General features: G+C 38.7%; 1 protein-coding gene across 1 annotated transcript; it reads left to right on the top strand.

The window, feature by feature from the left end:
- Positions 1-13,634: 13,634 nt before the first annotated feature.
- MOSPD1 (motile sperm domain containing 1) lies at positions 13,635-35,517 on the top strand. Its single transcript, XM_082609761.1, has 6 exons — positions 13,635-13,739; positions 25,088-25,342; positions 25,454-25,529; positions 27,009-27,226; positions 31,669-31,830; positions 33,910-35,517. The coding sequence occupies exons 2-6, from the start codon at positions 25,189-25,191 to the stop codon at positions 33,939-33,941; spliced, it is 642 nt and encodes a 213-aa protein (XP_082465887.1). The 5' UTR covers positions 13,635-13,739; positions 25,088-25,188; the 3' UTR covers positions 33,942-35,517.
- Positions 35,518-72,089: the final 36,572 nt, after the last annotated feature.

Genomic DNA, 72,089 nt, shown 5'->3' with positions numbered 1-72,089 from the left:
TCAACTGGACAAGTTAATTTTTTTGAGATGACCATCACACTTTTTTCTGCAGAAGTGCTTTATGCATACTTTCTATTTTGTCACACAGGATATTAAAAAGACCTATACTCAAGGGTTGAGATTGAATACAATTAATACCTCTTACTGATTCCTCAGGTAAAATCGGATTTTACTTTGCTCTCTTCAAGCGTGTGGTGATGAGAAGTACAATGACTGTTACTACAGTCTGATACCACTGGCTTGATTCATGCCAGTGCACCAGGAGTTTTACCTACCACTGCTTTTACACCATCGGTGAAAATGTCCACACAGTAAAAAAAAAAAAAAAAAAGACTGCTGCTGCTGAGGAGGATGATGCAAACAGTTTTGACCTTGCGGGACCTTGGAAAGGGACTTCCAGGGACCACAATTTGAAAAACATACTTTTAGGTTCATCAGGATTTACCCTAAACTGGTGAATAGGGTCACATTCCCTGAGAGGTGGATAGTGGAAGAAAGTGGGGTCCTGGTAGCATGAGAGAGGAGCAGAATCAATGTTGATACCAAATGTCTCTTCAATGAACAAAAACAACAACAAAAAACAGCTGTAGTAAAATCATTAAGTGAGAAATGGCATAATGGGAGGTGTAATCAGAAAGTAGAATTTTGAGTTAGGTTAAATTTCTGCTGATTACAAGGGTAATCTGAAGTGTAACTGTTGGAATGGGTGGCTGAGTGGAGGAGAGGGTCATTTGAAACAAGGAAGTCAAGGAATAAAATGGCCAGGGTAATGGGTAGGTTGGCCACGTGGACCCTGAAATCCCCCAGGATGATGTCAGCAGGGCTTGGGATAGAAAGGAAGAGCCAGTTGCTAAAGTATCCAGTGAATACAGAAGAGCGGCCATAAGTTCAGTTGATAACAGGGACCAAGATGGGGAAGTGGTAGCACACCCAAACAGTATGGACCTCAAAGGAGGGAATAATGACTTGAAAGTGGCATTCCCCAATGTGGAGGACACCAACCTTACCTCGCAGACTACGGAATGTGGGGTGTTGAGAGATGAAGTAGGCACCATTCAAGAGGGCTGCAAAGGAAATGGTGCCCTGAGAGGAAAATCAGATTTCCATTAAGGTAAGGAGGTGGGAAAAAAATGCTCAGAAAAGGCGTTGAGGATATAAAGGAGTGTGATAGTTATGTAGCAGCCATTCCAGAAAAGTCATGATGGAATGTTTGGTTGCTGAGAGAAGAGGGGAACTTTGGGTAATAGGAGAGGAAACAGTATTATGGTGAAAAGTATACTTGGGAGATGGGAGATAGTGCAATATATGACTAGAGGGGCTTAGAGTTGAGAAAACACCTCTGAATGTAAGCCCATAAGCTACCCTAGATTTAGTCCTGCCGGCCTCTGGGAGGACCAGGCTTAGATTTTCAGAATTCAACTAAGGTTTGGGAAAAAAAAAAAAAAAGGCCACGAGGTTATCAAGTCCTGAGGATACTAGGGATGGGATGGAGTGGGGTGGATAGGACCTGATGGTTTTATATTTTGTTAGACTAAAGGACATGTCAGGTAGTCTTTTTCAGAACAAAAGAATGTCTGCCTCAAAGAAGTCTGCAAATCCATACCTCTTAAGATATGGAAAATGCTTGCAGATTTGAAATAAACTTTTTCAGTTTCTAACCATCCTATTCAAGTTATTTAAAATTGTAGGGGCTTCTGCCAGAGCATCTATTCAGTTACAAAGAATCATTATCAAGTGCTATAAACAGAACACAAGTTTCGTTTAAAAAAAAAAAGACTATATGATTACTATTACCAATGGGACCAAAAAGAGCCAGGATTGTTCTTGGTTTAAATATTTAAAGATACTGCTCCAAACAAAATAAAGGGGTTTGTTACCTACCTAAATAACCTCTACAGTTTTAATCTGGTCTCTTGGTTTGTTGTGATGTATTGAGGCAATATGACTACAGCTAGTCACTTCCATTGGGGTCAATTTTACCTAAAACGCTGCAGCACTGGTAGATGACTAAAGGTAAGGAAGTGGTTTGAGTTGCTGATGGGAAAATTGCCATAGCAGTTTTTTCTTGCCTGGTTTCAGAGGCTTGCTAATGTTGCCACCAAAGAGTACCACTGGACCCCAAACTCCTTGGTTCTTTGCAATCATGGGCTCTCCATCACTGCTGAGAATATATAGTTACGCACGCTCCAGTATCCCAGCTTAAAAGTACCACTGGCCAATCAAAGTGTATTTTGATGACACAGTCATTTGTAACAGTTTTTGTTGGTTAAACATGGTTTTATTTGGGGGCTTTGCTTCAAATACTAGGAATTTGTTTGGGTGTGTATAACCAGATTAAACTAGAATTGGCTTCTTAAACATGGAGCTTGGGTGTTTTAAATGTTGTATTTCACTTATTTAGTAAAGTTACTGATTCTAAATATATATCTAGACTCTGATTTTACTCCAAATGTTAACATTAAAAATGCATTTTGTATAGTTATGTTGAGAACCTCAACGTTTATATAATCACTCCATTTTACAGATAAGAAAACTGAAACTAAAAGAGACAAACTTGCCCAGGGTCACATACAGCTGGTAAGTGTCAAAGATGAGGTGTTTTTGTTTCCACTTGTAGTAATATCATTTTAATTCAGAAATTTAAATATACACATTCATAGCCAACTATTTAAAAAAGCATATGCCCTGTAAAAAAAAAACAAAACTGGCATTTCCAAAAAAGGAGTTAGCCAAAAGCAGTAGCAAAATTACATGATTACAGTAGGCTGAGTTTGCACATAATATCCCTTAAACATCAGAAAGTAAAATAATTACACACCGACCCCTGTCATCAAATTATTTCAAAAAATCTAATATTGGTATTCGAGTGAACAAAAGTATAAACATCTCTTTATGACCAACTGCTCAGACAGCATAAACACTGCTTTCACTTCCTCAGCATCCTTTCCCTTGGCACTATTCTTTAGCTCTTACAGCAATTACTTTGTTGGGTCAGTTTAAGAAAAGTCTAAAAAGTAAGGCTTTATATGACTGGCCACTGGTTATTGATGTAAGCTCTTATTCTTTATAACAATAGAATATTTGTGTATATTGTTAAACTGGATGGCATTTGATATATGGCATGCCAGTCTTCAACATGTACTGAAGTTTATTAAGAAAGGTGTGAAATCAGATTATCTTAATATTTAAAGTATTAACAATGACATTCTTTTAGAAACAAAGAAAAACAAATAAAATGATATTATCATAAAGTGGTTTTGCTCTAGCTCCTTTCACTGTTTCATACTTTTGCTCCCTATATTAAGATGTAAATATTTAAGAACTTACCAGACACTGAACTTCCCAGTATGTTCGGGAAGATAAGATTTGAATGTGTTTGGTACAAAATGATATAGGTACATAAATGCTAAAAGAGCTCAGAAAGTAATTGCAAAGATGTGTTTTATACTACACTTGTCCTGCAGGTGTTTACATAACTCATTTCTCTATCTCACCCATTCTATACTATTCATTACAAACACTGACTCCTATGTGCTCCCTGGGCTCATCTGAAGCACAGAACACAGTAAATTATTTGAGTGATTATTTTCTCTATTCTCCTGAGGATGATACAAAATCAGTACCATTCTAGAGGCCATAGGGAATTAGGGCTTAATTCTCTCCTGGAAACCTAATTGAGAAAAGCTTGTGACAAACACTAGCACACGTCCTTTTCTCCCCTAACCCTTCCTCCCCAAAATACTCCAGGCTCAGGGTGCCTATTTACCTAATGGTAGACTTTGTCCTGTATTCCTATCCACAGAGGAAAGTTGTTTGAATAAACTCAACTTCATATTTTTTTTAAGATGTTGGGGGTAGGAGTTTATTAATTAATTTGTTTATTTTTGCTGTGTTGCATCTTCGTTTCTGTGTGAGGGCTTTCTCTAGTTGTGGCAAGCGGGGGCCACTCTTCATCGCGGTGCATGGGCCTCTCACTATGGCGGCCTCGCCTGTTGTGGAGCACAGGCTCCAGACTTGCAGGCTCAGTAGTTGTGGCTCACGGGCCCAGCCGCTCCGCGGCATGTGGGATCCTCCCAGACCAGGGCTCGAACCCGTGTCCCCTGCATTAGCAGGCAGATTCTCAACCACTGCGCCACCAGGGAAGCCCCTCAACTTCATATATTTAAATCTTAGCCTTCCTCTTAAGCTATATTTTTCTCTACAGTCCCTACCTTTGCCAAGTTTGGTATGTAAAAAGTCAGTTTTTCATGACTTTTTATTTATTTTCTATCCACAAACTACAAAAATCTTCATTTGTTTTTGGAGATGTAGAATACACAGTTTTTTGGCACAATATTTTGTATAATATAAAGTAAATATAAATTTTGAGTTATCCTATTCCTGTGAACTGATGACAGTTGAATATTTTGCTCAAAAAGCTGGTGTGGATTTTGAAAACTTTGCTTGACTCTCCTAAGAGGATAAATAGATGCTAAAAGATGGTAAGGTTTATATGCTAACTGGCAAATTCTTAAGGTTTACTTTACTGAGCCATAGCAAATAAGATCGTCTCATTCCACAGTATAGGGGTCAGTCTTTGCAGGCTATGCATCTCTGTAGCAACTAGTCAACTCTGACACTGTTGTACAAAAGCAGCCATAAACAATGAGTATGGCTGTGTTCCAATAAAACTTTATTTATGGACACTGAATTTCATATTAATTTTCATGTGTCTTGAAATATTCTTTTTTTTAACCATTTAAAATTGTAAACACAATTCTTAGCTCGCAAGGCCATGAAAAGCAGGCAGTGGGCTGGATTTGGCCAACAGGCCAGAGCTGGCTGTCCCTTATATAGGCTTTTATATGTTACGCAAAATGTTTAAAAACTACAGGTTCCAAGTCTAGAGACTTAGGAGACTTATGTTTTTTTAGATGTCTCATTTTAAAACTTATACCGAATAAGTTCTCTACTTTCTAGATAAATATACTCACATAAGATAAAAAATAATTCAGAATACAAATTCCTACTTTAAAAAACAAACAAAAAACAACCCCAGAAAGCTGTAAAATGAATGTTTCACCTTAAAACATAATTAGGAAACACTTAAATTTTTATTCTATGCAATATAAAACAAAATGCATGGATTTGGTACATAATTTTTTAGTTTTTAATTTAGGAAAAAAAGATAATGGGGAAAAGGTTTATAAATCTCTCTATCCCTTTTATAAAAGTTGCAGCTGACACCAGAAATCCCTTGCATGTACAACCATCAACTCTGACTACAATATGAATTATACCTAGGATTTGTAATTTACCAATATGAATTCTGGATACTCTTTTTAAAATGCACAATTATATCATAGAACACTATGGCTTCTACAAACTTTGAGACACTTTTGAATAGGAAACTCCTGGCTTCATAATATAAGGAAACAAGAATATTCTTTCCATAGTCATAGAGTATAAAAAACTTCACAGTCTGATTTACCTTTACCAAAGGTAAAATGATTCACTGCTACATTTCATGGATTATTTTGATGCTCAGTAGTTCCTAAACACAAAATAAATTCCGCGTGAACTCTTATCAGTTTGGGTTTTCCAAAGCAAGACACCAATACAAAATGTATTGAATTGGCTGGCAGAAGTCCATGGGCTACAGAAAAGGAATTAAATATAAACGTTTACCAACTTTATCCATTCTAATTTTACAACAGCTTCGGGTACTGAGACCTAATTGGTTTCTTGTGTCTATCCATTACAAACGTAACTCAGTCTTCTATTTTAATACTTCTCAGGGTCATTTTTTGCTGGGTATTTCATTGAGCATCGTATAAGATCATCTCTTCCAACTTCAACAACTTGTTCTTCTCAAGATTTCATTTCGTTACAATAACGAACTTTTTCATCTTTAGCACGTTGGGTGTATACTTCCTTTTGAGAACTAGAGAGATTTTTCCAGTTTTCACTTACAGTTTTCCGCTTTACTTGTGATGTGCCATCCTTAGCTTCCTGAAAGCATTTAGCTATAAAAATGTTATAAGTTGAGCGAGGTCTTTTCAGTTTTCCGAGCATTGTTAACTCTCTCTTTTTTATTAACGCTTTCTTTTCTAAACGTTTCTGCATGATTTCTTTTTCCAAAGATACCATTTGACTTGGAGTTAGTTGTTCTTGAATTCTGTTTATCTCTTCTTTGTATGCCTGCCATTCTGCCCTGTAAGCATCTTTGTATATCTTTTTCTCTGAATCAGGATGTTCCCTCCGCAGCTCGGCGATTTTTTAAATTAGTTCTGAAGTTTTCGCATCTGGGTTCTGAGCTTTAAATATGGGTAGCTGTTCTTTAGAAAATCGAATGTATGAAGTCATAGGCTTCTTTGGATAACCACTCATGTTGGATGAAAAGCGACTTGGTACATTCGCAAAACTGAAGGGAGAGTGCAGTCGACAGCCACAGCCCGCGCAGAGGTCCGCTCCTGGCTTTCCCAGAGCACTCAGCATGCCCCACTGGCGCAATAGAACAACCCCAGCAATGACGACTTGAACCCGCGAGCAACCCTCCCGAATTTGCTGTCATGCCCGCCACTCAAAGATGAGGTTTTAACCCGGATCGGAATGCTTTTTATCCACGCTCTTAAGCCACTGCGCTGCAGTACGGTACACCTGTCTTCTGCAGTGGACGTTTGGAAAATACTTAAAACTGGATTATAGGGTTGGTCACTTTGAAGTACAAAATCACATGGGCTGATGTGAAGTATAATTATATACAAGCTACATCTTAAGTATGTGTTACTGCAGGATCTCCCTGCCATGGCTTATCCATCCCAGTCATTGAAATCATCCACGCTTCTATGATGACATGTTCTCAGATGTGCTGTGGCGTGCGTGCTTACCTTAACATTGTTTTCAGTGTTAGTTCAGTCTGCCTTCCAAGTTTGCCCATGAAGTGAGTAGATAAGTAGGTGAGTGTGACAAGTTATACATCTTGGATGCTTAATGAAATTTTAGTGCTGCCCTTTGGCATGTTCCCTCAACAGGGTGGCCCAAAAGTTTTAGTGCAGTTTTAAGCTTTAAATATAAATACATTTTCATTGAGCACCCACCAGATTACTAGATAGAAAATCCCAGATCACTCTACCATTTATGAGACAAGTCGAGGAGCTAAGCATTAAGGGTTGGATCACGGGGAGTACAGGCTTTGGGATGGAACAGAGTGAAAGGGTGTAGACAAGAAAGAAGTCAGCCCCCCAGGACACGATGTAGGAGCTCCCCAACAACCTTGATCATTTTCAGTCATGTTACCACATTTAGGAAATGCTGAGTATCTGGATTTCTTGTAGGAAATGGCAACGCCTCTCTGGGTTGGACACAGGACAGCCAAAATGGCAGGCACAAGTGTCCGAGAGCATGGAGGCATGGAAGTATGAGGATGTAAAAGCACGGAAATCCTCTGGAGAGTGCAGAGACATGGGCTGGAATTGGGGATGCCCCAAGCCAGTATCTGGGCTACACCATCATTAGTATGCACTCCCCTTGAATTTGTATAACAAAGTTGACCAGTCTCAGTGGCTCATGGCTTTTCTTTCTTTATCAGGTCTCAGATTCTTCATAGTAGTAACTAACATGTACTGAGTGCCTTCCTTCTATGGTCTAGGCTCTTTACAAACATGCATTATTTCCTCTATCCAGGCTATTATCTGAAAGAAGGCTTCATAGCTGAAGGATCTGACCTCAGAGAAGTTAAGCAACTTACCCCAATTTCCGTAGCTCACGACTCCATGCTTCTTCTAGTAAAGCACTCAATATCACATGTCTCATTCCACAGCTGCCTTCTATTTTCAAAAGGAATTCCTGACTTTTACCTATTTCCCCTTAATACTATGCCTAAGACCATCTCCTTACCTTGGTCAATTTTTTCTGGCATAGTGAATAGAGAGTCTTGTGCAACTGTTGTAACCCAACAGATGCAAACAGTACAGGTACCCTGGTTGCCACAACAGAAGGTACAAACCATCCTTAGCTCTGCCCACAGGCTCACTAAGTCATAGGCTTCTCTCGGTGTCACTGAGACCATCTCAAGCTCCTGGAGCATGGAAAATGCTCCTACTATTTAAAGAATAAAACAAAATCATTCATACATAGTATTGACATCTAGTAGGTAATTCAATACATGGTCTTGACTAATCAGTAATTTAGGGACTTTTATTTTTATAATGTGGGTTGTGGGGTGGAGGGGAGGAGAAATACAGAACAGTTTTTCTGTGGTTGATTCTATAAGTTTGGGTGGGGAACCAGGGCAGGAGAAAAATCTATTTCCTGGACCTTGAACAAAGATTTCTGGCCAGGCCTGCCGCAGACTCATTGTAGTCCAGCCACCTTATTATACAAATGGGTGAGTTTTGAGGCCCAGGCTGAAGAAAGGATTGGCCTGAGTTCATACAGCTAGTTAGTGGGACAACGAAAGTCAGTCCCTACTTTTGCAAAAAGTACTCTAGGCAGTTAAAATTCTCTTTCTGCCCTGCTACCGAATGCCTGCAATTGTGATTCTTATTGCTTATTTTTTTCCAAAATGAGCTATGGCAAGAACAGGAGAGGAGCTCTGGGCAAAGGTTTCCAAAATGGAATAGCAATGCAATATAGCTGAACATGGCTGAACAATCTAGGGTGAACGGTATGGCCTTTAATGCCTTTGTGTGCCTGGATTTGCCACGTGTCTGGATGGTCAGCGGATGAGAATGCAGCCGAAACCTTGTTGGTATTCAATCCTGTTTTAGCCACAGCTTCCAGTCCCAGCGCTTGCCTCAAGGTATTGGGAGAACTAGGCCATATTCCCCACTCTTTTCAAAAGGCCCTTCTCAAACTCAGCTCAGGTCAAAAGGAGCACATGTACATCAAGGCTATGAGCAATAGGCTCTCCCTGAATCCTAGTCCCAAGACTACCAGTGCCAGTGCCTAGCAGCCTGCATCTCTCCTGAAGTAGCTAACATAGGCGCTACCAAAAGGGAGACCATTTGGTCTTCAACAAACATTTGCTGACCCATGACTCTGTGCATGTCTCGAGGCTAGGACATGAGGATACAGAGTTGAACTGTGGCTCCCCTCGGTGAGGCCCCAGTCAAGCAGGTGGAGCAGACATTAAACAATTTCATAGGTCAGCACAACAGAAGCACCGACAATACATCAGGCACAGTGCCACACCCCAGGGGGTGCGAAGGCGTTTAAGACCCAGTCTGGCTCTCACCACCTGAGAGACAAACAGGAAAACAGTGACAATACCGTGTTTAACTGCTGGGAAAGAGGTCTGCTTGGGAAGCTGGGGGAACTCTGAAGAGAGGGGTCTAAAGGAAGTTTTGGTCACAGAGCACTGAGAAAGTCCTGGAAAATCACCAACTGGATGGAGACAGTAACGGCTCCTGTTTTTGGCTTCCACTGGGAAATCAGATTAGCTGCCAGCCACAGAGCCTCAAGCCAGTTTCTGAGCTCTTGGAGCAAGGACAAGGAAACCCAGGGGAAGGTTTTGCTTTACTAGTTGTGGGCACAATTGTGACGCAAACTGAAGTTTTTCTGCCCTTCTGGAGCCTCCTCTCAGGATCTGTTCCAGTTTTGATTTCTCCTTATCTGAGAGGCCTTTCCCAGAAAGAATCCAAAATGAATTCATTCTGATCTGTGAGTAACTGGTAAAAGCAGTCTCCCAGGTCTCTCTGAGGATTAGAATCACCTGGTGTCATTCCTAATTATACTGTTGATCTTGTTTTTCTCCTGCTGTGATATTGTGATTTATAATAAAAACTATAGGGCTTCCCTGGTGGCGCAGTGGTTGAGAGTCCGCCTGCCGATGTAGGGGACGTGGGTTCGTGCCCCGGTCCAGGAAAATCCCACGTGCCACGGAGCGGCTGGGCCCGTGAGCCATGGCCGCTGAGCCTGCGCATCTGGAGCCTGTGCTCCGCGGCGGGAGAGGCCACAGCAGTGAGAGGCCCGTGTACCGCAAAAGAAAGAAAGAAATATATGTTTGGTTTTCCTCCCCATTTCTGGCACAGAGCTCCTAAAACTCTTGAAATATCCGAAGTGATGAGAGAAATTAAGCTGTCTGGATATTCATAACAAACCCCTTTCAACCACATCTGAGTTTATGTTAATGCAGTGACTTCTGGAAAACCCCTAAGGATGGGGACCTCCAGAGGGGAGAGGGGCTGGAGGTTAAATCAGTCACCAGTGGCCAATAATTTAGTCAATCATGCCTATGTAATGAAGCCTCTATAAAGACCCCAAAGGACAGGGTTTGGAGGGCCCTCAGGTTGGTGAACCAGAATGCTTCCGTGTGCCACCATGCTGGGCCCCAAACTCCACAAGGACAGAAGCTCTTTTGTTCAAAACCTCGCCCTATGTATCTCCTCATCTGGCCATTGGTTCATATTCTTTAATATCCTTTGTAATAAATCAGTAATCTAGTGAGTAAACTGGTTTCCTGAGTTCTGTGAGCTGCTCTAGCAAATTGATTGAACCCAAAGGAGGGGGTCATGGGGACCTCTGATTTATAGCCAGTTGGTCAGAAGTACAGGTGATAACCTGGACTTGTGATTGATATCTGAAGTGGAGGGCAGTCTTGTGGGACTGAGCCCTTAATCTGTGGGATATGACACTATCTCCAGGTAGATAGTGTCAGAGTGGAGTTGAATTGTGGGTAGACAGTGCCAGAGTGGAGTTGAATTATAGGACACCCAGCCGGTGTCAGACAGTTGGTCAGTGTTGTGGAAAAGCCCACACTTTAGAATTGTTGGAGCAGAATCTTACCTGGAAATTTTTATTCAATAAGCCTGGGTAGGTTCTGGAAATCTGTTTTTTTTTTCAGGTACAAATAATATATGAAAGCAGGGACTATTTATTCTCTGAAAATGGGCAACTCTCCTTAAAATTCTCTGCTCATTTTCTACACCTTCATGAAGTTGCAGGCTTTGTAAAATGAACAGGCTAATGCAGCTGGGCTCACAAATCAGACATACATGTGCTGAAGCCCCAGCGAAGTCTGAACTAGAAGAAAAGATACTTCCTGAAGCGCATAGCAAAGGGGATCAGAAAATTGTCCAAGCTCTGCATATCAGAATAGTTCTGAATTCATGGCTTTCTTTTGTGGACATCATGGAAATCTGTTTTTAACAAGGGCTCTGTGAACAAAGAAGAACAAAGAGCGTTGCTCACCACCCAGTTCTACAAGGGTTAAGTTGTAACCCACTGCATTTGCTGACGGACAGTGCACGCTGAGAGGAATTCAGGATGAAAAACAGGATGAGGCACTCTGTGCTTTGGACAAGCAGGCCCCATGGATAGTTAGATGCATATCTCAGGAAGAATTTCAATGACCCCAGATTCTTGCATCTTCTAATACATAGGAAAGCACAGTTAAAATCATTAACTTGAGGTATCTGTTCTTTGTGAATAGCAATAATCTTTTACCAAGAATGTATGCTTGACTGCACATATTTCCTAGCCGAAAGTCGTGGATAAACTGGCTTCTCCCCTACCTCTTTGGAGCAGTTTCCTCAGAGCTAACTGAATGGCTGCCTCCTGGGCTATAGTCCTCAGCAAGACCCTAAATAACACTTAAACTCACAACTCTTATATTGTGTGTCTTTCTTTAAGTCAACAGTTACAGGTAATTCTTCAGGCAAATTTGGGAAACCATGATTTAAAGCATTATCGCCAGGGATTCACAATAAAGGCTTTGATTTCTAATGTGGAATCTCAAACACACATACCTAAGTGGTAGAGTGTAAAGGTTTTGAAAACGTAATAATAAAACAGACCTTACACTGGAAAAGCAGCCTACAGTTACATTTTCACATATACTATAAATATTACTATATCAGAACCTCCTAACAGCCCAGTAAACTGGGTAGCACAAGGATTCTTGTCCCCATTTTACGGATGAGGAAACTGCGCCAGAGTGTATCTTGTAATGTAATTGGAGAGCAAACAAATATGCATTAAATGGTGCAAGAACAACACAAAGCAAGATGCCTACTTTTGTAAAGGTATACCTTATTACACGGTTTACAAGGTCTGAAGGCATGTGGATGGAGCCCAAGGGCAGCCTGAAGCAAATAGGAGTCTGAAGCTTCCCAAAAGCAGGAGATACATCTGCATTTGGAAACTCAATTATTTTCTATGGCACCGTGAAATCTTTCTACACTGGATTATCATGTGAACTATACCAGTAATATCTTCCACAACCACATATTGTACCACAAACCAGTCTGACTTGCAAGGGAAGTACAAACTTTGGTCCTTTTGCAATGCTCTGCTGACTAACCAGTTTGTGTTTCATGTGGCTGGGTCAAGATGGAGATGTCCCAGTGAAGGGAAGGTGGTGATTATATGAGGTTTTGCCTAGGATTCTTTCTGGGCCTACTTAGGGCTTCAGATGCAGTGAAGTTGAAGGATTTCATTCAATTCATCCAATTGTATGTCTCTTCTGGATCAGGCATTCTGCTGTCAGCTATGGGTGGGTTTTGAGAAATTCTTAGCCTAGGCAGGAGAGAAAGGAAGACATATATACATGACTAGTGATTACCTAAGTCAGGAAGAATTGCAAAGCAGAAAAAGTAACATGTGATGGTGGTGCAGGAGTTAATGATTCTCATGGACGATCCTGGAGGGTTTACCGGAGGAAGTGACATTTCTACTGGACCTTGAAAGACAGAAGGGCATTATAAACTGTGGGAATCTGTGAGCAAAGGCATCTGAAGCCTGAGCCCATGGGAGATCTACTGGCAGTCCATTGCTCGGGTGGGACAACTGGGGGAAATTCTTTGGGCCTTATACTTGTGGAGAGGGGATGTGGAGTGGCTGTACCTTACTCTCCTTAATGGACATGATTAAAATTTAATTTTGAAAATTCTCTTTAATGATACTCAAGGGGCCTATGAGCATTACTGACAGTGTGGCCTCCTCTCAAGGGGGAGTATTTTGGGCAGCCAGCGCTGGTTGAGTTGCCCCAGGTCCCACTGTCTTCCATGGATGGCCAGTTGATGGACTCAGGTGTTGGGTTATCAGAAAAGGATTGCAGAGGACCTCATATAAAATGTTAAGGGGTTGTAGATACTGCTGAAACAGTGAAAGATTTTAAGCAGAAGAGTAGCTTGTCACGTATACATCGTAAATCTATCTGGTTGCTGTCTGGGAGATGGTTTAGACCAAGACAAGAGTGGAAGGAGAGAGTCCAATCAGGAGGCTACTGCAACGGTCCAAGCAAAAAATCATGGGGCCTAAACAGAGCCTGTAGCACTGAGGATGGCGTGGACAAAGAGGGGGTTAATAAGACATCTCAGAGGCAGAATCAACTAGCCTCTGTCCTCATTCTGTGTGTGTGTGTGTGTGTGTGTGTGTGTGTGTGTGTAGGGGAATAGGACGAGGGAGGAGTCAAGGGTCACTGCCTAACAAGTGCAATGAGAGATGGTCCTCTGTAAGAGTCCCCTTTCTCCTCAAGGAGCGGCAGGAAGGGAGAGGAGGGGCAGGTCAGAGACAGCAGGGAGAAATCCAGAGGCCAGGTGGCAGTAAGGAAGCCCCGCCCCCGGATCCGGCCCCGCCTCCGACTCCACCTCTTCTCCCTCTTCCCACCCACCCCGCAACCGCAGCTCATCCTCCAGGGCGGAGAGAGGTGGCATTTGAGTCCTCCGGTATCCCAGCAGGCAGTGCAGCCTAGAGATGCTGACAAAGGACTGGAGGGAGCAGTCGCAGCTGCTTTCCGAGGAACCGGTGTTGCCGAGGTGAGAGTCCCCCACCGTCCCGTCACCCACTTCCTCCGACTTCGGGAAGACGTGGAAGTTACGTTGCCAAGAGACCCCGCGGAAAGAATGAGCTGTACCTAAACCCCGAGCTTGGCTCTGTGACTGACAGCCGGGCTCCGTGGCGCCGGGACGCGGGTGGGAGGTGGGGGGAAGGCAGCTGGAGTCCTTTCTGCCCCATCTCTGACTGTCAATTGCCCCGCCGCCCGCGGATCTCCGCCCGCGGATCTCCGCCCCCGGATGGGGCTGGCGCGTGTGTGTTTCGCTTTTGCCCGGGCGGAGGCAGCTGGCTCTGGATCCTCCCGGTGCCTGCCCGGCAGAGTTCGGTTGCCCCGGGGATGCGACTCCAGGGACAACTCTTTAGCAGATGTTTCGAGGAGGGCTGGGGGAGGGAGGTCGACTCCCTGTTCGGGATGACACTGTCCTCGTCCTTCCTCCAGTCCAGCCGGTCCCCGCGGCGAGCAATTGGAAGGAAATCGGCGGGGCTGGAGCGAGGCGTCCCGGGATGGCTGGAGGGCAATGAAAGCGGGGTGGAGAGGCTGGGAGTGAGAGCAAACGCCTTCTTGAAATGATTGGCGGGGGATGTAAGGGGTACGTGGCCTGTGTCTTCCCTCTTCCTGGACCTCCGCACGGATCCTGATGGTTGCACCAGCTGCTGGGCTGTAAACAGGCTCACATGACCTGTTTCACATGGAGCCGGCCGGTGTGGGGACGAGGGCTGGAAAGGCTGGGCCCCAGCCTGGTGGAGCTGAAGTCCTAGGATGGACCCTTTGATACTCCCTCCTCAGCCTTCCAGCCCTTCGTCAGTGCTCTGTGGTGTCCCCTCTGGGTAAAGTAACTGACATCTATCCTCTCCGGACTGAAGTAGCATTTCTGCCCCAGTAGAATCGAAAAGACCTCACTTTGGGGAGCGAGAGGGAAAATGTTAAGTGAAAAAGGTCCCGGATTTTTTTTTTTTTTTTTTACCTTTGAGGGAACTAAGAGAAGGACGGAAACCTGAAAAATTGGGTCTTTTGGATCTTGCCTAAAAAGCAGTCCTGTACTTTCGGAATGTATTGTGTTCTTAATGTGAATTCCAGACAAAAAGGGGAAAATCTACTTCAGGCAGGGCGCACATGGGATTTAATATATTCTTGATGGTGAAAATCTTGTCCACTTGTCTCCTCTAAGTGCTGGGAAATCTCTGCCGAGAAAATATCATATACAGAATATTGAATAGGGAGTGGACACCAACTTTTAGATTACACGTATATTTGGTTATAAAGCAGTGGGAAGTTTGGAAAACAGGAAACGGAGCCAAATGTGCCTTTCAAGTTGTTCACGTCTACATATCCAAACAGGATTCGAGATTAAACTAGATTCTGAAGCATTTCTAGAACTCTCAAAATAAGAGGTTTACTCAAATACTAGGATACTTGAAAATTTGGAATTCCCTTTATTTATAGAATATAATTAAATGTAATGGGCAATATTCAGTACAGAGTTACCATGTTATAGGCAAAGATAGAAAATAGAACAAATAGCTTATAACATAATGCATGTTTCTCCCCTTAAATTGTTCATGCACATTTTCTTCCTAAATTTTTTATTTTCAATTTTTTTTCTCATGGACCTTTTACATATAACTCCAATTTCTGAAAAGCAGAAAACAAGAAACTGCAAGAAAAGCTTCCCATTCCTCTAATAGCTCAATGAAGTAATTTGTTATTCTTTTTCTGATTGTAAAAAGTTTAAGACGGAAAATAATTTAAAATCTTGTCTGAAACTTAGATTATTAGTGTTCTGAATCTTGTTTTGCCACCTTGTAGCATTCTGGAGAATCTTGCCCTACAATAAATAGATTAAGTGATTTACTCTTTGAGGCCCTCCATTTCCTCATGTGTAATATGAAAGTTTTGTTTTAATCTCCAGAGCCCCTAATAGCTCTCAAATTCCATAAAACGGTGCAGTTTTTGATTGGGCACTATTTTTGGATAAAATAAGCTGGTCAAATAAGGCAAGATGTTGGTATTAACTAAAAGGAACATGCAGTAAGTAACAAGAAGTACCCAGAATCCTAATAGAAATAGGAACTGCATTCTGCAAAATTCTCATTAGGTAAATTAACCGTATAGGTTGACCTGTACCTGTCTCTCCTACTCTCAATCAGGGAATTGAAGATTGCCTCCGCTAAACATTAGAAATAACAGTTCCATCTGACTTTCTTGATCTTCAGGGCATAGTACAAAGTCTGATTCTTTCACTCATTCCAGCTTGTTCCTGAATTAAGTGGGCTATGTGATCAGTGATGAAATTAGAATAAAAAGACAGCTCTAGGGCTTCCCTGGTGGCGCAGTGGTTGCGAGTACGCCTGCCGATTCAGGGGACGCGGGTTCGTGCCCCAGTCCGGGAGGACCCCACGTGCCGCGGAGTGGCTGGGCCCGTGAGCCATGGCCGCTGAGCCTGCGCGTCCGGAGCCTGTGCTCTGCGGCAGGAGAGGCCACGGCAGTGAGAGACCCGCGTACCGCAAAAAAAAAAAAGACAGCTCTAGCAGGGTCTCACCTTGGCAGTACCTTGATTAGATCACCAGAATCAGTATCTGGTTTTCAGCTTTTCAGGGTTCAAAATTACATTTTGCCAGCACATCTAGAAACTATCAGTCTCAGGGATTGATCCATACTAACCAAACTCACAAGAGATTTCTATGTTAATATGAATACCAGTTTATTAATAAAGGGAGACGTAGAACTGCCAAGCAGACCAGAGATTCATGTACAAGCCAGGGAACCCTTTGGTCTTGACACTGTAGGAACACATAGAAATTGCTCTTGACCTCCCCTTTTTTCTAGGGTCTGTGTGGACCACTTCTTAAAACACTTAGTAGCTGATGTAGTTGAGAAAATTATAGCTTGCTTTTATATAAAAACCATTTTGGTTATACATTTGTATCGATATACCCTAGTCACCTGATTGAACTTGAGCCACCTGAAAAACATCTCTGAAATCTGTTTCCTCTCCATTCCTCCTGCCTTAGTGTAGGCCCTCATCTCTCCATGCCACATTCATTCAATATTTATTTATTTTTTACTGTAACTACTTTGGAGTCAGGCCCTGTGCTTGACTGGTCAATGGCAACCGGTTTCCTACTTCAGATCATATCCAGTCAATTCCCTGCTTAAAATCCTTCCGAGGTTTCCCTTGGCCTGCAGCAGTGCTTCTCAAAGCATAGTGTGTATCAGAATCATTTGGAGAGCTTATTAAAACACAGATGGCTGGGCCCCAGCCCCAGAATTTCTGATTCAGTAGGCCTGGGGGCAACCCAAGAATCTGCATTTCTAGCAAGTTTCCAGGTGAAGCTGCTGCTGCTAGTCTGGTACGACATTTTGAGAAACACTGGCATCCAGAATCAAGTCTAAACCTCTCAAACTTGGCTTACAAGATTTTCACCATCTGCTTCCAGCTTACCTTTCCAGGCTTCTCTCTTGCCGCTCCCCGATACGTGCTATTTTTTAACCATAAGCAATGCCAAAGCTCATTTTAAGAGTCCCTTTCATGCTTCCACACATACTCTTCCTTGGAATTTACCCCCCTCTCCCTCCACTCCTACTGCAAACCCCTATTTAAGGCAGACTGTTACTTTCTTTATGCTCCCAGAGCGTTTTGTATCTATCAGCATTTTAACACTTGTCACATCTTATCCTAATTACTATGTATATCCGTTTTTCCTGCTAGACTCATTTTGGAGGGCTGAGACCATGATTTCATCTTTTTCTCCATATTCTTTAGCACAGTGCCTGGTATATAATAAGTGCTCAGTAAATGTTTGTTGAAATAGTTTGTGATTCTATAACTTCTGAGAGTGCTCTATGTAGCAACATATGTATTTCATGTAATGAATTAATATAGATTTTGAAAATTGCACATACATCATGAAATAACTGAAGACATTGGGATAGTATAAAACAAGGGTTGGAAAGAACTAGTTTGAAAGAAATGTTTTAAAAAAGACATTATTGGGGCTTCCCTGGTGGCGCAGTGGTTGGGAGTCCGCCTGCCGATGCAGGGGACACGGGTTTGTGCCCCGGTCCGGGAAGATCCCACATGCCGTGGAGCGGCTAGGCCCGTGAGCCATGACCGCTGAGCCTGTGCCTCCGGAGCCTGTGCTCTGCAACGGGAGAGTCCACAACAGTGGGAGGCCTGTGTACCGCAAAAAAAAAAAAAAAAAAAAAAAGACATTATTGGAGGGCATCCTTATTTCTTTTATTTCTTTATTTATTTATTGGTCGCGCTGCGTGGCATGCGGGATCTTAGTTCCCCAACCAGGTATTAAACCCATATCCCCTGCCATAGAAGCTCGGCGTCCTAACCACTGGACTGCCAGCGAATTCCCCATCCTTATTTCTTTTAAACCTTAAAAGGTACACTACTTAGGTTTTACATTTTAAATATGTAATAGCCTAGCACTACATATCATTTATAGCAGTCAATCTCATTAGTAAGATATCAACTTATACAAAAACCCCTTGAAATTGTATAAAAACAAAATTGCCTAATATTGAGCAGTGAACCATTTTAAAATATAGCGTGAACATTAGAACATCGCTTGTGAAAGAGCCGATTTTAGGAACAGACCAGCCATTAAAAAGCCTAATAGACGATACTGGAAACTCAGAGATGAGGAGAGCTGACTTTATGAAATGGGAAGGAAAGAGAGGTTTTAATACCAGTGAGAGTAAAGCAAAAGAACATATTGCTCTTCACTATTTACTATTCAGTTGGCCATTGGCAAGGACTGCACCAAGTATGGAGGAAAGAGATAACCCCTGTGCCCAGATAAAAGGGAGCTGGGCCTGAAGGTGGAGCTGGGAACCCTAATCAGTAAACACAAGAACCAGGCACAGGTAGTAAGTAGCTGGTGCACTGTAGCCAAGCAGATGGGTCACTAGTTTCTGGGAGAGGCTGTACTTCAAATCATCCTTAACTGTTTCAAACTTTGAACGACTTTGGTACAAGAATCCCCAAGGATCACTTATTTCATTTTTCTTGCAGGCTCCTCTCCCCCAGATAAGGGTGGGGCGGGGCCGGGGTGGAGGGAAAATGACTATATGGTTTGCAAGGGGTTTCTATGCTCTTTAAGTCTCCAGGTTTTGAATCTTTGGGGATAAAAGATCTCAAAACTCCCCTGTTTATCTCAGAGCCTTATCTTTCCCTTCCTCTGGTCCATCCAAAGTGAGGAAGCCAGAGAAAATGATCACACTTGGGGTATTGATCTCTCTGGACTGATAGTGGAAAGTGTGGGTGAGGATTTCAGTGTGTTGAGGCTTTTTTTTTTTTTTTTGGTGGGAGAGTAGTTTGCAGACTGGTCACAAGGTGGTGTGCACACATAAGGTTTTCGCTCAGATTTCATTCATGTTTGCATTTCTGTGCTTTGGGATCAGAGGAAAAGGATGAGGCAGTCTCCTGTACCACCAGCTCGCAGCGGTTCTGTCTCCTTGTAAAGTCGGGGGTATGTCAGAACCTCAGATTTCTAAACCCTGCTGGCCCAGTTGGGCACAAGGAGGCAGGGAAGATGAGGAGAGGGAAGTGGGAGGGAGGGAGGAGGGGAGAGGCAGCTGGGAGTGTCGATGCTCTCGTTCTCTTCCTGCAGCCCATGGCAAGCAGCCACCATAGAGTTACTGTTCCTCTAATTGGGATCGGTTGCCTGTCTTTTGTGGATGAAGGGTGTCCAGCTATGGGGAAGGGGAATGTTTCTTGGTGGAGGAGACAGTTATTAGTGGAGGCCTGTAGGTTAACTGCTAAGTTCAGTATCTTCTAAGAGCCTAACACTGAGCTTGAGTCTTTGGGTGCAAAAAACAAAACAAACAAAACAAAACAAACAAAAACCCCACAGAAAAACAATATGGCATTATGACTGAAATCTGGGGAGTCACAATTAGTCCACACAAAACAAATGTCAATGTATTCACTCTATCCAGTAAGTACATTAAAAAATAATGCAACAAAATTAGTGAAATGCTTGTAGATCAGAGCAGTAGCAGAAGGCCATAAAGAGGGGACATTTGTACTAGGCTTTGAAGAATGTGTAAAATTTTGGTGTCCAGAGAGGAAGAATAAAATAAACCTTGGTTATTATCGCCCTAATGAATAGTTACTGACAGCCATAGCTCTGCTTTCACAATCAGGAAAAGAAAGTGTGTGCAACTTAGTAAGTGAAATTGTCTCTCAATTTTTTTTCTTGATAAAACTGAAAAGGAAACACATGCATCAAGACTTGAATTTTGGATCATCCTTTGAGAACTCTTCTCTTCTGGAAAAGCAGGGGAATTTCCTAGAGATGAGGGCATGTGTTGCCATCAGCATCAGGGAAGCAGGGTTTTTGAACTGAGACGCAGAGGAGATGATTATTGTATAGGGAAGTGTGAGTCTGGAGACCAGAGTTCTGCCTCCAATTTCCTGTGCAACCTTGGGTAAGACCCTTAACCATCCTGGGCCTGTTTTCCTTGTTGGTAAAATAAGAAGGGTTAGGAGCTGACATCCTTTGACTCTGTGTGTGCTTGACTTTTGGAAAGCAACCTTATTAACTGATTCACAGTGAGGTTTTACCGGCTTAGTGTATAATCTCTCCCCAGAATTTTTGCACTCTATCATTTTGCAATATTGACTAGAGCAAGGCGAAAGTGTTAGTCTCCGGAAAACCATCAATTAAAGGCAGGTATCATGCTCCATCATGTTTGTTGGCAGAGTCTGTAATATTGCACTGGTGACCTAGTGCTAATTTCTCCCTAATCTCCTCTGGTTGGAGTTTGGGAGGCAATTTATATCTTAGCCAAGATAAGTGAGAAATGGGAACACAAATTCGAAAAGAGATAGTAAACTGCTCAAAAATGATTCAGCACTTTTTTAAGATGGTGACTAGGGGACAGACAGCCTATTCACAATTCATGGGAAAATATTCAACTCATAAAGAGAAAGCTTCAAAATTCAAAAATAAGAATTTCTACTAAGCCATCATTTAAAACTAGTAAAGTTTCTACTCTGACCTATGCCAACTAAACTTCCTGAGGTTCGAAGCAAGAGTTTAGTTAGCACTTGTTCTGTGTGTTTAATTTTGACTCCCCAGCCAGATTTATAAACCATCTCATACTCCTTTGTAAGAAAGTGTTACATTTTCCTAAGTTTTCAAGTCATCTTAAATAAATCTTGGTTCTTCCCATTGTAGTGAGTTTCTGTTGCATATAAAATTATTTTAAATAACTAAAAAATAATTCTATTTAACACATAGTTTAAGGTTTTCAATGTTATTAAAAGATCATAAATGGAAAATGCAATCAACAGATTTTTCACACATTGTTTCTAAATTCCTTCTTATGTTTCAAAACTGGCACCTTTTTGGAACTTCCCTGGCGGTCCAGTGGTTAACACTCTGTGCTTCCACTGCAGGGGGCATGGGTTCAACCCCTGGTCGGGGAACTAAGATCCTGCATGCCATGTGGCACAGCCAAAAAAATAAAATAAAAATAAAAGTTAAAAAAAAACCTGGGACCCTTTTCAAATTAGCCTCTAGTAGAGTTGTTGTTTGAGTCAACTTTTTTTGTTTGTTTGTTTTGAATTAGGTCTTCATGGGGTTCAGAACTCAAAAGATTTAAAAGGGTATCAAGAGAAAACTCCCCTCTCACCCCTGTCCCCAGCCATTCAGTTTGTCTTTCCAGGGGCAGCCCTGGCTGTCCTTCCAAAGATATTTTACCCATACCCAAGAAAATAGGTTTACATAGTCTTTTATCTTCCTTTTATACACAAATGGTAGCATACCCTACTCTCTGCATTGCACCTTGCTTTTCTCACTTAGTACTGCATTTGAAGATCAGTCCATATCCACACCACACAAAGAGCTTCCTCTTCTTGACAGAGAGCTGGTATCCCAACGAATGGCTATATCATACTTTACTTAATGAACCCCCTTTTAATGGCCAGTTGGGACATTTCCAATCTTTTGCTATTGACAACAGCAACTAGCCCTTACTGCATGCCACGCTTCATTCCATGTGCCTCACATAAATTATTTTATTAATCCTCAGTGCTGCAAAAAAAAAAAAAAAGCCCTGTCACATAGATTTCACACAAGGGGAATATTTATGCCTGAGAAATTCCTGGAAGTAGAATGTCTAGATCTGAGGGTTAGGTGCATTCAATTTTGGCAGGTATAGTGGTTGTACCAACTTATATTTATATCCCCGCCAGCAATGTAAGAACATGCCTGATGGCTCCTACCATGTACTATCAAACTTTTTGATTTTTGCCAATCTGACAGGTAAAAACATGTATTTCAAGTATAGCTTTAGTTTGTATTTCTCTTGTGAGTGAGCTTACACATCCTTTTGTGAGTTTAAAAACAATTTGTATGTCCTTTTCTATAAAATATTATAGTGTTTGCTCATTTTTATATTGAGTTGTCTTTTTTAATGATTTGGAGGTCCTCTATATATAGTAGGGTAATTAGACATTGCCTATGGTATGAATTGAAAATGTTTTTTTGGCTTTACTTATAAAATTTTTTGCCATGCAGAACTTTAAAAGTTTTTGTATAGTTGAATTTATTAATAGTTTTTGGTTCCTGGTTGTTAGAAAGCCTAAGATTATTAAAAAGATTTTCCATGGTTTCTAGTGCTTTTATGCTTTTGGTGTTTTTTATACATTTAAAGCTTTGATCCATTTGGAATTTACCATAATAAAATTCTGGAATTTTATAAGGAGTGAGGGATAAACTCAATTGTGTTTCTAGATGGATACCTGGTTTTATCAACATTTATTGACTGAACTATCTTCCATGAATTTGAGATGCCACCTTTTTTTAAAAAAATCTTTTTTAAATTGATTTTTGTCTCCGTTGGGTCTTCGTTGCTGCGTAGGGGCTTTCTCTAGTTGTGGTGAGTGGGGGCTACTCGTCGGTGCAGTGCGTGGGCTTCTCATTGCGGTGGCTTCTCTCATTGCGGAGCACGGGCTCTAGAGCGCAGGCTCAGTAGTTGTGGCGCATGGGCTTAGCTGCTCCGTGGCATGTGGGATCTTCCCGGACCAGGGATCAAACCCGTGTCCCCTGTACTGGTAGGCGGATTTTTAACCACTGCACCACCAGGGAAGCCTGAGATGTCACCTTTTATCATAAGCTAAATTCTCACCCTAACTGAGTTTTAGAATAAGATGTTGAATATTATTTAGTGATGCCAAATTTGGATGTTCTATTCCTGGTAGCCAAGCTTACTAAGAAAGTAATTGTAGAGCTTATCATTTTCTATTGAAAAAAATAACATGCCAAACTTCTGAGAGGACATTATCCAAATAGAAATATGTATGGCTCTTAGGAAAGAAAAGAAATTCATGGCAAATAAAAACTCAGAATTAAAATGATTTAATCAGATGCTTTTTAGAATAACCTTAGTTTTCTTTTATTGAAATGGCCAGTTAGTTTGGTATAGTGGAAAGAATACTGGACTAGGAGAGGCCTGCTGGCATTTTTTATCTACCTTGGTCTCTTCCTAATTTAGTAATAACAACAAATACTTAGAACAGCACCTTGCCTATAACAAATGCTAATGGCTTTACATAGATCATTCAGTATATGTAATTAATAAAGAATTTGTAATCTGTTGTGAATTAAACAAATGTAAAATATTATTACTAATAAATATGTCTATAGGTGCTTTCAGCTTAGTCATAAAAACCCAAAAAACAAAAAACAACCTAACACTGTTATGGGCTACATGCATACTATAAAGTATACAAATAGAAAGTGGAACCTGGGGCAGCCTGTGGATGATGACCTTACCAAGGTTCTCCCTTACCTTCACATTCCTGTGTCTTCACTTATGCTGATCCCCAGGTCTCAGTGCCCTCCCTCCCTACTTCCCCCAACACAGAAGCTCGTATCCTTCTTTTCTTTAAGGGCCACCCCAAATGTTGTCTCCTGGCCTCTCTTACAGGTAGAATTATTCATGAAGTCTTCTAATTCCCTAGCGCTTTATATACAACGGTATGCATTATAATAAAGGTAGCTTAAATATTTATTTTGTCTCCTCAATTATACTTGAGTTTCTGGAGGGCAGAGTTTCTGGAGGGCAGGGCCTGTGCATTATTCATTTTTGTATCTCTGTGCAGCTCTTGACATAGTTCCTGGCCTATAATGTTCAGCTGAGAGAAAAGAATAAAAATTTGCATACATGATTATACAGTATCCTATTTGATAAAAGTGGGCAAGGCCTCAATCAGAATCTGAGCCCCGATAGCTGGTAAAAACCAAACAATGGTACAGCAGAAACTAACACAACATTGCAAAGCAGTCATACCACAATAATAATAATAAAAAACAACCAAACAATGTAATCATTTGTTATATTTCTCTCTGAGTGTATGAGAACCTGAGTGCAAACTATTAAATGGATTTTGGCCTACTGTATTTTATAGGTGTGATCTACAGGGTGAAAATCAGACATTTTCTGTGACTGTATGTTTTAGCTTTCTCATTTTATTTTAAAAAGCCAGACTTAGGGCGCTAGCTAAATAAGAATGTTGTTGATCAAAATTAGATTAGGAGATAAATACAGAAACATTACTTATCAGACAGTCTACAACTCTCTGGAACATATTCAACAACCCCAGAAGGAATCCAAAAAGGTCTCTGAAGTTGGAAAAAAATAGCTCTCATGAAGTCTGTGTACTTGATGTAGGAGGGGAGGCACGGTGCCACTTGCATGCCAAGGCCTGCTTACTGACTTTGAATTTTCATGGAAAACTCCAAGGACTGCTTAGCAAGTTTGGATATGCGTCGTCCTTTCAAGACATTTTTCCTTGTCTTGGGTTTTGGTAGAAAAAAAGATTAAGAGAACTCTTCCACCCATGCTGCCAGAAGGCACTAACTAAAGCATTGTTGAAATAAGTGTTAAAAAAGTGAGTCTCGTGTTTTTCCTTTGTAAATCATGGAAGCTTACTTTGTTTTATGTTATTTTTTTTCATCTTTAAGAATTCTGATTGGCTCACATAAAATCAGTTGTGACAAAACTTCTTTTTTTTTTAATCTGAGGTTTTAAATGAGTGACATCCTTTTGATCTCACCTTTTTGAGGGTGATTCATTTTAAGTAGGAAGCCTTCTTTATCATAGGTTGATATCCTGAATGTGAAAGGAGCAAGTGTAAGTTTCTTTGCATAGTTTGGTAGAAGCTGTATAAGTAAGCCAAGCGGAAAAGTCAAAAGGCATGTTTAAATGATTTGGGGACTGTTACAATGCATGCTAACCATGCTAGTCATAGCTAGCTCATGATAACAGGTATCACTCAGCTTGCTTTTTCTCTTCTCTTTCCAGATTGCCAAAATGCTTTGGAGTTTTTAACTGATTTTAAGAAAAGCCCAAAATAGATTTGAGACTGTAAAAACTGAAGCCGCAGCAAGGGGGATTCAGTGCCAATGCATCAACACAAAAGACAGCCAGAGTTAGTGGAAGGAAATCTTCCTGTCTTTGTGTTTCCCACAGAGCTGATATTTTACGCAGATGACCAGTCAACACATAAGCAAGTGTTGACGCTGTATAATCCCTATGAGTTTGCCTTAAAGTTCAAAGGTGAGTCTCCTAGGTGTATTTTCTGGATTTTAACTACTCCCTACTAATTTTTGACTTGTAGAAACTAATTTTTTAAAAAACACTAATGGCCATTGTGACTTTTTCTTTCAGTTTTGTGTACTACTCCAAATAAGTATGTTGTCGCTGACGCTGCAGGTGCAGTAAAGCCTCAGTGTTGTGTGGATATGTAAGTCACAACCACTTCCTGGTAACATGTTTTCAGTGTGTTAATATTTATGTGTTTAACTTGAAAAAGATCTGTTCTTGAAGCTGCTCCCACATAGGCCTTCATTATATTTTGAATTTTGGCTGAGAGTTTGTCTCGCAACATACTTTTTAAGAAGTTTCTAAGAAATTCTAAACAGGTTGGCCAAATAATAATTCATTATGTTGGAGCTCATGTGTGTGTTAATATTTCCACGAACACTTCCTCATTGTTGTGCTTTTATTCATAGCAGGGAGATTTATGGAGGCAAAGTTCTAACTTATTCCTTTAAATTTCTCTAGCTATAAGAGGGACTTTAGCCCTCTTTGGAACATCTTGCTGTTACAGTGTCATTTGTGGAACTAATAATACTATGCTTTCAGAACAATGGTCATATATATTAATCTGAAATGATTCAGCTAATAAAACTGAAAGTCTATACAAACAGGAAGCGAGTGTATTACTACTCATCTGTAAAAGGTTATCTGAGCTCTTCCAGATAACTTCGTCTTAGAGTGTCAGATAAATGATTGTTTGTTCAAGCTGTTCATATTTAATTTTCACTTTAGAACGAGTGGTGACCAGATGGATCCAATGACCAAGCCCTTAATTTAAGCTACCAAGTAAACTGTATTTGTTTAAATCTTCCGGTGAGAATGAGAAGCAGAAGTCTTTTCTCTTGCATACATTTTCATCATCTCAGAGCCATAAAATGATGTATCTTTGAGGACGTGTTTTTGCACATTTCTTTTGATTTTCGTTCAGTACGTAATAAGCACGGACTATTGCAAAGAAATATAGTCTCTTGCCTAATCAATGTGTTATCTTTGACCCAGTTGTTCTGTGTTCTCTATTAAGAACGAAGTAAAATAAATGGCACTGCAGATAACTTGCATAAAATTTATAGTACTTTATATACTCTTTTCAGAGAAATACAGAAATGCATTGTAAGCCTTCTGTTGCATTGGTCTTACTGTGTTACCTACTTATTCGATTGCTTATTTTTGCCTTCGTGCATGGACTTCAATTTTAAGTGTAGGGTGAGGTTTGTTATTTTGTTACTTGAACAATCAATAAGTGGCAATAGGAATTTATGAGACTTTTGTGGGGAAGAAACAATTTCATATATCCTGTTTAGTGAATATTGCTGTACACAGATAGCCAGGAAAAAATGTCATTGCTAAAAGGAATTTTCTTTACCTATCATTCTTTTCTTTACCTATCATTCTTTTACTTTTCTTTACTTATTATTCTTAAGATGACTCTTACTCATCAAATATTTCAGAATTACCCATTTCTTTTTGGGTTATACTATGATTTTTTTTTTACAGTATCACTAGCAAATTTCTGTATTTGAGTACTTGGTTATAGTCAGTTAATATGTATAAAATCTCTTGCTGAATTCTGCCTGACAGGCCCCCAGAAACCTAAACAGCATTTGTTCTTTTTTAATGTTTCCAGTGTGATTCGTCATAGAGATGTTCGATCCTGTCACTATGGTGTAATAGACAAATTCCGTCTCCAAGTTTCCGAGCAAAGCCAGAGGAAGGCTTTAGGAAGGAAAGAGGTTGTGGCTACTCTTCTCCCGTCGGCAAAAGAACAACAAAAGGAAGAAGAGGAAAAAAGAATAAAGGAACATTTAACTGAAAGTTTATTTTTTGAGCAGTCGTTTCAACCAGGTAGTCTGGATTGTTTTTAAAGCCCTTTTGAGGTCTTAGACATTTCTTACTTTAAGAGAATCAGGGAGCAAAGAATAATCACTAGAACGATAACCCACCACTCTAAACCTAGTCGACTACTTCAAAAGTGAACGAAGAGATCAGGTACCTAGAATCGAACAAGAGGCCTGGAGCTGGCCTTTCAGCGGAGAGAAGAGCTCCCGCTAGATAGGGTTATAAGGAGAGGGCAGTCGTTGACAGAGCCTTTTCAATCTATAAAACCTGAGACTGCAGGCACTGTGCTTTATAATGCTAGCACAATTTGGCAATTCTATACTTTTGTTTCTGTGACTTTCCTATATCCTTTCTCATTTAATTAATTCGAAGAAGGAGAGAGATTGTGTTTGGCAATAGGCCAAGTTTGGTGTGCTGTTCATATTATTTTGAAAAAAAATCTCATTAAAGTTGAAGTTAATTAAACTAAGTAGATTATAATATCCCCTGTGGGCTATTAATTGAATCCCTCTCCATTCCTCATTTCCTTCCAGCTTAGATATTCAGGAGTGTTATGATATATTCTTTCAACATCGACACGATCCTCATATTCAACTCTTGGACGTCATTCCGCCTCCCTCTGAACTTCTCATTATCTCCCTCCAACCCTATTATAAGGGGAGGAAGATAAAATTTTCCATAGAAAAGCATGGAAACTTCTTGACCGTGATATATGAACGTGATAGCAGCTGTCCTTGAAATTGCAACATTATATATGAGGGATTAAAAACCATCTACTTGTCATTTCATTAATTCATAGATCCATATCAGTTTGTTCATCTTAGAATGTTTATCTCGACAAGGCAGGGAGTAATGCCCCTTTGATTTACTGGAGCCAAGTGTCTTCTCATTCCATGCAAGGAGTGCCCAGATTTTCTGGTGATACCAAGACTAGGAATTAGGTAGTAACTAGTAGATTGTTTTCTTCTCAGCGACTATTATTTACCGACAGGACCAGTTTTTCATGTTTCGAAGCTGAAAGAGAATCTCTGTCAAATGTCACTTCGATGTCCAATCAATACTGTGAAGTTGACTTATAAATAGATATGAAATGCAAGATTCCTCTTTTAAAATGCCTCCTGTAGAACAAGAAAGGCCATTTGAGCATTTGGTTTTGGGTGTTAATTTTATAATTTAAAGTAAAGTGGTCGTTGCAGATCATTTTGGTATTTAACAGACTGGTTTAGTGCCGAAGAATAATAAGGGTTAAAAGTTTACTGTTTTATATATATATATTTTTTTCTTTTATTTTTAAATTGTTAGAATTCAAGGGAAAATCATCCTAAAATACAAATGTGTATTAATTGAGCATTTTATTATTTTATTTTTATAATGAAACTTTGTCTCTGAAGTACATTAGAGAATTCTTCTAATTGTAAAATTGGAGTAGGTAGATGAGTAGAATAGGTGATATTGGCATAGCACATGGTGGTCTCTGTTTTGGGGAAAAAAAAAACACACACACCTCTCTAAGCCATCCTGGTCAGGAAGCTCAAGGAAAGCAGACTCCTTATTTGTCTTGTTCATCAAGTTCATCACTTGTTCAGCACAGTGCCTGGCATACAGTAATTACACAGGAAATATGTGCGTGGACCTCACTAGGAAGGCTGGACTTCTCAGCTGGTAGGGGCAGCTGGGCTGGTTTTCTTTGTCTTACAAGGTTTCCACGGCTGCTGCTGTCTAGAGCAAGGGCGGCAGCACACAGTAGAGCTCCCCGCTCCCTGCAGGTACCGCAAGGTTGTGAGGGTCTCTCTGTGAGTTTAGCTGGAAAAATCGTTGGCGGCTGCATCGTGAAAGATTTGGATTTTAAAATGTGGTAAAAGGCAGTACAAATGAGAAATTTCTTCTCAAGTTATGTATTATATAAAGAGACATATAGTAGTAACTATATGTAACTATTAATTTAAAAAAGTAACCAGTACCTATAATCCCACACACTTAACAGATCTGCTTACGTGTGTTCCATGTTACTTTCTAGACCTCGTCTATGTGCATAAATACAATTATATATATATATATATATATATATATATTTATATATATATTCTTTTTTTAACAGAAAAAGAAAATATATATATATTCTTTTTTTTTTCATTTAACAGAAATTGAAGATAAACCCACAAAGCATACTTTCACAAAATACCAAAGCCCAGGTCATTAAAAAGTTATTTTAAAAAGATTCAGCTGAATCTTAGAGTGTTTGTCTTAATTACGTTATTAATGAACTGCTATGTCTATGCCAGGTTTGAGCCAGTGCTCTCTGGCTTAAGAAAACTACATTCTTTATTATGGTTTATAATAATAAAGAATTGAAAATGACCTAAAAGTCATTTAGGGGATTGATTAAATTACGAATATTCATAAGATGGAATGTCAAGCAGACGTTTACAAGGATTTGATAGAATGGTAGATAGTTATATATGGACATAGAAAGAGGTTCGAATATATTTCCAAGTGAGAGAAAAAAAGTTATAGAACAGTATGTATAATATGGTTTCATTTAAGTAAAAAAAATCATTTTACGTGTTTATATCGGCATTTATAAAATCTGAAAGGATCTATACCAAGCTGTTAACAGTGTTATCTCTAAGAGGATGGGATTACAGAGGAACCTTTATGTTTTCTATATCTCTAAAATTTTTACAACCCTGTAGTATCAGAAAAACTTTCCACTTTGAAAAATGTCAAGCATTTATGTGAATGTTTTTGGAATTTCTCTAAATAGTAAAAATTCCTTGAAATAATCTTTACTGTGGGTTTGCATTGAACAGTGTAGTTGTCATAAATATTTTCCTTGAAAACTTACCTTTGCAACAAATATAAATATAAAAGTACTACATTCATTAGCAAGAGACAGACTTGTTTTAGGCATTTATGCTATTGTTTCATCTCAAGCAATAATCACTATAAAATTTGAATTTGTTTTCACCTGTCTGTCTTTGGTGAGGCTCAATTAAACTTCACACAACAGCTATGGTATTAATAATTTAGAAAAGCTGCATCTAATAATAAAATGAACAGCATTATTTCATTAATAAAACACAAAGATTGTGTTGCTGTTGGCTATTCCTTTTAATGAAAGGAAGAGTAGTGGGACAAGCCATAAGACAGAAAATGCTGGTGGGTTTCTTAAAAATATGGGTATGAATATTGTACACATACAACCAGAACTGAAGAATAGCAGGCCAATAATAATTTCTTAAGAAGATGTTGGGGGTAGGAGTTTATTAATTAATTTATTTATTTTTGCTGTGTTGGGTCTTCGTTTCTGTGTGAGGGCTTTCTCTAGTGGTGGCAAGCGGGGGCCACTCTTCATCGTGGTGCGCAGGCCTCTCACTATCGCGGCCTCTCTTGTTGCGGAGCACAGGCTCCAGACGCGCAGGCTCAGTAGTTGTGGCTCACGGGCCCAGCTGCTCCACGCCATGTAGGATCCTCCCAGACCAGGGCTCGAACCCGTGTCCCCTGCATTAGCAGGCAGATTCTCAACCACTGCGCCACCAAGGAAGCCCCAATAATAAATATTTTTAAATTTTATTTTATTGCGGTAAGAATACATGATATCTACTCTTTTAACAAATGTTCGTGTACAATATAGTATTGGTAACTATAGGCACAGTGCTGTTCTCTAGAACTTATTCATCTTGTATAATTGAGATTTTTATGCCCATTGATTAGCAACCCAGCCCCTGGCAACCACCATCTGTGCTCTGATTCTATGACTTTGACTATTTTAGATTCCTCATATAAATGGAATCATGCAGTATTTGTCCTTCTGTGACAGATTTATTTCATTTAGCATAATATTTGCCTGACATTGTTTCTGCTGCTTTCTTACTTCTATGCTATAAATGGGGGTAGAGTGGAGGGCAAGAATTTTCATAGGCAGCTTTAATAACATTAAAGTAGAACCTTTTTGCCGCCTTAACACTTGCAAAATTGATAGCAGGATGCTGCAGGTATTAGGACCAAACCTGTCTTGAGACCTACCAAAGATACTCCCAGAAGGTAGTGGAGCTCTACTGCAGTGGGCTCCAAAATGGAGTACACACAAGCAGTGCACTGGGGGTACGGGAAGAAAATGCCAGAACTTCAATTTCTATCTATTTTTAGCCCATTCTCTGCACAGATAATACATGCTTGAACACTTTCTTCGAATTCCGGTGGGGTAGTGGGGAAAGGATGATGACCACTGTTCTCTTCAGTAGGAACTCACTACCTCACATTCCATCCTATAATGGGCTTCCAGATAAGTCCAACAGATAAGGCCCCACAAAATGGGAATGATGGGGAAAGAATCAGAGAAGTTAGACAAAACCAGAATCCTGGTGAGTGGTGGCCAGTCTGTGTGAATGAACTTTTGTCTTAAGTTGTTTTTAGAAGCAAGCTCAGGGATTTTTATCTTTTTACAGAAAACAGAACTGTCTCCTCAGGACCTAGTTTACTAACTGTCTTCCTGGGAGTGGTGTGTATTGCAGCTCTGATGCTTCCCACGCTGGGGGATGTGGAATCGCTGGTGCCTCTCTACCTCCACTTAAGTGTCAATCAAAAATTAGTGGCTGCTTATATCTTAGGTAAGTGTTTTAAAGGTGCATTGGGGCGTATGTGTAGGCAATTTGTTTTCTTGAAAAGAATAATACATTGTTCTTTTATTTATTCCATTCTTTCTGCAAAAAATCTCTTTCGGACTAAACTGTGTCCTAAATACTTGCAAAATACATTTGTAAAAACATGAGAATGATGGAAACACTCACATTAAACTGCAGTAAGCCAAGGATTCCTAACCTGAATCAAGGCCCAGAATCTTTAAATGGCTTGCCTGAGGTCTATTGATTACAGTTGATTCTCTTTTTGAAAAAGTTATTTAAAATTTTAATACAGTTTTTAAAGATTACTTTCCATTTACAGTTATTACAAAATATTGGCTCTATTCCCTGTGTTGTACAATACATCCTTGAGCCTATCTTACACCCAATAGTTTGTACTTCCCACTGCCCCACCCCCATTCTGTCCCTCCCTGTGTAGGCAGTTATGGCCTGGAGGTGGTAGTGGCGGTCTTTACGTGTGTGTGTGGGATGATGGTGGTGGCTTGGTTTTTTTTCTAAAGAAAAACAGATTGCTTCAAAAGCACGTTGAGATAAAGTGCATTTTAAGATTTAATTGTTGGCTCACATTTAGTTCTTTTCAGCTTGTTTATCTAGTACCTAATACTGTATTTTTCAGTTATTTTCTTTTTGCTGATTTCCAATGGTATAAAACATGCATAAAATGTAAAATGCATAAGTTCCATGATACAGCATTTTTATCTCTAGGAATTGATCCTAGGGAAACATACAAAGCGCATACAGTGATAAAGATGAACAGGGAAGCCTTGTTTAATGTTGTGACCCTTTCTCTTTAAACCAGTTCCCTTGTTTCCTGTTGAATCATTCTTTCAGTCATCCTGGCTTGAAACCTTATAGTTAATTAGTTCAAATGAACAAACATTCATTCAGTACCTACCATGTGTCAAGGATTAGGGTTCTGGTGATGAATGACTCTCCTCATCGTCTCCTCTCTCCTCTTCTGAGGTGCCAACTCTTTTCAGTATTCTCTCTCAGAATTCCTTGGTGTGCTCCCTTTTATAAAATCTCCAAATTGTCTTCTAAGTTGTCTCCGACTTCTGTCTGTGTCCCTCCTATTCCTCCCCTTTACCCCCATTATCTCCCCCCGCAAATCATCCATCACATTACTGTCAGGTTGATTTCCATCCTGTGTTGATTTCACCACCACCACTCCCTACTCAACAACCTTCAGTGATTCCCCATAATCCATAGAATGAAGTATAACTCCATAGTTTGGCATTGAAGACTCTCCACACTCTGAGTCCTCTCTGAGTTACTCTTGGCTAGCTGCTTCCCTATGTAAATTCTTGATTAGAGTGTGTTAGGTTATTTATTGATCCCCAAAAAGCTCATCTGGAGCCCCGGTCCTACCTCCATGCCCTTGTTCTTGCCATTCGCTCACCTGAAATGCCCGCCCATCATACTGTTCTATATCTTTCCTGTCCATCTTTTAGGCTTACTTCAGCTTGATCTTTTGGGGAATCTTCTCTGACTGCTCCAGTCCTATGTGATTATTTTCCTTCTCTGTACTTTATCACTCACTTTTTAAAAACCACTCATTTAGGACTGAGGATATTCTTATATTGTTATTTTTTTATGGTTTTATGTATGGAGTCTCTTCAAAAGAAACAAGCTAAGCAGAAATACTATGCTTCTGTCTCTTTGTGGCCCTAGAGCCCTGGGATACAAACAGGCTTGCATTGTTTTTGTTAATGAAATTAGCAGGCTTTAGTGACACTTTAAAATGCCATGTCTGCTATTATTATAGTTGACGTGACTGGATAAAGCGAGAGATATATTTGATGGTTAAAAAATTAGCTACGGCCAGACATTAGTGATTGCATTAAATCTATCCAATGACTGCCTATTGCTGTAAACTGGATTTCTTCTGTATAGTATCAGCTAAATTCAAGTTGATTTTGAGTTCTTGGTAGAGTGCCTGCCTATGTGCTGTGTTTTATTTGCTCACTGAGGTGTAAACAATTATTTATTGAATGGAAGATTTTGTAAAATGCATGTCCTTAACTGTTCTCCAATTTTTTCTTTCAGGTCTTATCACAATGGCTATACTTAGAACATGAGCAAGGAATTCACTTGACTTCTGAAGTAAATTTATCTTGAAAATATGAATGTGGACTGCCTTTTATCTCTATTTCACCCCATTAACATGCTACAAACTATTGATTGATTTACAATCATTGCAAATGTATAATATATATTTTAAATTACTCTATAATTTTATTCAAAGGACTCCAGCACATTATGTTACAGACAGCAAGGAAGCTTCTGAGTGACACTTAGGAAATTTTTTGAAGAAATTCTTTTTATATCTAAGCCGACCGTGCAAAAGACTTTAATTAAGACATTTGTTATTTTCTCATCTTTTTTCTAATTCACTTTGATTGTTGAGGTCATGTATCCTTCAAAGTTAAAGGCCTAAAAGAGCAAACTGACCAGCCTGAAAATGAAATTACATTTATTTCCTAGCTACGAACATCAATGTTACTATATAAATTATGCCTTGTCCTCTATCATTATATACAGTCGCCATGGTGTTTCTAAAATAAGAGTTTTACAGTTAATGTGTAGAAGGTAAAAAAATGAAAAAGCATAAAATACTGAGGAATCATGTTTATCTTAGGGTCTCACAGAAGACAGGACATATTTAATTCATCTGGTGAACTACAGGATAGGTTGTGGTCCAGCCACCAAGAAGTAGGGTGACCATTCTGTTTGGTCTAAGAATTCTGAAGGAAGGTAGGCATTTGTTTAGTTAGCTGGTACACCTGGCTTTACCTCTGGATAATGCTTTATGTTAATAAGAGGAAAAATCACTTTATCTTTTCTCCCCAGCCCTTTGCCTGACTGTAAGCTACTGGCCCAGATTGGGACTACCAATGCCAGGTGGTTTATGTGGAGATGATTTTTCACCTTTAAACTCTAAGCCAAGTATAAAAAATCCTTAATATCTGTGTCTATTTTTTATCAGTCACTGAGACATTTTTTAAGTTTGTATTTATTATTAAAACAACTTTACCAAAAAAAGTCCCCAAAGCACAACTATGTACATTTCTTTATAGCCTCTTCTGATCTCTAACATATATATGCAGTTTTAACTGTTATTGTTATAGTATCTGATCTTTTGACTTAGGATTTTTATCTGAGAGCACAATGCATTGAGTCTCTTGAAAATCATCTTCCGTATCTTTTTACAGAATGAACTTATGCACTGCTACTGTAGTATTCTCAAGGAATATATGTAAACACGAGATGTATGCCTGAGGTTGGGTTTTGCAGGAAACAGTACTTTGCTTCTAAAGTAAAAGCTTTTTACGTATACTCTTTCATAGAAAATCCTCATCGTTTAACCATTTGGGGAGCATAAATCATTAAATGGATCATGTCTGTACGTTGTGTAATGACTAGAAAGCACATAAATGTAATCTATTTTGAACTTTGTAAAAGAAAACCCTTGTGTTTGAAGGTTATCCTTTCTCTGTCCAGCTCAAGTTGTGTGTGTGTGTGTGCGTGCGCGTGCATGTGTGTGCACATGTGCGTGTGCAGGTGCATGCACATGTGTGTGTGCATGTGATAACACATTGTAAAGAACAGAAGTTACTTTAAAAAAATAAAAGAAAATGGAGACCTAAGTTTCACAACGATTGACACATTTTGTTTCGGTATATCTCTGAGGAACTAAAAGCCTCCTGTTTCCTAAAGCTGTCTCCTATTCCTGTGAGTTAAATAAGCAAAAATAAGAAGTGAAATATGTGAGCTAAAATGTCTTAAGTTTTTTAATTTACCAAAGGAGTTAATTTGTTTTACAGTTTTTGAATAGGTAACAGTTACGTGCTTCAAAAATCAAAAACTGTAAAAAGGTATACAGTGAAAAATCTCTCCTCACCATCCCTGTCCACCCTGTTCCCTGTCCACACAGCTCCTTACAAGTGACCACTTTTATGAGTTTATATATACTTCATTTGTTTCTCCAAATATATATTATTATTTTAATGCTTTTATATATAAATGGTAACATGTTCTACATACTGTACTGCACGTAGCTTTTTTCTACTTAACGCTATATCCAGGAAGAACTTTCTATATCAGTAGTTAAAGAGTATCCTCCTCCTTATTATTACAGCTGCATAATATTTTGCATGGCTTATAGCATAATTCATTTTACCAGTTCCTGACTAGTTCTACCAGTAATGCATGAGAGTGCATTCCACAGTCTCATTAGCTATGTGTTTTGCCTGTCTGATAGCTGAGAAATGATATATCCGTGTAGTTTTAATTTTTGTTAACTTAAAAGTGAGGTTGACCATCTTTTCATAGAGCTTATTCACGTCTTTGGTCCCCCAACCCCTGCTTTCTGGTGGGTGGGTGGTTTTTTTCCTTATTGGCTTGTAGGAGCTCTTTGTGATATGAGTTGCAAATATTTCCTTTCAGCTTATCATTTTTCTTTGACTTTGCCTATGGTGTCTTTACCATGTAAAACTTATTCTGGAGTCATTGAATTTATGACTCTTTTATGACTTCTGGATTTTGAATCATAGTTAGAAAACCCCACTCCAAGGTAACAAATCATAGATATGCACATGCATACAAACACCAGTTAGAAGATATAGAGAATAGTCCATTTACAATAGCAAAAAAAATAAATTAAAAAAAAACTAGGTTTAAACTTAAAGTCCCAAAACTTTTATAAGGGAAACTAAAACACTCCTGGGAAACACAAAACTAGATCTGAACAAATGGAAAGACATCTGGGATGTTCTTGGATGTGTAGTCTTAACATCATAAAGATTTCCTATCTTTCTAAGTTATGTAAATTTAACATGATCCCAAAAAGAATACCACAAAGTTTGGGTATTTTTTTTTTTCACCTAGACAAGTTGACTCTAGAGTTCATATGAAGAAATAGCATAGCTAGGAAAACTTGAAAAGTAAAGGGAGAAATTTTTCCAGAAATTAAAACTTTTATATAACTCCAATAATTCCAATAATGTGCCATTGGCCTGTGAACAAACCAATGGAAAAGAATTGGAGTACAGAAATAGACCCAAATATATCCAGGAATTTAGATAAAGGTGTCATCTGCAAACAGTGGAGAAAAAAATATACTGGTCAATAAATGGCATGAAAACTGGATAGCCATCTAGAAAAAAAAAATTGAAGTTGGATAGATGCATTCCACCAGGATAAACTCCAAATGGATCAAAAATTTAAATGTAAAAAGATGAAACCATCAAGGTGCTAGACAACATGGGAGAATTCATTCCTTTATAATCTTGGAAGGGGTTAATTCTTGATGACTCTTGATAACAGTATTTCATATGGAAGACTAAATTCATAACCAACGTCTCCCTTGGGCAGTAGTTATACTCCCCTCCTCAGTGTGTAACTTCCCAGTTTTGTAAAAGGACCGCCCCCAAATGAGTTTTCAAAGTAGATCCCCAGAATCATAAAACGGTTGGATTTTTCCCTTTTAGAGATTACTCGATTCAACTCACTTAAGTTCTCCCCTTTAATTCAAACCTGCCGCATTTTGACACGATATAATCAACAAAACTGGGTGACTGGCAAGCGATCATACACTGTGTGTCTGCACTGTGTGGATTTACAGTCCACATTTGAGTGTGTGGTGGCACCTCAAATAGCCTTTGATCCAATTCAGTGCTGAAGTGCCTGGAACACCCCACAAATGCTGTAGGAGCTGGAGAGGCCTGAACTGGTCTTAGACGGTGGGCTGATTCATACACAAAGAGTAGCGGGGCTCACAAGAAAAGGCAAGGATAAATGTGCCACGAGGTGAGGTGAGTTGTTTTGAAACAATTTCCAGGGAGATATTTGAGACTGTGATTGTGTGTGCCGTTATTTCCTGTCTACCATGAAGAAAACTTTTTTTCTGCCATGATTAAAGGGGCTGAACACAGGCTAGTGAGGAAAGAACCAAGCTTGCCAAGGGGCCACCGGCATTACAGAATTTAATCAGGGACATGGTAAAGAAGTTGTCATCGTGAAAATGAATATGATTCATCTTGAAGGCAGCTAGCAGACAGAAAACGCACAGCAAGAGGCATGGCAATAGTTGTAATTATCTGTCACTGTAGGTGTTTCTGCCTCCTCGAAATCGTGAGGCCTGCACAGTTCTGCCACCCGAATTCACTTCAGAAGGAGTTATACAAAGTCAGCTTGTAAAGCTCCAGGTTTCTAGTAGGGATTCTGGAAATGAGTGTCTCCTCGACGTTTTCATTCACCGAACAATTAAGTAGAAAGACTATATAGCAGCTGCTGAGGAGACACCTATAGGGTTTCAACATGAACATGGAAACAGAACTCTGACGTTTCAAAACTTTGCTATTATAAAAGAGATTGAAGATTTCAAGTAGCACCTAAAGCCCTGACATTTTGAGAGAACAGGCCTAAAAGGAACTATTTAAAATAGACCTAAAGGAAATTGCAGGTAGGGGAGTGCTTGGGACCGTGTAGGTGCTCTAGGAGATTCAAATGGAGGGAGTCTCACTGTATTATCTCAGCAGCAGAACGTCAAGTTAGCGATTATTTCATTAGGAAAATATTTGCTACACCTGTAATCTTGAAGCGATTAAACAACATACCAGAGCAGAGCATTACTCTCCAGGATTAAATACCAAACAAAATAACAAAGAGTTGACCCAGCTACGGGCCACTGGGATGAGACCTTGTCCAGTTACCACATCAAAGACCCTTGAAATAAGCCATAGGCAGAAAAAAAGAAGAATCAATTAGGATACTGGACTAAACTCAAGCTGGCTGTTTCCTTAATTTTGTTCATTTAGTTTCTAATTTGCCCCTGTCACTTAGTTAATCTAAATATGTCCAAAAAATTAAAGTGGCACCCACCCTGAGCTATGTCAGCTCAGTACCTAATAAAAAATGGGGCCCAGTTCAAGGAAGATGATGATGAGGAATGTCCAGCTCACTAAATGCATTTTCCAATTAGCTGGGAGATTGCTTTGTGAATCACTGACTTAATGAACACACAAGCTGGGCAGTTCAGGATGGGGGAAAGCCCCCATTCAATAAAGTGAAAAGAATAAATGAAATGATTTCACGAGGATATAGACAGATTTTAGTCCACCAAGGTAGAGAAAAACAATGCAAAACCTCTCTTGACAAAATGAAGCGTGAACTGTGATAATGTTAAGGGGAAAAATGTGCTAAACCCTGGGGTGGATGAGTAAATTACTTTTGCACAATCACAAGTCATGGCAGACGAGGTTAGGAATGGATTTATTTGGGGAAATTGAGAGGAAAGCTCCCTCTCTCCCCTAATGAACATGTTTTTGGAGCTAATCACTGTACTAGGTTACCTGTGTCTTCTACTCTTTGCAGGCTGCTTGTTTGTGGGCTTTTCTTAATAGACTTTATTATTTAGAGCAGTTTTGGGTTCACAGCAAAATTGAGCAAAAAGTACAGAGGCTTCTCATATACCCCTGTCCTAACCCCCAACACGTGCATAGCCTCCTGCACCATCCACATCCCACAGAGGTGCATTTGTTATAATGGAGGAACCTACACTGACACATCATCATCAAGCAAAGTCCATAGCTTACAGTAGGATTCACTCCTGTCGTATGTTCTCTGGGTTTGGACAAATGCATAATGCCATGTATCAACCATTATAGTATCATACAGATAGCATCATATAGAATAGTACCACTGCCCTAAAAATCCTTTTTAACTTAAAAACCTTGTTATGGAAAATGATAAACATGTACAGAAGCAGAGAGAATAGTATAATGAACCCCTCCCATTTACCCATCGCCTGCTTTCAGAAATTACCAACCATGGCCAATCCCAATGAGGGATTTTGCAAAGGCTATGAGAATGGAGCTATAGGCAGACTGGTATTACTTTTGTGGAAAAAGGATTTCTTCTCAGTTAAGTGAGAGATTGAATTATTTTGGAGTAACCATGTATTAAGCACTAACTGTGCTAGGTACTTTGCAAATGTTATCTAGACCCTTGCTACTCCAAGTGTGGTCGATGGACCAGCAGCATGGACATCACCTCGAGCTTACAGGCGAAGACTCTTCAGCCCCATCTCAGACCTACTGAATCAGGGTCAGCAGTTTAGCAAGATCCCCCAGGTGATCTGTATGTGACTTGAAAGTTAAGAAGCACCGACTCCCTGGTCCAGGGTAGACACTTAAAATAGCATCCTCACAATCCTGAAACAACTCCTCAAGGCAGATACTATCGTGCCCAATTTATAGATGAGATAACTAAAGCTCAGAGATATTATTTGGCCTTTTCAAGGTCTCCACAGCTAAACTTAGACTTGTCCGGCTTCAGAGTTTATGATTTTACCGCTTAGAGCATGCTGCCTCCCAGCTAGGGGGCTCACTTTTGGGTCAACTCAGTGGAAAAAGAAAAGGAGATGGTAGTATGTGTTTGCACAACAGAGGACCAACCAGTCATCCTGGCAGATGATGATGACAGTGACGATGACAGCGATGATGACAGCAATGACAACAACAGAAAACCAAACAGTTTGCTATTATGCACGCAGTCACTTGCTCCACTGAAAGCCTTTTTCACTTTTCAACCAGTTATTATGGAATCGTGTAGACAGCTAAATATTTCAGAGTGGTCAGAGGTCAGGAAAAAAAAACTGGAGCAATTATCAAAGTTAGTCCCCCTTGACAGTATCTGTTGACCCAAATATGAACCAAACTGCAAACCATACGCTTTCCCAGAACAGAGAGAAGATGTGCTATAGACTCACATAACTGGTAAATGCATTTTTAAAAATCCATCAGGCCAGTTTGACATCATATAGGCAGGAAAGGCAGGTTTCACTTTCCAACCAGCTGGGCAGTTTTAGCCTATAGCTCTGCTTATACTGAGAAGGGAGCCTGAAATGGCTGAGCACCATTGGGCAATGCAATAGGACCCTTTGTGTTCCAGGTAGCATTTTGAAAAGAACATTACAGGAAAAGGTAGAGAAAAAGTATAATTCGGGGAGCACACCCCAAGTTTAGCAGAAACTCATTAGATCTTAGGAACTTCTCCCACTAATCCTAGGAGGAGATTAGGCCGTTTCCTACTCTTTCTGCTGCACTAATGACTCAGGGGATCAGCATGGCTGCTTGCTTTTGCAATGAGCTGATCTGATGATTAATTAGCCTCTAGCAGAAACCTGATGAAGTTCTCAGTTCAAAGCCCCAGGGATCTAGTTCAGGGCAATCTGTCCTCAACAAAAAAAGACTAGGTGAAGAGGCACACAAACTGGCCTGGTGAGAGGGGGCCGCAGGGCTTATGATTGACTTTCTACTTTACAACCAAATGACCTGGACGCAACCTGCTGTTGTAAAACAGTATTCCTACTGAAAAACAGTAAACCCACTGGCTCAGCAAAGCTAATTGTCTATGTGCATGAAATCAAGTTCCTAGTGTATCTTCTCTGCCTTGTAAATACCTATTTGGATCACTTTATCCCACATTCTTTTTTTTAATCCCACATTCTAATAGATTTTATAACATTTTATGGCCAACCTTGCCCTCATGCTAAATAATGAATGATACTAAGAATTGAGTCAAAAGAGGCCCAAATAAAGCCACCTAAGGTAAAATAGATGACTTATGAAAGTCATTTTCAGAATGTTTTTCTAAACATTGAGGGAGATTTTAAATAGTATTTTAATACTGTATTTGAATATTTTGATCACTATATTTTCCCTCTGAAAATCTCACAAAGACATTTCTAAGATCTATTTATCTAAATGACCACCTTTGTAAGGTTAGGAGGGCAGTTATTATTTATCCCTCTTGTGCAGATGAGGAAACAGAGGCTCTGACAGTTGAAGTTAATTGCCCTCCAGCAAGGAAGGGGCACAGCCAAGATCAGCATCCTGATCGTGAGCCGGCCCTCCCTTCTTTCCACTTACCACCACAGGTTGAAGAAAAAGATAGCACAAGAGTAGCCACAAAACTACCCCCTAAAAGAACTAAGGCAGCTGAGAATGTGTCAGGATTATTAAATTAGTTGGAAATACCTTTTCCCTTTGGAAATTACAAGTTACACCCATGGGTTATTTGGTGAGGGGGAAGACACTGAGACACGAGTACTGAAGGCCTTTGGATTGTAAGCTGTGATGTGGACCCAGAGGAATGGCACTTGGGGTGGGGCACAAAGCTAGCTGCATTCTGTCCTTCCTTTCCTCACTGCTCATACTCTCCCCACCTAAGGGGAAGTCAGGAATATTCTGGAAGGCAGGGGCCCCTACTCAGAAAGTAGGGAGCTGGGGCACTGTTGTTCCAACTTCAAGAAGAGGGCATTCAGTAGACTGCAGTGTCTCCCAGGCCAAAGTCAGATGCCTTCCCCACCTCTACTTCTGGGGCTGGCTATGGATGGAACCATTAGCTTGAATTTATTCTAAAGGGCACGTCCTAATGGGTCTGAGTCTGGATCTGTATATGTGCTGCTATCCAGCTGAGGAGAGCACAGTGCTCTGTGTGACGTGAAGAGCGAGTTAAGTTCGTGAAAAGATTTCAAAATAGTCCAGGGGAGAGGAGGTGGGGGAACCCCCATAACTTCACTTCTGCTAGCCCCTTCCAGTTTTACCATGACTTTGAGTCATTATTTTCTGATGTTCTTACAATGGGCTATAGGGTGCCCCGTAAAGCTCTCTTCCCCACAAGGGAGTCCTGGGGAGTTGGGCTCCAGTTCGGATTATCTAACAGAATGACCCTTGTAGATACCATGTAGATAACACACAATCAGCCCAAGAAATAAATTCCACACATGAACCACATACATTTGAAAGGCCCCAACTGCTGGGAGCCAGACTAATCTGTAGTTAAGGAAGGGATTTCTGGAATTTTCTGTGAGCCTTCCAGGCTTCCCGCATCTCATCCCTCTCATTACGTAAAAGGAGTGGAAAAAGGAGATGTTTGTTTGGGACAGGACAGTGTGTGATGGGAAAAATCAGCAGGTGAGAGGGCATTTGTAATATTTAATCTAAAGGTAAGAGTTTTGCTAACTACTGAATAAATTTATGGAAGGAAACAATGTCCTTGGTATAAATATTTATATCAAATACCTCAACACTCCTAAAATCCTGGAGAACGTTCTGGTTTGCATGTCATAGGGGCTGGCTGGACACTTGGAAGAGGTGTCGTAGACAGAATTTGGGCATGGAATGGGAGACTGGGCTGGAGAAGTTACTCCTTCAGGCCTGAAATTCTGTGAAAAGTAGAGGTGCCAATTCATTTTCTTACGGAAACTGCACTTTTTAAAGTACAAAATTATAGAGATGGAGAACAAATTAATGGTTATCAGAGGTTAGGGATGGTGGAGGGGGACGGGGTAGGTGTGACTATAAAGGGGCACACCAGTGAGATCTTTGTGGTGACAGAATAGTTTTGTGTCTTGATTGTGGTGGTGGTTCCACGAATCTATACATGTAATAAAATGGCGTAGAACTATACACACACATTGTACCTATGTCAACTTCATGGCCTTTATATGGTACTATAATTATGTGCAATGTAATCATTGGGGGAGATGGAGTGAAGGGGAACTTCCTATGAGTCTATAATTATTTCAAAATAAAAAGTAAAGAAACGTCAAGCACAATCCTGCATTTCTTTTAAGTGCCCTACAAAACACTTCATTTACCCAATTTTTCTTTTAAGAGAACCCTACCCCACACACCATAACTCCTTCACTCTTGAGGATTAGAACTACAGACTTAGGAACAAACTTTTCCTTATCCATCTTAATTTCTTCATTGGGGAAAAATTGTCAGAGAATGCACCTTCCCCTTTTTAATTTTAATCTACAGGTCTGATGTTTCAGATGGAGCTATTCAGTTGGTAATGCCTTGAGCAGACACAGACAGGGAGGTTCTATGACTAAGCCAGCTCTTCTCTCTGAAATGGAAAAAAAGCAGAAACATGTTAAATTCCTGTCATGCCTTGCATGTGAATAGAAGCATAAGGGTAGGCAGGAGGGAGAAGACAGGTCAGGAGGGTCTGGCATCCTGTGGTAAAGCAGAGAGGCTCCTCTCAGCTCCTCTGTGCTTCTGGTGTTGAGAAGCCTAGAGAAATTGCCCCAGGAGGTCAGGCACTTGAAAGGTAAACAGTTCAACTAGCCTCAGAGAGGGGGCCCTTGGAGTCAAATGTAGAAATGTGAACCAGCTTCCTTCCCCACTTCCCCAAGTCCATCAGAAGTGGAGGTGGACAGAGCCTGAGCCCTTCAGTGGGAACAGGTGGTTGTAACGGGCAGGTTATAAAGGGGTTTGGGATGGGAGCACCTGCCACCGGCTGTCAGCTTCCTGACACACTCTATCTGCCAGAGGCCCCAGCTTGGCCTTCGTAGATTCCATGCATCTCTCTGAAACTTCTTCAATCCATCTCATCTGACCCAGAGCACATGACAAGCTGTCTCATATTATTCTATTATTTTGAGTCATAGGGGCCTGGGTTCAAATCCTAGTTCTACTGCTTATTATTTGTGTGATCTTGGGCAAGTTGTCTTAACTTCTCTGCCCCTCAGTTTGCAGATGGGGCAAATGGGGATAACACCTGCCTTACAGTGTTTGTAAAGTGTCTGGCACCTAGTAGGTGCCTAGCAAATGTTAGCCTTCTCTTTGCTCTGCTCGTTGTTTTCAGTGTGGACGCCACATTACCCACTAGACTGGAGGCTCCTTGAGAGAGCTTCTTTCTGTTCTTTCTCCCCCTGTACCTAGCATCGGGTTGAGCACACTGTTAATGAGTCCCTATCGGTTAGGCTAAATGGTGCCTTCCCAGCTGCCTCAGTGGTACTACTGATGGAGACCCAGAAATGGGCATAAAGGAACATCAACATTTCATTTCTGTTTTGTTTGGTTTTGTTTTTCTTTTCACTTTCTTTTTTTAAAAATCTTATTTTTTAATTGAGGTATAGTTGACTTACAGTATTATATTTTTCAGGTGCATCAACATTCCATTTCAAAGATATGAAAGTAACATGCTGAATTCTTTACTTCCCTGATACACTGTTATAGTAAAACTGTCCATGTGATAAGGCCCACCTTTAGTGCAAATATAATTTTAGACGAATATTATGTACCTCAAGTAAAATTAAAGTCAGTATAGCAATACAATTCTACCTCAAGAAACAAGAAAAATCTCAAACAACCTAACCTTACACCTAAAGCAATTAGAGAAAGAAGAACAAAAAAACCCAAAGTTAGCAGAAGGAAAGGAAGCATAAAGATCAGATCAGAAATAAATGAAAAGGAAATGAAGGAAAGATAGCAAAGATCAATAAAACTAAAAGCTAGTTCTTTGAGAACATAAACAAAATTGATGAACCATTAGCCAGACTCATTAAGAAAAAAGGGAGAAGATCAAATCAATAGAATAGCAATAGGACAGGATGTCCGCAACTTACTCTCAAGTGTTTTAGAAAAAAGGTGTGTGTGTGTGCATGCATATGCGCATGCATAGAGAGACAATGGTAAATGTAATAAGATGCTAATGATAGATAAATCTTCATCAAGAGTATGTGAAATTTCTTTTTACTACCTTTGCATACGATCTTCTGTAAGTTGAAAATATCTTGAATTAAAAATTTAAAAATATATTATTTTGAGCATTTAACTATAGTGCCTGATGCTGTGCTAGGTATGATATTCAAGGAAGAACAAGACATGGTCTCTATCTTTAACCCAGAAGCTCACGGTCTGGGGCTGGCAGGACAAAAAAGAGGCCAGCACAATTCAGTGTGATAAAGGATGGCACAGAGGAGCTGTGCTAAACCCAGACCTCCTAGGGTGAGGGGGTTGCAGAAGGCTCTTTACAGACAAGGTAAAGGAGAAGCTTAATGTTGGGGGAGCTAATTAATTAAGTTTGGGGTGCCAGTAGGACATGCAAGCAGAGCTGACCAACAGACTGTGGGTTATAGACAAGAGGTGCCTCCTGAGGACAGACAACAAAGCCTGGATTAGCAGGTGTCAGGGGCCAGGCCAAAATCACCATAGCCTCCGAGGTAACATAAGAAGTGCAAGCATAAGCAAAAACACCTGAAGCTGAAAGGTTGAACACAAGTGTGCTTACTGATGACTTAGGATGAACTTTGTGGTGTGAAAACTGAATGTCCTAGAGACATCAGCCACTAGATTGATAAATATCGATAGAAGTAGCCTGGAAAAGGGCATGGCCCCAAATTAGCTAGGATTGCTAATAATAGACTGTGAGGCAGGAAGAGGACATTAAATGATTATAAGAAACTAAAGAAGTGATTTTTCAAGAACAGGATGAGCTTTACCAGCAATAAGGATAAGGTAGTACCCAATTAACACAACAGGATGGGGAGAGATTGTTGTTAGTAGGAAAAATCCTGAGAACAGTGCTGGGTTCCACAATGAAGGGAAATCAGCAAGGCAGTACTGCTGTTTCAGAAGTCAATGGGGGAATGGGAATTTCCACTCAATTATTAGATATATGAGCCAGGATGAGAAAGTACATGAATGTTCCTACCAAGGGCCTGGTGGGAGCTCATTTTTTTCCTTTCTTTGAAAATTTTTATATTATGGAAAATTTATAAAAATAATGAGAACAGCATTGGCTTCAGCCACATAAAACTGCCAAAATGTGACAATTTTTGACCCACAAAAATGGCAATTTCATGTTTCAAAAGAAAATGAACCCCCATATACCCATCACCCAGCTTCAGTGATTATTGACACATAATCAATTTCATTTCATCCAAGTCCCCACCCATTACCCTGGCAAACTAATTTGAAGCAAATCTCTGGTGGGAGTTTTTGTTGTGCTTTTAAATAAATGATTTAATACCTATAAAAGAGATTCATATTATATATACATATGTATTATAATGTTTCTACTTAATTTTCTCAGTAAAGTAATATATTCATGTGGCTCAAAATTCAAAAGATACATCCTGTTGTATACCTTTAATATATACAATTTTTATTTTGTATTTACACTTCCATAAAGCAAAAACAACAACAACAACAAAAAAAAACGTACAAAGCGAAAGGACAACAGCTCTCTTTCCTCAGAGGCAAACTGACATTAACAGCTTTTTATGTATCCTTCCAGAGAGGTTTTACACATATGTTAGCAGAGATTGCAAACTATTTCCACCGATTTGTACCTTGCTTCTTCCAACTAACAAAATATTTTAGAGATCATTCCATATCAGCACATAAAGAGCTCCCTCTTTTTTCCAGCTACCTAGCATTCCATTTAAGAACCACAATTTATTTAACTAATCAAATCACTATTGGTGGACTTTTAGGCTGTTTCCAATCTGTTGCTGCTATAGACAGTGTTGCAATGACTCACCTTACACATTCATCTTGCATCAAAGCAAGTAAGTGTTTATATCTGTAAGAGAAATGCCTCAAGGCTGAATTGCTGGATGAAAAGGAACATGAACTTGTAATTTTGATAGATATTGCCAAACTGCCCTCAATCAGGTAGGAGTTATTTTAATGCTGTCTTCACCCTTTTATCATGCGCAGTTTTCTTGCTGCACCTTTCCACTTCCTCCAAGGGCCTGTAGGGGACCATTTCAAAATATCAAACTCAGAAACACCTCTCTGACCTCAGCCTCCTATGGGTCTCTCGCTACAGCTCTGGCCACACGACCACCGACCACCGGCCTGTTCTTCCTCCCCTTTCCTTGCCCAAAGGTCATCAGTAGCCTGCCTGCTTCCTTTCCTCCTTCCAAGCTGGCCCCATGATCAGCTGTCAACATGCTAGTGTTGATCCCTGGACTCACTCTCGCCATGACCTTCTGTAGTACCTGCTCTGCCAATCCTCAGCCCTGTGAAAACCCCACCATCCATTCTCTCCATCCCCCAGTCCCAGCCTGCTAACTATTGCTGGAGAAGGTCATGAGATTGGCTCTGCTACAAAGCCAGGCCAGTCAGCCTCAGCGGGGCCCCAAGGGCTGCGAGGCAGTCCTTTTATATATCTGTATCAAATTTCTCTCAGTGATTGTTCCAAATCCTGTCCCTCTCTTCAGGTCCCTTTCCCCATTCTCACCCGAACCCCTCAGTTGAGGGCCTAGCTTTGGGTTTCAATGACAGGACAGAGGTCACCAAGCAGGAACTCCCTCGATCCTCTCTGCTCTTTACCTCGCCCTTCCTTGGATCTCCGCATTTTCGCCTATGCCTGCTCATCCCCCATCCCTCAGCCTCAAGAGAACAAGGGACTTCCTCCTCAAGGCTGCCTCTTCCACCTGTGCCCTTGACACTAAGTACTTTTGCATTCTCCTGCACTTGGCCCCAGGGGCCATCCTCTTTCCCTTTGGGCAAGCTCTCCCTCCCTGCTAGTTTTTCCCTCTCAGCCTAAAAACACTTCCCCCCTCATATTGGTGTCACTGTTCCACACTACCAACAAACTTTGAAAATTTAGTCATCTTTAAAATTACACAAGTAATTCATGCCTCCTGGCTTCACTTCTTCCTTCTAAGTCAGCCCCAAAATTTAACAGAAAACTCAGAAAATAATGATAAGTAAAAAGAAGAAAATAAAAACCACCCACAATCCCACCATGTAACTGTTAGTATTTTGGTGTATTTCTTTCCAATCATTTTATATGCACATATATTCATTTACATATCTATATGCATTTTTTTCTTACAAAAGTGGATCATAGGATACAATGTGCTGTCATACTATATTTCAGACATTTAGCTTTGCTATTTATTAGTTATCTGATCCTGGTTAAGTAAATTAACATTCCTGAGTCCATTTCCTCCTGTGTAAAATGAGGACTATTGTAGTAACCACCTTGCAGGGCTGTTATGAGGATTCAATGAGACGAAAATATATAAAAACACTTATCACAGTGCCTGACACATGGCAAGTTGAATTAATGTTAGCTATTATGATCGTCCAACGTCAATAAATATAGCTCTACATAATAATGTAATGAGTTCTGTCAGTGTTGTGTCTAATAGGAGTGACTAAAGCCCTGCAGTGACTCACCAGCACATATTCATTTGGTACATGAGCAAGTGTATCTGTGGGATAAACTCCTTAAAGCATAACTGCTGGTTCAAAAGTTCTACACATTTGTAATTTTCATAGATATTGTCAAATTGCCCTTCCTCAAGTGGAAGTTACCATGATTTCTCTAACTTATCCCTTATTGATGAATATTGAGGCTGTTTTCAAATTTTTCACTGATACAAACCCAGACTGTGAAGAACATTCTTATAACTAAATATTTGCATGGATCCATGATTATTTTTTCAGGGCAAGGGAAAGAGTATGAGTAAATGCACAGAGATGGGGAAGCAAATGATGTGCATGGGAAACTGCTAGTATCAGTGACACACAGAGGGGAGAAGGACAAGAGGTGAGGCTGTAAATAAATTGGGACCAGATTATAAAGGACTGTGAATGCCACATTTATTCATTTAGTCAGTCACTAAATATTTAGTGACTATCTATTGCAGGCCATGCACTCTTTTAGGCACTTTATCCACTTAGTGGACAAAATCAGAAAAATATTCCTGCCCTGGGGGATCTTACATTCTAGTGAAGAGAATATAAAGGAAATTTATATTCCCACCAACATATTGGTGGGAATATAAATTGATACAGCCACTATGGAGAACAGTATGGAGGTTCCTTAAAAAACTAAAAAATAGAACTACCATACGACCCAGCAATCCCACTACTGGGCATATACCCTGAGAAAACCATAATTCAAAAAGAGTCATGTACCACAGTGTTCACTGCAGCTCTATTTACAATAGCCAGGACATGGAAGCAACCTAAGTGTCCATCGACAGATGAATGGATAAAGAAGATGTGGCACATATATACAATGGAATATTACTCAGCCATAAAAAGAAACAAAATTGAGTTATTTGCAGTGAGGTGGATGGACCTAGAGTCTGTCATACAGAGTGAAGTAAGTCAGAAAGAGAAAAACAAATACCATATGCTAACACATATATATGGAATCTAAAAAAATAAAATGGTTCTGAAGAACCTAGGAGCAGGACAGGAATAAAGACTCAGAAGTAGAGAATGGACTTGAGGACAGGGGGAGGGGGAAGGGTAAGCTGGGACGAAGTGAGAGAGTGGCATGGACATATACACACTACCAAATATAAAATAGATAGCTAGTGGGAAGCAGCCACATAGCACAGGGAGATCAGCTTGGTGCCTTGTGACCAACTAGAGGGGTGGGATAGGGAGGGTGGGAGGGAGGCTCAAGAGGGAGGGGATATGGGGATATATGTATATGTATAGCTGATTCACTTTGTTATACAGCAGAAACTAACACAACATTGTAAAGCAATTATACTCCAATAAAGATATAAAAAATGTTTTTAACTAAAAACTAAAAAGAATTAAATCTTGCCAGTTATGACAACATGGATGGACCTAGAGGGTATTGTGCTAAGTGAAATAAGTCAGATAGAGAAAGACTACCGTATGACTTCACTTAGATGTGGAATCTAAAAATGAAATGAACAATCAATCATAACAAAACAGAAATAGAGTCATAGATACAGAGAACAAACAGGTGGTCGCCAGAGGGGAAGGTGGGTTGGGAGGATGAGTAAAATTGGTGAGGGAGACTAAGAGGTACAAACCTTCAGTTACAAAATAAATGAGTCACAGGGAACTAACATAGTGTTGTAGGTCAATTATAGTTCATTTTTTTTAAAAAATGTAAATAACCTAAATGCCCCCAAATGAGGGTCTAATTGAAGAAATTATATACTTATAGCTTCTAGTCAGAGTTTATAATAACATAAAAAACTCTTAAGATTTTAAATAAGTAAAACAAAACACATAAAATTATATATACAGCATGATCACAAAAATATTTCAAAAATATGCATAGAAGAAAAGACTGGAAGGAAGTACATCAAAATATTGTTGATTATCTTTGGGAATTAAGACTATTAGTAAATTTTTAATCTTGTAGTTCTTTGACTTTTCCAATTTTTCTATGAGTATTTATTATAAAATATAAACTTTTTAAAAAGTTTTAAAATTTTATTTATTTTTATTTTTTAGAAAAGTCAGTATAGGAGAGAAGGGCCCATGGCTTCTGCTTACTCCATGTCGTGCTGGGGGGAGACTTGGAGAGGGGAAAGGAAGGGAACAGAAACTCCCAGCTACATCATCCCCTGACCACCAACCCCACAAAGTCCAATGATTGAGGTTAGAGCTAGATTACTGCTTTAAAATACAAACACCTCCCCTCAGAGTTAAATTTATTGGTCACTTTAATTTTCCTACGAAGAACTTTAATCAGAATGTCCAAATTGATTACAGACTCGCTAGGATGGGAGTTTTGATTAGAAGAGAGGAAGAAGATGAACCTCTGGAGCATCAGCCCCGGCCCCTTTTGGAAGAGGGCAGACCTGGAAGGTACCAGCAGAGGGAGGGAAGGCTGACACTTGGGCAGCTGGAGGGAAAGAGGCAACAGAAAGCAAGGTGGGACAAAACTAAGGACAAGCTATCAACTTCGGTTGTCTCTAATTCAAGTCCTTTGTGGAAAGAAACAGAATATAAATGCAATAAATAATACACCAGCAGAGAGACAGTGCCTAGTTTCTGTTAACATGCTTAGTCTCTGAAAGTGTAGTACTGCTATTCAACTTCCTGAGAAGTGAGCTTTGTTTCTAAAAAAGAAAGCCACTTTCATTCGTAAGAAATAATATGGGACTTTGAACCACTCAACCTAAGAATCTGAACCCAAGATATATCTTTTCCTGGTTTCAGTTATCATTGAATAATGAGACTCCCATAAAGTCATACAGATGAAGCCAGGTTCCCTGAAAGGCTTACAACCGAAAAAAGTTCAATATAATATAGTAATGCGGTCCTTCAATATTTGATTTCTAAAGGGAAGATGAATCTTTGAACGGAGTAAATAATAATATTTTTAAATAGCTTAGAGAAAATTGGAGACTGAAAAAAAAGCTTCTCATGGAAACAGAAAAACTAGGAGCAGAAGGGTTATATCTGACATAGAGCAAGCACTGCCTAATGACCCCCAATAGTCCTCAAATGTGATATTATGTGGGTCCTATGTCACAAAGGAAAACAGTATTGGATCTGTTTGTTGCAGACCATCTACGATGGGATAGACATCCCTAAAGGCAAGTACACCACCCCTGCTTTCACAATGTAGGAAAGGAGACAGTAAAATCCTTTAGTTGATAGCCTGGTGAATGTGGTACCACATTTTCTAGTACACAAATAGCTTCCTTCTCCTGCCCAACACTTGAGGAGTCCCAGACAAGACTCAGACAACCCTGGCACTTCTGCTGGAGTTCCTGTTTGGTAAAGTGAAATTAGCAAAGCTTGTTGCTTGGTAACATGTGCTCTATTAAACGCTTGGATCTTGGGTATGATGAAATAGACCAAGTACATCCACCATTTTGTTTTGCTTTCTTTCTTTCTTTCTTTCTTGTCACCAAGATCCAAAGGCTAATACCATGCTTCACAGCTTTCGAGGTACCCACAACCCCCTAACTAACAGGACACTGGCAAATTCCTATGAAAGTCAGACTCTTCTCCTGCCAGTAGGTGAGGGAGTTTGGGAGCCTACATACACATTTAGTATGTCACTGAGACTTTAGCAGGCCATAGATTCTCTTGAACTGACTATGATTTATCTATGAATTTATCTTGAAGTTATCTAAAAGAAGTGGGAAGTCAGATGATGCTATTCCTAAGAATCTCAGAAGCCTCTGGAGAAAGTCAAGTCAGTTTATTTTCTAAATCAAATAGGATTATCTTTTGAAGGAAGTATTCCCTTTAGCTGATCATTTTAAACAGTAATGAATAATTGCATTTGGCTGAATACCAAAACCCAAGATATACAAGGTAAATTCTTTGAAAACAAATATAATCTGATGAGCATTTTTGATAAAATAAATATTTAAACATATTTCCTCACTTTCATTGATGGCTTTCTTATCTCAAGCAACATTTAACACAACAAATCCTTTGGAAAAATAGGATTTCAAAATCAAAATATTATTTAAACAAACTACATACATGAGGAACATAAATGAATATGTATTGCTGGTGGGAATATAAAATGGTAAAATTACTTTGGAAAACAGATCGGCAATTTCTTATAAAGTTAAACATGCACTCGCCATATAATATAGCAATCCTACTAGGTATTTACTTAAGATAAATTAAAATACACATCTACACAAAAGCTTAAACACAAATGTTCATAGCAGCTTTATCTGTAATAACCCCCAACTGGAAACAACCCAAATGTCCATCAAAAGGTGAATTGTACCATTTACATACAATGAAACACAACTCAGCAATAAAAAGTAATTAAGTACCGATACAAGAAGCAACATGAATGGATTTCAAGGACATTCTAAGCAAAAGCAACCAGACACAAAAGAGTATATACCGTATGAGTTTATACATATATATGAAATTGTATAGAAGAGAAATCTAATCTGTAGTGATGAAGAAAAGGAGATCAGTGGTAACCTAGAGCCAGTGGTAGGAGTAGAGGAAAATTAACTACAAAGGGTCAGCAGACATTTTCTGTGACAATGGAAGTGGCTATATCTTGACTGCAAGCTTAAAATAGGTGAAACTTATAGTAAGTGTGTAAATTATTTCCCAACAGAGTTGATTTTTAAAATAGCATAAATGAAAACTCTTCAAAAGTTGAAAATTTAAAGTTCTATCTGCTTAGCAAGTGTAACTATTAAGTATCCTGTGCAAATTGTGTACCAAGATGCAGTCTCTACAATTAGGAACTACTCTCTTGAAAAAACTAAGCACATAGGAACATGTGGAAGGCATTGGGCCCAATGCTATTTGGAGCTGGTATATACAGTTAACCAGGTTCTTTTAAATAGTGCCTACCATGTGGAAGGATTGGCAAAAGGAATAAAAGGAAAGGATTCATTAGGCTGGAAAGGAGATCAATATACACTAGGTTGGTTGGGAGATCTGGGATCAGATCAATGACAAGAAATGATATCCCAGTACATCACCATGAACCCTGGCTTGTCACGGTCATCTTGTGAGGTGCCTCTCAGTAAGGAGGCCAATTAATCTGGATGCATCTTGACCTTATCTAAAAACTGGTACCAAATAACTGGGACAAAGAGTAGAAAATGGTACAGGACAAGAGGTTCTTCAGATTCCTTGGCCAGACTACAGGGAATCCCTTGCCCTCCCCATCAGTGTGGAAGCTCTCTCATTCTCCTTTCAGTGTTTGGTAAAAAATTCTACTAAGGTTTTTATAAATGCAGGAGATCAGATGAGGAACAGATCTGGAATATTTTATTCATCTATATAGCTTTAGAAATTAAAAGATGGGAAAAATAGATAATTGAGTATCTCTCATATATAATCTTAGGATAGGATTCAGAGTACAGTCACACCACACTGGGAAATATTCTGAAATTACTTTTTTAATCAGAGGGTTCTAATAATATCACAATCTTTAAGGAACTTTTAATGAAATGTGAAAAACAAGTGTGGAGTGTTGTGGCCATTTCTGGGTGCCACACTTGAAGGATATTGACAAACTGGAGGCTAATGGCCAGGATGGTAACAAGGCCTGGAAACCATCTCAGAGAAAAAAAGACTAGAATGGAAACCTAGAGGAGAAAAGATCTGTCTAGACATGGTAGCTGTTGCCAAGCATCTGAAAGTCTACAAAGGATGGAAGACAGATTTTAGTTCAATATCTGGGGGAATTTTTGAATGAGTAGAACTTTCCAATAGTTGAAAGGCTCTTTGACTCTCCTTCAGTGAAAATTCAAATAGAAGTAAGTGAAGAATCCAATAGCAGTAAGGGAGTGCTGATCCTCTTATCCTGTCCCTCACATAACTAATAACTGCATATGAGTTTCTAAAACATACTTAACTTCTATTATTTCTTGATTATACAAGTAACAGATATGCCATGTGCAAAAAATTGAAAATACAGACAAGCAAAGAGAAATGCAAATGAAAACAAAATCATGCATCTTCCAATCTCCCAGAGACATAAACATTTTGGCATATAGCCTTACAAGATTTTTTCTGTTATAGATCCCTATAAAATATATACATATACTTTTTAAAAACAAAAATGAGATCCCATTAATCACACTACTTTTTTACTTTATGATACAGTGTAAACATCTTTCCATATCAAGTAATATATGACCATGTCATCATTCTTAATGGGTGCAGAGATTTCCATGAAATGAATGTACCGTAATTTGTTTAATCCAATGTTTCCCAAAGGGCATTCTACATAACATCAATTCCACAAGATGACCCTCAAAAAAGAGAACTTAGGTTAAATAGTTTAAATATGCTCCATACCATATCCCTTTTCCTGGGCTTTCACAATGTTAAAGAAATGAATTAACGGAGTTTCCCAAACTTACTTGACCATAGATTCTCCGTGGCCTCTCCCTTCTTTAATTCTTCAGGACACTTACTTATTCACATTTTATAAAACACCCTGATAAGTGCTGGCTTAACTGATCCTTTAGTGTTAATACTACGTTTTTTGTTTTTTATATAAAACTTGCCATTTTAACCATTTTTAAGTATACAATTCAGTGGCATTAATTACATTCACAATGTTGTACAACCATTCCCACTATCTATTTCCAAAAGTTTTTCATCATTCCAAACAGATATTCTGTACCCATTAAGAATAACTCCCCATTCTCACTCACACCAGCCCCTGGTAACCTGTAATCTACTTTCTGTTTCAACAAATTTGTCTATTCTAAGTAAGTGGTGACATGCAGTATTTATCTTTTCGTGTCTGGCTTATTTCACTTAGCATAATGTTTGCAAGGTTCATCCATGTTGTAGCATGTGTCAGAACTTTATTCCTTTTTGTGGCTGAATAATATTCTGTTGTATGGATATACCACATTTTTATCCATTCATCTGGTGATGGACACAAGTTTCACCTTTTGGCTATTGTGAATGAATAATGCTGCAAGAAACACTGGCATACAAGTACCTGTTTGAGTCTTTGTTTCCAAGGAGTGGAATTATTGGATCATATGATAATTATATGTTTAATATTTTGAGGAACTGCTAAACTGTTTTCCACAGTTGCTGTGTCATTTTACATTCCAACCAGCAATGTGCAAAGGTCCTATTTCTCTGCGTCCCCACCAACACTTGCTATCATATGTCTTTTTGATTATAGCCATCCTCATGTATGAAGTGGTATCTCTTTGTGGTTTTGATTTGCATTTCCCTAATAACTAATGATGTTCAACATATTTTCATGTGCTTATTGACCATTTGTATATCTTCTCTGGAGAAATGTCTATTCATGAGGTCCTTTGCCCATGTTTTGATCGGGTTATTTTTTTGTTGCTGAGTTATAGGATTTCTTTATATATTCTGGATTAAATCCTTATCAGATATGATTTACAAATATTTTTTCTTATTCTATAGGTTGTCATTTCACTGTCTTGTTAATGTTCTTTGATGCACAAAATTCTTAATTTTTATAAAGTTTGATTTATCTATTTTTTTCTTTTGTTGCTCATGCGTTTAGTGCTATAGCTAAGAATCCATTGACAAATCCAAGGTCATAAGGATTTACCTCCTTTTTTTCTAAAAGTTTAATGGTTTTAGGTCTTAATATTTAGGTCATTGATCCATTTTGAGTTAATTTTTGCATATGGCATAAGGTAGGAATCTAACTTCATTGTTTTGCACGTGGATATTCAGTTGCTCTGGCCCCATTTGTTAAAAACATTAGGTTTTTCACAGTGGCAAAGAACATTACAGTAAACATCCACTCCAACCTGTCCTATATTTTTCCCTAAGAAAAATTCCTATGAGTTGCTATATCAAAAGATGTACACATTTTGAAGGCTTTTGATACATATTACCAAACTTCCTCCAGAAAGGACATTAGGAATTTACCACAGTGAATTCAAATACCACTTTTCCCACACTCTTAACAGACTTGTCTATTATAAAATTTTTTTAATCTCTGCTAATCAATGTGGCATGGAAATGTATTCCAAATCAAGTTTAAGGGAGTTTTAGCTGAACTTCCCTTGACAGCCCGAACATGCTAGCCTTAGCACCTTCCTTTCCAAAGACCTCACACTTATGAAGAGATTATCTAAGAATAAGACTTGATGTAAACCACTACAGAGTTTAATATGTCTAGCTAAGGAAGCAAACTAAACCCTTCCTCTCAGGAAAGCGGGACTAGAAATGAAAAGTATATTTAGGTTCCTCTGCTGGATAGTGTAATTTCAAAATATTTCTTTCCTCAGCACAAAGTCACAGACCAGCTGTTCGCGACTTTCAAGTGTATCCTTTTTCATCTGTGTTCAATGGAGAGTTACCAAACACGAGTCATGCCAAAAAATCAACTAAACTGAAATTAGAGGAAGAAATTTTTCTTATAGCCATATAATAATTATCAAGGAAAAAGAAAAGGCTATTTTGCTGGTTATCTGCTTTTTAGTACTAGTTGAGTACTTCCAAATGTGTATTGGGACAGAATTTTTTATAGTTGATGTTGCTTTTGGCCCTGTCTCCTTTGCTTCTTTGAAACAAATATACCAAGTATACCTTTATTTTGTTTTGTCTCAAGCTGTAGTTATAGTAGAAAGAAAATTTTATGATTAGTGTTTTGTCAGTGGGAACTTGTTATTAATATGGAAATCCTTAGAGGATCATCTATCCACACAAAACAAGAAACCAGGGGGAAATTAGCTTTCCACATTTCATCATAAAGCATGCATAATTCATAGAAGAGAGGAAACTATTGATGAGGCTGAAGAAAATGAGTTTCTTGTTGCCAGAAAGAATCAAAATATTAGGTACAAAGCTCTCTAATTTCCTAAATATTTTCTTAAGGCCTTCTGAAGTTTAATGTCATCATGACTTTCGCTGTCATGCTAGCAAAGATGAAGGCAGATGTTTTTACAGAATCAATAAAATTTTAAGAGGCAGAAGGGACCTTACAAATATCTAGTCCAACTCTATTTTACAGATTGGAAATATGAAACCCAGAGAGGTGACGTGACCTGCCCAAAGTCATACAGAGCTAGTGACAGAGCTGGACCTACAAGTCAGACTTCCTGACTTCTGTACTCACTAATAATGTAGGCTGTTCCCTCCCCTGAAAGGTTGGTGTGAACCAATGTTACCAATTTGCTTTGCTGTCAGTAATGCCACAGAGATCTCCGATTTCATACAATAGCTTATTGGGCAATTTATGGGATCCAGTTAATAACTGCATCAGTTTAACACATTTCTTCTGAGAGACTAGGGTCATTGTTTCCCATTATTAAGAAAGTTGAGCAAGTTCCCAAGATTCCTATATGATTCCTATTTCTATTCTTTTCCACCTATACCTTGTGGACATTTGTAAAAATCAATCTTATTTACTCATGGGTTAAGAAGCACATTTTAAGAAATGCTGTGAGATATCATGGAATTTAAGGGAAAGAACGCTACCTTTTCACCAGAGTAACCTATTGTTCTCTGGCCTTTTAAAAATGCACAATTTCAACTATCTGTGAGTGAAGTCTACCTATATGATATATTTTTCAAGCTCAACTTTTAAGATTTAAAATATTTAAAAACACTTCAGGCAAATTGTAATTAGTTTTCTCCATAGATATCCAAAGTAGCATACATGCATTTTCATCATGGATATTTATATATAGTTGCTTCTAGGTGAATTTTAAAAATTCATTTAGCAGATGAGATTAAATATCCTGTAGTGGGAGTACTAATAATTCAAGGAGCAGGGACAAAGATTAATGCAGAATTAGAATCTTAACTCATGTGCTTTTAAAATCTCACTTGATTTGCCTCAGTTCTAAAGAGCCAGTGAAACAGGCCACGTAGATACAAATTCTAACTCCATACCCATTTTTAATCTAAGAGTTTTCTAATAGTGAGAGTTGTCCAACAATAGAATGAACTGGCCTGTGAGGGAGTTCAGTCAATCACTTTGAAATCACAAGATTTCAAACTCAGGCTAAAAGGTAACCTGTCTGGAGTTATTAAAAGGATTCTTGCATTGAGAGGTAGATTAAAGGACTTCTAAGATCCTTTAAGTTCTGAGTTTCTGTAATTTCAATATTGTCTTTCTCTCATACTTTTATAGTACAGAGGTCCTTTCATACGTGTATTTATAGTCATATTATCTTAGACTGCCTTGTACCATTATTTTTACACTTATGTTATCCTGCTTAAAGATAGCAATGGTATCTCACTCATCTTCATATAACCTACAGTTTTAAGTATAGTTTATGTATACAGAAAGTATTCATTAGATACTTATTGAATATACTTGAAATTACAAGCTTGATTAGTTGACTTAGTCATTATAAATTTTAAGAACCATATTTTTTTCCCTGGTCTGAGAATCTAATTTATTATTGCAGTGAGTTTTCATGTTAGGATGTATCTGAGTGCTGCTCTTTTATAAGGTTATAAGTAAAATAGGAATACTTGATTGAACACGAACACATATTTAAGGGTTAAAAATGATGCTTTTAAAATATATGAAAAACTATTTCCATTTTCATTTATCCTCTTAGCGACAATGTGAAAACTAGCATATATATACACATATATACATTTATAATATATAGGAAGAAGACATACGAACACATGTACAATATGATCACCTCTTGTCCTTACATTTCTTTAAAGATGGGTTATAAGATAGACAATTTAAAAAACTAATTTAAGAAAATTGGAACAATCAAAATACCAAAACTATCCTGTTGTGGGTTGAATTGTGTCACCAAAAAGATAAATGTTGAATTTCTAACACTCAGCACCTGTTAATGTGACCTTATTTGAAAATAGGGTCTCTACAGATATAATCAAGTTAAGATGAGGTCATGCTGGATTAGGGTGGGTCCCAAATCCAATGACTGATGCCTTTATAAGGCCATGTGAAAACACAGTGACAGGGGGAGAACCCAGTGATGATGGAGACAGAGACTGGAGTAATATGTCTGCAAGGCAAGGATTTCTGGCAACCACCAGAAGCTAGGAGAAAGACATTAACATATTCTCCCTTAAAGCCTCCAGAAGGAACCAATGCTGCTGACATCTTGATCTTGGACTTTTGGCCTCCAGATCTATGAGATAATCCAGTTCTGTTATCTTGGGCTGCCCAGTTTGTGGTACTCTGTTATTGCAGCCCTAGGAAACTAATACATGTCCTTCCCTGTGGAAAACTGGCATGACAATTTCTTGGCATGTTTAGGATAACAAAACATAGTCTTTCCATAATTTTAAAAAATCAACCACAGGGCTTCCCTGGTGGCGCAGTGGTTGAGAGTCCACCTGCCGATGCAGGGGACACGTGTTCGTGCCCCGGTCCAGGAAGATCCCACATGCCACGGAGTGGCTGGGCCCGTGAGCCATGGCTGCTGAGCCTGCGCATCCAGAGCCTGTGCTCTGCAACGGGAGAGGCCACAGCAGTGAGAGGCCCGCGTACCGCAGAAAAAAAAAATTGGCAATCCTTGGGTCAAGACAGTATAACTAGTTTAGTTTTAAAACTGTTTTTGATAGATGATTTTTCCTTACCAAATGGAAACTAGCAATTACTGAAAATATTAAAAACTAGCATAAATATTCAGTACATAATTTGAAAAACCATTTTACCTGTTGATTAATGGAACAATAACATTTCATTAGAATGCATAATTTTATTTATTTTTTATTCACATAAATAGATAGAGCTCTCAATTATTTTTTTAAAAAATCAAGGTACAGCATATTTCTATACATTAGCAACTTGAAGATGTATGATTGTATCGTCAACATACTTCTTATTTAGAAAACATCTTTGAAAGTATTACTACATTGCTTTTAAGGGCATACCCAGGAATTAGACATACAAGTTCTATAGATAAACAGAAACTGATAAATAGGAAATTGAGAAAAACAGATAAATAGGAAATAGTCTAAATTATACCACATTCAATCCTGGTATTGCTCCAATGTGTGTGTGTGTGTGTGTGTGTGTGTGTGAGAGAGAGAGAGAGAGAGAGAGCGCGAGAGATCAAGCGAGTGCATGTTTGTTTCTCCATTGCTCTATTGGGGAGAGTCTTGGGATAGGTAAACCACTTAGTTAAAAGCTCATCTGCGAGAATAAATAGAGAACTAGAATCAGAAGACAACACAGGAGAGTTTGTGACAGTGCTGATTTTAGCTGGTGAATTATGAGAAGACCCTGCACTGCTGCTGTTTCTGTCAAGAGCATCTGAAGATAGACTAGGAAAAAGAAAATACCACTCATTGATAACATAATTCAAGAGATCTCTGTGCTTTGTCTACAAATGAATGCAAAATATGTGAAGCAAAGAATTGGCATTAGTTACAAGAGCAGTTTCATAAGAGCAGTAAAACAAAACCAACCGTAGCAGTAATAAAAATCCATTCACTGTATTTCCCATTTTGATCATTAAAACTTGCTTTACTGGCACACTTTTAAATAATATGCTCAGCCTAACAAAGCACACAAAAATCCGAGATAGAAAAGATGGAGCAGAAGATGACTCTTTTTCAAGCTTGCATTTTTATGTATATCTCTAATACCTCTTAAACTAATGCCAAAACCCCACTTCTAAAAATGTGTCTAATAAATCACAGCAAGATCCTTTTTGACCCACCTCCTAGAGTAATGGAAATAAAATTAAAAATAAACAACTGGGACCTAATGAAACTTAAAAGCTTTTGCACAGCAAAGGAAACCATAAAAAAAGACGAAAAGACAACCCTCAGCATGGGAGAAAATATTTGCAAACAAAGCAACTGACAAAGGATTAATCTCCAAAATATATAAGCAGCTCATGCAGATCAATATCAAAAAACAAACAACCCAATCTAAAAATGTGCGGAAGACCTAAATAGACATTTCTCCCAAGTAGACATACAGATTGCTGACAAACACATGAAAAGATGCTCAACATCACTAATTATTAGAGAAATGCAAATCAAAACCACAATGAGGTATCACCTCACACCAGTCAGAATGGCCATCATCAAAAAGTCTACAAACAATAAATGCTGGAGAGGGTGTGGAGAAAAGGGAACCCTCTTGCACTGTTGGTGGGAAAGTAAATTGATACAGCCACTATGGAGAACAGTATGGAGGTTCCTTAAAAAACTAAAAATAGAACTACCATACGACCCAGCAATCCCACTACTGGGCATATACCCTGAGAAAACCATAATTCAAAAAGAGTCATGTGCCACTATGTTCATTGCAGCTCTATTTACAATAGCCAGGACATGGAAGCAACATAAATGTCCATCGACAGATTAATGGATAAAGAAGATGTGGCACATGTATATACAATGGAATATTATGCAGCCATAAAAAGGAACTGTAGTGAGGTGGATGGACCTAGAGACTGTCATACAGAGTGAAGTAAGTCAGAAAGAAAAAAACAAATACTGTATGCTAACGCAAATATGTGGAATCTAAAAAAACGGTACCAATGAACCTAGTGGCAGGGCAAGAATAAAGACGCAGACATAGAGAATGGACTTGAGGACATGGGGCGGAGGGGAAGCTGGGATGAAGTAAAAGAGTAGCATTGACATATATACGCTACCAAATGTAAAATAGATAGTTAGTGGGAAGCAGCCGCAGAGCACAGGGAGATCAGCTCCGTGTTTTGTGACAACCTAGAGGGGTGGGATAGGGAGGGTGGGAGGGAGTCTCAAGAGGGAAGGAATATGGGAATATATGTATACATATAGCTGATTCACTCTGTTGTACAGCAGAAACTAACACAACATTGTAAAGCAATTATAATCCAATGAAGATATAAAATAAAAATATGTCTACCATATATTAATGTCACATATAAGTGTTGGGGAGAAGAACTAAAGTTAATATAGTATCCATTTGGGATATTCATTTTTTAAAACTTCTAAAAATATTTCATAATATACCATACTTCTGAGTGTATACAAAAACCAAAGTAGACTTAAAAACCAAGTTAAAAGTGGCCAATGAATGCTTAAAATCTCATGTTATTACTCACAATACATTCCTATCAGATAGTTGGGTAGTATCAGAAGAAAGCACGTTGGTTGTGTCTTGGAAAAATCTCTTTGGCTGATGTTCAAATGTCATTTCACCTATGACAAAAATGCAGATCAAGGTAGATATATTTTGTCTAATGTGTTTATTATGCTTTTAATTGCAAAAGTAAAACTTGTTCATTGCAATTAATTTATAAAATACAGAAAAACAAAAGGAAAAAAATTTTACATCACCATTATCCAGAGATAACCATTTTTCAGTAATTCCTGAATATGTGTGTATACATGATTTTTTTAAACAAAATTGGATTTGTACTGTATATAATACTGATATGTAATCTACTTTTTGTTTTTAATGATTATAATTTTTCTCATATTAGTAACTAAATTCTACAACATAAGTTTATATAGCTATGTAGTAAGGATATACCATAATTTAATCTCATTCCTTATTTTAAAACTTTAAGTTACTGCTCTCCTTATTTTGCTAAACATACACAATGAACTAAATAGATCGATTTTTTTTACAGCATACAATAAACAAAATAAATACATTTTCAAAGATTAGGGAGAAAAACTTAATCTCAAAAAACCACATTGCTATAATCTTCACTTTGAAGTAAATGTTACACATTCATGTGATAACCATGTCTGGATGTGAGTAAAACTGATGACCAAGTCCGTAACTTCTAGGGTGGAATATATTTGAATGATAAAACACTAAGGCCACCTACTCATTAAAAAATATCCCTAGGAATAGAGATTTCCAGACCTTCCTTAGGAGTATAATCATGGCTCATACAGCTCGAAAGAGGTCTAGGTATTATCCCATGCCAGATACACTTACACCATTATGGAAAAACTACTCATCTCTCCTTTTTGGTTTAAATTAAAAACAAGACAAATCAAAACAAATTCATCATAGAAGAAAATTAAAATTTTCTTTGCTAAAATCATTCTTACTTGTAAAACAATATTTACAGCTGCTCAATCTCTGTAGATTTCTCAGAATTCCCACTTGAAGCCTTATTTTTTCTTGCTTGTTCCCAATGGAAGTAATTGCTGCTAATCAGCATAAAATATGCCTTCATATGCTTGGAGACTCTAACCCTTATTTCTCCTCCACTTTACAGAGAGTCCTCATTCTTTTTTGTTTTTTCCCCCCAGGACCTCTTTTTGATTTTTTATACCATCTTTCCCCACACTTCACTTGTATTAATGTGATAATCGGACATACTTTGTTGTTTCCCAAATAAATATTCATATTCCAAAATATATAAATAAAATTAAATTTCTGTTTAATCTGTTATTACATCTGGAAAGTCAGATAAACTTTGACCAGATCTGTATAGACTATGTTTGGGAGGGTCTGACTTAAAACATATAGACCGTGTGGTACTTAGAGAATTTGCTTTGGAGTTCTTAGGGACACCTCAAAGAAATGAGGCAGTCAACTTCCAGAGCAGCTGAAAACCAGGTACAAGAAGCTCATGTGGAACATGCCACATCCACCAAAACACTGGATGGAAACCAAGTCTATTATGTCAAAATTGAAATATAAAAACAATTTTTAAAATCATAAATTCTAAGAAAATTCCAGGCATTTTCAATGTCATGAAACATTTTATGTGTTATCTTAAAAGAAGAATTATTTTAATTTAGTAAAACACTGTCTTTAAGCGTATTTGATTTTAAATACTCAAATGACCCCCCCAACTTCCTAACAGCTCTTCAACTGCTAATACATTTGAATGTTTTTTTCAACACAGCACAGGTAAAAGACACTTAAGCTAGGTCATTGATCCATTGTCATAAAACAATGTGCTTCGTTTGTAAAAGAGCATTTTCCAGAACTGATCTCCTCTTAGTCTTAGAATATAACGAGTACACGCTGAGTTAGGTATGTTGTTAGGAAGACTGCCATTAATTCATGCCAGAGGCAGGGAACACTGCAGGGCATTTCAGTTTCCTTCCCTCTAGTTTTGCTCTTCCCCTACCTCTCCCCTCCCCCTCCCCTTCCATTTCTTCTTCTTTCTCCTTCTTCTTTCCCATCTTAATGGATTTTTCACAAATATACATTTTTAAGTTTAACCTTCTTTCCCATTTATCCATTTTCCCTCCCTATTATAGTTTAACTTTGTATTAAGCCTATAATTCAGTAGTCATATCAAAAAAAAGGAAGAAGTACATAGCTTAGTGAGGCAGAGTTGAGAAAGGGGATCCAGAACTGTGGCAGTTTAAAAAAAAAAGCACTTCTGTCCTTTCCCTGCCCTTGTATTACTGAATAGGTGGATCATTTTCCATATATTTAACCAAACATAACCTCCATAAACAGCTGAAACATCAACATACACTTTAGCATATATTTTTAGTGTTGTAAGTGGATCTAATTTGTGTCAACTTATTCATATGATATCAACGTGTACGTGTAGTGGTGGAGCAGATCAGGGGTTGAGATTCAGGAGAATACTTGATGGCTGAATCACTCTATTTATTCATTCATTCCCCATCTTGTTTCAGAAAGTATTTAAGGCAGCTAGCTTGGCGAATTATATAATGAAAATCATAATAGTTGACTAAACTGGAATTAAATTTTTCAATTCACATTTATATGGCCCTTTATAGCTTTCAAAATGTCTTTACACATAGCTTCATTTCAGTAAAACAAAAGGCCTCTAGTAATTTATCAAATATGTTTTAAATAAATAAATCCTTTAAAATGAATTTTTGTGTAATACTTGATTTTATGTGATATCTTATGAAAATAAAGTTATATTTATTTCTGTTGGTAGATAAAAGTACCTTTTGTTTTTAATGGTCTAAGGATACTTGGTCTAATAGTGTTGGTTGGGACTTTGACTTCTAAAATAAAATTATAATCGTTACAAGAAAACATTTGAACAAGATCAGCTGTGACTATTTCGTTATAACAGATCTAAGGATATACACTAAAAGAGGACTCTGTAGTATCCCACATCACATGATTTCATTGCTTTTCTCTAAATCTAGGTAAAAACAGGAAAGCCTCAGGACAGAAAACTGTCTTGTAACTTATAAGGATTCAGGATTTTCCCAAGCTGTGGGGAAAAAAAGCTAGAAGGACCTGTAGTCCTGGCTGTGACCTGCCTTAAGACAAGGTGAAAATCATGAGTGAATGAGAGGGTATGGTTGTTAAACGTTCATTCGTTCATTCGAGAGTTAGCTTTGATCCTTATGAACAAGCTGGGTCAGAGGAAGGCTATGTTCAGACAGGGTTAATGAATTATTGATTCTTCATATGTTTGGATGTTCTCACATGTTCTTAGTTGATTCTTTACAAAAATACAAAACGGGCTTCCCTGGTGGCGCAGTGGTTGAGAGTCTGCCTGCCGATGCAGGGGACATGGGTTCATGCCCCGGTCCAGGAAGATCCCACATGCCACGGAGTGGCTGGGCCCGTGAGCCATGGCCGCTGAGCCTGTGCGTCCGGAGCCTGTGCTCTGCAGCGGGAGAGGCCACAACGGTGAGAGGCCCACGTACCACAGAAAAAAAAAAAAAGATAAACCAAAACAATGATATTTTAATTTAGCTAAAAAGACATTACTTGTTTGGTTGTCACAGAACCTGGAGCTACAATGTTTTTTTTTTTTTTGGCTGCACCATGCAGCTTGTGGATCTTAGTTCCCCAACCAGGGATTGAACCCAGTATAACTTTCTCAGAAAGCAGATCAGTGGTTTCCTAGGGTGGGCAGGGGTGGGGGGAGAGGAGATCAAGTGCAAAAGATCACGAGGAAACTGTTCAGAGTGTCGGAACTGTTCTATATCTTGATTATGGTTACGGCTACAGGATTGTACACATTTACCAAAATTAATCAAATCGTATACTTAAAGGTTGGTGACTTTTGTAATATGTAAATAATAGTTTAAGAAATGAAAGGGAAAACTGCCATTTTGAATCAGATATAACTATAGCAGAATGTGTCCCCCAAAAGATTTGGGTGGTGAAACATAGATGTTTTATAAGTATTTCAAGGGACACAGACTTTTAGACACTCCTTTCTTACCTTCTCAGTCGCCCTGGTGAGAGAAGCTGTTGGGCGTGCTAGAATTAAATCAGTGGACTTTGGAGAAGGTGGTTTCTCTAAATCGCTGTTACTCTTTATAAGCAGTGTCCAATTGTAGCAACTATTGCTTACTTATCAAGTGCTGACGGTGATAGCTATGGCATGGGGAAGGGAATCCTTACTGTGTCAGTGGTTGTACCATGGAGCTCTCACCATCCTAAAGCAAGCAGGGAACCCAAGATTCACTTCAATAAGCAAAGGCACCTTTTGCCTTTTGGGAAAGAGCTACATGCCGGATAAGGTGCTTCCCTAGCACCCAAAAGAGACCTAGAATGTGACTACTCAATATTGAGCAATACCTAACATATACACAAATCCTAAATTTCAGTCTTTCTCTTTGGGTTTGACCTGTGCTTTGTTGTTGAAAACTACAATGCTGTGTCCAGGAAAGGATCAAAAAAGCTTTGGTTAGAACTAAGATACGAATGGGACAACAAAAATAAACAGCTATAAAAATGTTTATAGATTTTATGTGGACAAAATCAGGCCCACACAATTCAGGATTTTAAAACGTGTTCTTTTCTCCTCCAAGACACAAGTAAAGTTATATTACATGTTTCTTTCCTCTTTCTAACACACTTGCAGATTTACTCACTCACACCAACACTTAAATTAATTAGAATTGGGTCAGTTAAGGGAATCCAAGAGCCTCTATAAATTGTATTAGCACCAAAACATGAAAAGTGACAGGCTCCAGAGGTTATCTACTCATTCTTCAGGACTTATTCCTAAATCAGGAATAGATGGCCATCTAAGGCGCTCAGGGCTCAAACGAAAATAAGATGTCACTGCTTCTGCTGATGACTTATTTCCCTACCAAATAATCCCCAAATCTAGAAACTGACATCTAACCAGAACCTCTTCTACTCAAATTTCAGCTCAGTTCTTATTTTGTCATTATCTGAGATGTCCATGGAAAAGAACCCTAAACATCATTCAACTACCACAACTTAGTAATTATAATATGTACAGGGACATAAAAAAATGTTAGCAAGGAATGTAACTACATTCCAAACATGTTTAAATGAAAGGCTGTACGTTAAAATGTTAGTAGGAGTATATGTATTACAGGCATAAAAATGCAGTATTTTCCCAGTAAATCCATGGTCTGTGGTTTAAAACTCTAATTTATAGTTAATAAATTACATAGAAGGGAGTGAAATCATTTATCATTTCATCATCTAAGCAATTCAACCAGCGCAACTGAACTTTTTTTAGACTCACTAGGACAGAGAGGAAGTTGATCCACAGGAACAGTGGTTTTGTATCAGACAACTATTTACTTTGAACCCCACTCTCAAACAATTAGTTATTTTTATGGGTAAATCATAAACTGTTTCTTAAGAGCAATAAAAAATTATGCAGCATACATAATTTTAGTTTCAAATGAGAGTTTAAATTTCTAGAAATTACAGCAAAACTAGGTAGTGCCAACATTAAAAATCAGTAAAAATTTCAAATTTTCTACAAAATTGAAGTGCTAATACCATACCATACCATACTTAAAAGTTTCTTTCCAAGACTGACCCATCTGTATTGCAGTTTGTACCTCCTTACAAAAGAAAAGATATCAGTACTGAAGTTTACCTATCTAAAAAAAAAAAAGATATAACTGAATATGATCAGAATTCAGTGCACACTACTCACCATTCATGCATTGTTTCCCTATTCATTAAATCCATGGCTTCTTCCTGAAAGGTGAGAACGTGAGAATAATCTGAATGCCCTGTTCCTATGACTTTACAAAGTTTTACTTCGTTTGGCTGTACATTTATTATTATTCACTGGGCTATAGTAGAACTAGAGTAAAAACAAATCTCTAAACATGTGTCTGGTTCTCTACTTTTCATTGTTGCACCTACCACACCAGAGATCTATTACTTATGCATTATAGTACATTGGATATGCAGGAATTGATTAGATGAAAAACTTTGTACCTTTCTTCATTCAAAAGAGAAAACATCAAACATTAAGCTATTTTTCCAACCATTAATACTATGATATTAACAAATAGTACTCACAGTCCAACAAACTAAGTGTCTTTCAGCATGGGTTTGCTTAAGCAAATGATGGTACAAGCATGATTTAAATCTAGTCATTGACATTGAAAAACATGTATTACATATTAAGTAGGAAGAAACCACAAATGCTTTTTATGTAAAACTGTCAATGAGAGGTGCTCAGAAGGATGTTCCCCAAAAAGTTAACAGTACTTATCAATGAGTAGTGAGATCAGTGGCAGTTTGTTCTTTCTTTCTCTGTACTTTACCATATTGTTTGACCTTTTTATAAGTATGCAAGTATTTTTCACATAAATAGTTACTTAAAAAAATAACCCACATATGGAAAGACATCCTGTGTTTGTGAATTGGAAGACTTAATATTGTTAAAAAGGCAATACTACCCAAAGTGATTTACAGATGCAAGGCAACCCCTATCAAAATCTCAATGTCATTTTCTGTCAAAATAGAAAAATGACCTTGAGAAAGAAGAATAAACTTGGGAGGACTACACTACCTGGTTTTAAAACTCACTACCCAGAGCTACAGTAATCAAAACAGTGTGGTTCTGGCATAAGGACAGACATATAGACCAATGGAATAGAATAGAGAGAGCCTAGAAATAATCCCTTGTGTATATAGTCAATTGATTTTCAATAAGGATGCCAAGACCATTCAGTGGGGAAAGGACGGTCTTTTCAACAAATGGTGCTGGAAAACTGAACATCCACATGCGAAAGAATGAACTCTTTCCTTACACCATATACAAAAGTTAACTCAAAATGGATCAAAGACCTAAACGTAAGACTTAAAACTATAAAACTCTTAGAAGAAAACATAGGGCAAAAGCTTCATGTCACTGGATTTGGCAATGATTTTTTGGATATGATACACAGGTAACAAAAGAAAAAATAAATTGAACTTCATAAAAATTTAAAATTTTCTGCATCAAAAGAGAGTGAAAAGACAATCACAGAATTGGAGATGTTTGCAAATCATATATCTGATAAAGGATTAATATCCAGAATTTATAAAATATTCCTACAACTCAGCAACAACAACAAAACAACTCACTTGAAATACAGATGGTCCCAAATTTACAGTGGTTCTGCTTATAATTTTTCGACTTTACGATGGTGCAAAAGCAATGTGCATTCAGTAGAAACCCTACTTTGATTTTGAATTTCACCTTTTCCCGTGCTAGTGATATGCAGTCAGATACTCTCTTGTGATGCTGGGCAGCAGCAGCCATGGCAGCTCCCTGTCAGCCATGCAATCACGAGGGTAAACATCTGATACCCTTACAACCATACTGTACCCAGACAACCATTCTGTTTTCACTTTCAGGACAGTATTCAATAAATTACATGAGATATTCCACACTTTATTATAAAACAGGCTTTGTGTTAGATGACTTTGCCCAGCTGTAGGCTAATGTAAGTGTTCTGAGCACGTTTAAGATAGGCTAGGCTAAGCTATGATGCTCTGTAGGTTAGGTGCATTAAATGCATTTTCGTCTTAGGATATTTTTAACTTATGATAGGTTTATTGGGACATATGCCCATCACAAGTTGAGGAAAATCTGTATGGGCAAAGGACTTAAATAGATGTTCCTCCAAAAAAGATATAGAAATGGCCAATAAGCATATGAAAAGATGCCCAACATCATTTGTTATTAAGGAAATGCAAATCAAACCCTTAATGAGATACTGCTTTACATGCATTAGGATAGGCATTATTTTAAAATATGGGGGAAAAAAACAAGTGTTGTTGAGAATGCAGAGAAACTGGAACATAAATTGCTAGTGGGAATGTAAAATGGTGCAAACTCTGGGAAAAAATTGGTTTCTCAAAAAGTTAAAGATTAAATTATCATATGATCCAGCAATCCCATTCCTAGGTATATACCCAAAAGAACTGAGAGCAGGGACTCAAACAGATACTTCTATACCAGTGTTCAAAGCAGTCGTATTCACAATAGCCAAAAGGTATCCTTTATCAGATGAATAGTTTTTTTAGATGGTATATACATACAATGGAATATTATTCAGCCATAAAAAGAATGAAGTTCTGACACATGCTACAATATGAATGAATCTTGAAAAGATTATGCTAAGTGAAATAAACCAAACACAAAAGAACAAATATTGTATGCTTCCACTTATATGAGCTACCTAGAATAGTCAAATGCATAGAGACAGAAAGTAGAACAGAGGTTACAGGAGTGGGAGTGTAGAATGGGGAGTTATTGCTGAATGGGTACGGAGTTTCTGTTTGGGATGATGAAAAAGTCCTGGAAGTATAGAGTAGTGATGGCTGCCCAACATTGTGAATGTACTTAATATCATTGAATTATAGTCTTAAAAATGGTTAAATGGTTAAAGAAAACCTCAACAACCCATAGTCCAAATTCATCCTGGCATTCCTAAAAACATATTTCACAAATAATGAAGAACTTAGGATGGTGCTGGGGAAATATGGTGCTAAATATTATGTGGAACATGAAATAAGCAGATGAGCCTTCCCTTAAAGAGGCCTAGAATCATATTGGAAAGACAAGCTTTATTATATACATTTAGTCCATCTCCAAAGTAAGCATAGTCATAGCCCAGGAGGTGTACAACATGATCCACTGAGAAGAAAAAAGAAAAAAAATAGAAATTTAATTTATATACTTTAAAATCTAAGACAGTAAGAAATGAAAGCTTGCCGATATTAGACATACAGATTGACACTGGTGCCCTCACTCAGCCCATAGGGTCCAAAGATCTTGTGAGAGAAGATCAGTGTTTTGGCCTTTAGCTAAGTACAACTAATTGCAGTTCGCCTGTGCCAGGTTAGGTGGGCATATGGATATATTATTTAGTTTTAACTAAACCAAGCATCACAAAATGGACAAGTGCCTTAACAAGATTCCCACGAGAAACCTTGGACAGAGATTAGTAATGCAAGTCTGTGCAGACAACAGCCTCTCCTGGCACAGCTTCTCATCAGCCACCTGACTGAAAACACAATGCTGAGCTAATCCGCTTTGTCAAGGAGCTGGCTAAAGTAATTCTAATCCTCAAGAC

Source organism: Mesoplodon mirus (assembly GCF_964341445.2).
Source record: "Mesoplodon mirus genome assembly, chromosome: X".
In the NCBI taxonomy this organism is placed as follows: Eukaryota; Metazoa; Chordata; class Mammalia; order Artiodactyla; family Ziphiidae; genus Mesoplodon; species Mesoplodon mirus.
The sequence above is the reverse complement of the archived record's forward strand: the minus strand, read 5'-3'. Positions and strand labels throughout refer to the sequence as shown.

Excerpts from the sequence above, each read along its gene's own strand:
- MOSPD1 (XM_082609761.1), top strand. The coding sequence starts at position 25,189 with ATGCATCAACACAAAAGACAGCCAGAGTTAGTGGAAGGAAATCTTCCT. Across the intron at positions 27,227-31,668 it reads TGAGCAGTCGTTTCAACCAG|AAAACAGAACTGTCTCCTCA; the intron begins GTAGTCTGGATT and ends ATCTTTTTACAG. Across the intron at positions 31,831-33,909 it reads AGTGGCTGCTTATATCTTAG|GTCTTATCACAATGGCTATA; the intron begins GTAAGTGTTTTA and ends TTTTTCTTTCAG.